We start from the raw sequence: 72,089 nt of genomic DNA, 5'->3' as shown, positions 1-72,089 counted from the left end.
GCTTTTATCAACTACAGAAAGATCCTCTACTTTAAGTTGACAACCTGGTCTAGTGTTCGATAAAAACCCTAATCTTTAGATTACAAGTCTGATTCTAGCATATCCGAAAAACAAGCTCATCATGTCACACGACGACTGTCAAGCCAATCCCATTAACATCTCAAACAACATTGGATCCACTACAAGGGTTCCTATTCTCTACACTCAAGACTACGAAGTATGGGCACATCACTTTGAAGATTACGTGATTGGATCTGAAGATAATGGCTATCTCATCTGGGAAGCCATTACAATCGCTCCATTCATCCATTCTGGAACAAACAGGATTGTGAAGGCTCAAAAGGAATATAATCAACTTTTATTGGAAGTAGAAAAGATACCACAAGATGAAAAAGATAAGCTCATATGCAATCTCAAGGCTTTAAGGATGATCCAGTTTGCCCTACAAGCAAATACATTCCGTCTGGTCAGTTCATGATCTACTGCAAAAGAGATATGGGATAGACTGAAAGAAATGTATTCAACCGATGAAGATCTAGAGCACTCAATTCAAACCTTGTTGCTCTCTGAGTTCGTGCCTTTTCTCAAAAACCTGAGGAGACTCTTCTTCAGACGTTTGATCGTTACAATCATCCGCTCAGCAAGATGATGAAGCATGGTATTGAAAGAAAGGAGATTGAACAGAAAGTCATGTTTTTGAATGGCCTAAGACCTGAGTGGATGGCAGTGGTCTCAATTGTAAAGGCTCATGAACAGTTCAAGTCTTACTCGTTGTCAAAACTGATGGGAATCCTAAAATCCCATGAAAGCACAGTAACAAAAGAAGCGAAGGTTGTGTCTGGCATGGGCTCTTTAGCCCTTAGCTTGAAAGGAAAGAATGTGACGGAAGAAGAAGATGATTCAGATTTGTCTGAGTGTGATCTTACAAGTGAAGAATATGCGATGATGGTCACCAATCCTAAGAAGTTTGCAAGAAGAAAATTCCCTGCCAATAATAACTGAAACTGGCAACGAAGCTATAGCTCCGAGAAGGTGAAAGAAGAACTAAAGAACGTCACTCAAAAGGATGATGATAAGAAAGAAAGCAAGCTGGCAGGAGATTCTGGATACGATTGCAATTACTGTCACGACAAGAACCACTTTGCCAAGGACTGTATGCTGAGAAAAATGGCTGAGAAAAAGGACGGTGAAGATGATGAAGCCTATTACCTGCGAAAGTTGGATGAAATAAAGAAAAAGAAAGCAAAAAATAGTTCAATGAATTCTTTAATTGTGCAGGAGAATCTGGACAATGATGAGTTCGGTGGAGTTGAAGTCTCGTCAATCGACTCTGAAGATGAAGAAGTAAGAAAACCCTCGCATGGAAGAGCATATGTGGCTAGAGAGGGAGTCATTAGTTCGGCTGGGAAGTGCCTGATGGTATCTGCAGAAACACCAACCAAAGGTAAGGATAAGGAGCCGAATCTGAAAAGAGACAAGTGTTTTTCAGCCAAGCACATGAGCGAAACGATCAACGACTGCGATCGTTTGATCAAAAAGGTACAATCCATCCTAGAATCATTGAAAGTTCCTGTCCCTAATTATGAAGAAGAACTAAACAAACTAAAATTTAAAATTTCCAACTTAAGTGGTAGTGTCATGCAAACCCGACTAGCAAATTCTAACCTAACTGATCAACTCAGCAGGGAGTCTTCCAAGTGTGAGGAAAGGAGAGCATGGATACAACTGAAGGAGCAAGAGTTAGCTAGGGCTAGTGATGAGATTATTTATTTGCAAAGCGACAATTTAAAGTTCTTGAAACAACGAAATTTTTTCTGTTTAATTGCAAAACACTTATACACTAACATAACTCAACTTCATCTAGATTGTGAAATAGGGAAAAAGCTTCATAAGATGATTTTACCATTCCTTGAATTTAAGGAGGATGAAGTTATTGCTGAATGTGAATCAATAATGTCCTTTGACGAAATTTCAGTCACTTTCAAATATGGACTGGACAAAATTGAGACCTTTATCGACTCCAAAGAACACAAAAGTATGCTGAAAAATCTGTTGGATGAAAATGATAGGTTGAAAATTAAGTTTGACACCATACGAACATTTGACTTGTCACATGCCAAACTTTGTTCAGATCATAAAATAAATGTCGAAAACACATCAGAATTCGATGAGGAAAGTGAGTTGAGCAAAATATCAGTGGAAGATGTAGTTGATTGTTCTGAGTTCTTAAAGAACAAAACCAAGAGAGAAGAACCCCTTATATCTGAAAACTCTATTGAGTATGCTTGCTTTTCGAATGACAAGTCCAAGAAACTCAAAGATAAAGCAGTGGTTTGTCAGAAAGTTCAAACCGTGACAAATCAGGTTTATGCAGCCACAGGAGTCACTGGAAAACAAATAGTAGAACTAAAAATCCTGGTTAATAAAGACAATGCTGAAGGGTGTGATAACTATTTCTGGTCTGCTCCTATCGATAATGCAGACGAGACCGTCGGTCTGTCAGAACAAACCTCATGGAGGGTAAACGACATATATGTAGCAGAACCAATCAACAAACCCTCGAGCTTTGACAAACCAAGCACTAGTGGAACCAAAGAGATACCAGAAGAACTAGGAAAGAAACCGGAAGAATCAAAGAAAACTTTGAATTTATCTCCTAATTCAACCGAAAATCAAAAGAAGAAACAGAAGTCAAGCTTTAACATTCATAAATCTCAAAAGCAACTGGCATAACAAAAACGGGAAAGAAACCGGAGATACATGAAAAATCTGAGTCAGCGAAAAAGGTTTTGGCAGTCTCAGAACCCTAACCACATCCATACTCAGAAAGAAACAAATGTCAAAAGAAGTGACAAGTTCAAAAACAAACAGCAATCTAGTTTCGGTCTAAACTCTTATTATTCTCGAAACAACAAGCCCAGCTTCAGTACACATTCAAATCAGAACCGAACTTCAGGTTTCGGTTCTTCTACCAAGTATAAGAACCGAAAGTCAGGTTTCGGTTATACTCCAAGTCCTCAACAGATTCATTCAACGAAGGATGCTAAAGGAAAGGGAAAGCTTGACTCTAACACTGACATAAATAATACAAAAAATTCTGACAAACCCACAACTTAAAAGAACATTTCAAAACCATCTAACATTACATCATCTGAAACACTAAAGTTTAAACAAGATAAAAATAAAAATAAAGTGTACACCATTAAAAGAAAAGATGAAACAACTCTAATAAAAATAACTTATTTAGTGTATCTTTCTGTTGTTATTCCCTTCTCTGTAAAAGACTTACCTGGGCCCAAGAAACTTTGGGTTCTGTAATCTTCTTGAATTTGTAGGTTATCAGTGACGAGCAGTTCGATGATGAGTGGTATATAGACAGTGGCTGCTCGCGTCATATGACAGGGAGAAAGGAAGGATTGAGGGAGTTTCAGTCCCTTAAGGATGGTGGATGTGTAAAGTATGACAACAACTCTTATGGTACGATCAAAGGTTATGGAATGATAACCAATGGAAATGTCACAATTCAAAAAGTGGCATATGTTGAAGGATTGCAGCACAACCTCATAAGTGTGTCTCAATTGGTTGTGGGAATAGGACTGAAAGTCTCCTTTGATGATGAAGGCTCAGAAATTATTGAAAAACAATCAAAAAGAGTCTTGTTAAAATCTGAACGAAAGGGTGAGATGTACCCCCTTAATCTCAATCCAGTTAAAGGGAAACCAACTATATGCCTACTATCCAAAGCTAATTCTGATGAAAGCTGGTTATGGCACCAACGATTATCACATATAAACTTCAAATACATTAATAATTTAGTGCTTGGAGATCCTGTTTGAGGCCTTCCTTTGCTCAAATTTGACAAAAAACACCTATGTGCTGCTTGTGAGAAGGGAAAACAAAGCCGAAAGAACCATCCGACACATATCAACACCAAGATCATTGAAGCTCTTGAACTTCTACATATTGATTTATGTTGACCTTTGGCTATTGAAGGCATTGGTGGTAGTAAGTTCATACTTGTCATTGTCGATGATTTTTCTCATTTCACCTGGGTTTACTTTCCTAATGAAGAAGATGATCGATCAGAATTTGAAGTAGAGGTAAATGCAAAGTTGGATCCTGTCACACCCCGAAATCGATGGCGGAAACGTTCCGGGGCGGAGGACGTCATGTAAAGTATCACAATCAATGTACATAGTAAGCATAGTAAACACAACCATTACATTACATAAAGATATTTACATTTGTTTGAAAGTAAGGAAATACATGTTTTATATATACATCAGTATAACAAAAGTAAAGACGAGACTTCTATACACTCCATCTTCTCCAAAAGTAAGTGATATACCTGTCTAACGAGAACCTGAGAATACAAGCAGTTTTAGAAATATTAGCATAAAGCTGGTGAGTTCATAAGCGGTTTGTTTCTGGTGAAAGAAAATGTTCCTTTAAGTTCGCGAAAAGTTGTTTCCCAAGAAAATCCCATATTTTCTTATAAAAGAAGTTTGATTATACATTTGTTAAACAGTCTGTTCATGAAAAGTAAAGTTATTCCAGGAAAACCCTTATTTTCGTTAAAAGTTGGTGGTTGGGTATCGATCCGGAATGAAGTGTACAAGGAGTGTTTACGGTCCAAGAATGTTCTTGGGCCGTAAACTCATGTTTACTACCCAAATGACAAGATTTTGGTGCTCTAAGCTTGTACATGCAAGTCCTTAAGTTATAGCTAAGCACTAGAAAGGAATTGGAAGGGTTTTGGGGCTTCAAAATCCCCTTATGGGAGTTTACGGTTTTGGGAGATGTTCCCCAACCGTAAACACAAGTTTTTGAGAGTTTTGGATGATTTAAACACAGATTTGCATGCCTAACAAGTTAAATAACAAGCTAGGATAGATCACTTACGATTTTGGAGCTTGAAAGGGGCGTTTTTGGATCAAAACTCGAGTTGTAGAGAAAGAGTAGAGAGAGAAAGTTATGAGGAGGTGGGAAAAAGCTCAAATGTAGGCCACTCATCCTTTATATAATGCTTGAGTTTGTGGCCAAGTGGGGATTCTCTCAATACTGACGTTAAACGGAGTTTATGGTCGTACCCGATTAAATGGTCGTAACCCGACTTGGTCGTAGTAGAAATTTTTCTAAAGGATTTTCGAGGGTATTTCACGTGATTTTATTTCATTTCAACATTTAATAAAATAAACTAAAATAAAAACATTAATTGATTTGTCTAACCCAAAAGTTAATGGAAATTTTCAATAAAAATAAATTTTATTAACGGAAATGGATTACAGCGACGGAATAAATTTCAGGTTGTCACAGATCCTACCTATGAACCTAACTACCCTCCTCTAATTAAGTAGACTAAAGATCATCCCAAATCACAAATAATAAGAGAATCATCTGAACGCGTTCTTACGCGCTCTCAACAGAAAGCGAAACAAACTGTATTATTCTCTCACGTTGAATTTTGCATGTTTCATTCGTTTGTCTCCAAAATCGAACCAAAGACGGTCAATACTGCACTTGATCATGCTGATTGGGTACAGGAAATGCATGATGAACTCCATGAGTTTGAACGCAATCGAGTTTGGAGACTAATACCTACTCCAAAGGATGCGTCTGTGGTAGGATTGAAGTAGGTCTTTAGGAACAAGATGGATAAAGATGGCAATGTTATTAGGAATAAGGCTCATTTGGTGGTAAAAGGATATTGTCAAGAAGAAGGAATAGATTATAAGGAGACCTTCGCTCCTGTAGCTAGATTAGAATCGGTTCGAATCTTTCTAGCATATGATGCTCATAAAAACTTCGAAGATTTTCAAATGGATGTGAAATATGCATTCCTCAATGGAGAACTAGAAGAAATAGTGTATGTTGAGCAACTACCTGGGTTCGTAAATGAGAAATACCCTAATCATTGCTATGTATTGGATAAAGCTGTGTACGGACTGAAGCAAGCGCCAAGGGCCTGGTATGAAACACTAACTCGTTTTCTAAAAATGTCTAAGTTTAAGCAAGGTTCTGTTGACCCAACCTTCTTTCCCAAGAAAGAAGGCAAACATCTTATGATTGTTCAGATTTATGTCGATGATATCATCTTCAGCTCCACGAATCCCAACTTAACAGATGAATTCTGGAAGCTGATGGAGACTAAATTTGAAATGAGCGCAATGGGTCCTATTAACTTCTTTCTTGGATTAAATATTAGACAGGGACTGGAAGACACTTTTATTAACCAGGAAGCTTACACAAAGAATCTATTTTAAAAATTTGGAATGAAAGGTGACTCAAAGGTGAAGGTTCCTATGGCATTTGGCACTAAGTTAACATCATCTCTGGAAAAACCTACAGTCTACATAACTCTCTATCGACAGATGATTGGATCGCTCATGTATCTAACTTCCAGTAGACCAGATATTATGTTCTATGTCTGTTATTGTGCTAGGTTTCAAGCCAATCCAAGAGAACCTCACATGGTGGCAGTAAAGAATATTTTTTGCTATTTGAAGCGAACCTCGTCGCTCGGTCTCTGGTATCCAGCAAAGTTAGGTTTCTTTGTTCAAGCCTTTTTTGACGCTGATCTGGGTGGATGCGGTCTGGACCGAAAGAGCACAACTGGTGGATGCCAATATCTTGATGGAAAAATTGTTAGCTGGCAGTCAAGAAAGCAGACTTGTGTGTCCCTTTCAACAGTCGAAGCTGAGTATATTGTTGCTACCTCGTGCACCTCACAAGTAATATGGATACAAAGCCAGTTAAGAGACTATGGACTAAGTATGAAGAAGATACCTCCTTATTGTGACTCTGAAAGTGCAATAAGAATATGTCACAATCCAGTGCAACACTTAAAGACCAAGCACATTGTACTAAGATATCATTTTATCAAGGACCATGTTGAAGAGGGGAACGTAGAAGTTCATTTCGTTCGATCATCTGATCAACTTGCTGATATATTCACTAAAGCCTTACCTGAAGCAAGCTTGAATTTTTTTTACAAGGTTTGGGAATGATGGAAGCAGAATCAGTACCGAATCCTCAAACCTCTTCCTAAAAATTAAGTTAAGCGAAACAGAGCGAACGCTCGGTCTATTTCTGTTCCAAATTTTTCGGGAATCGAAATGAACCGAACGCTCGGTCTACTTCTGCTCCAAAATTTTCGGGAACCGAAATGAACCGATCGCTCAGTCTATTTCGGCTACGGAACTTTAAGAAACAGAAATGAACCGAACGATCGGCTTATTTCGCTTCATTTCTTTAAGGTTTATGTTCGGCTGTATATTTAGTACTTTTATTTTATTTTATTTATTTTCTCTGCTTTATTTTTAAGACTTTCTTATAATTATTTATTTTATTTTATTTTAATTTTTTTTAAAAACCCGAAAATCCAAAAATATATTTTTTTTATTTTTATTATTTTGAAAAGAGTTTTTTTTTGTTTATTTTGTTTGAGTGCATGGTTCGCTTCTTTCTGTCCATTCTCTAGGTGTCGAGCATTTCATAACTACAAAAATTGGGGTGAGGCAGGTATGATTTTCTTATCTTGAACTAGTTAAGCGTCCCTAGAAGCATGCTGCTGCATGTAGACTGAAGCCTCAATGACTATGAGTGAAGCCTTAATGAACTGATTCTACCTATCGGTTCTTCACAATCAGGCTGCTAAATTCACTTCTGTCTTGAGCTACCATTCTCCTCTCAAATGAGTAAGGAGAGTTCTGCTTTGTTAATCCTATTTAGCAGAGGTACTTTCGGTTCTTTTCCCCCTCCTCTAAAAAAAATTTCTCCATCACATATCATTTCATAAATGTAACCCTTGATACTGTCAGACATAACCACTGAGGTCTATGGTTACACAAACTCTGTGTTTATGATCTTGGATGCGTACACCACGTGCTAAGTGAAACCCAAAATTCAACACCTTTATAGAAGTGACGGTGAATTTTAATATTCAAGATTTGACTTGTTACCTAAAGAAGTCTCATTTTATTTTCATGCGTGATCTTTATGAAATTGTCTAAAACCAAGACATTTCTTCCCAAAAGATCCAGTTTAGTTTTTGTTTTTGAGATTTCTATTCTAAATTCTGTTGCTTCCCACCTATCCAACCTACTTGTTCAACAGACCACATTGGTCTCACAAGGACCTCTTCCAACGTTCAGTCTTATGTTAAGCATTGAAGTTCGGTTGAAGTTTAGCCACCCTCTAAAGCCTATGTTTAAAAAGAAGTGTTTCACTATTTCTTAACAAACAGTTGATCGTATTCTCACAGGAAACCATACAAGCACTTCAAGTCTCTCTTGACTTTGAAGGAATAGATTCATGCCCGAGATCCCTAGCTTTATGTCATATTTGACATGACTCACCTCCCATACACTTATCACTTTATTTCTTTTTCTTTGGCGCACTAATTCACGAGAATCTTTATGATTTTCCACCACTCCTGAACGTGTTGATTATAAATTTTCATGATGTTGTTGATCATATGAGAAGTTCAAACGTATTTTTGGATAAGGGCGCGTGAATTTGAAACGGCTCCTAATATCACGCCTGCTGACGTCTATATGGGGAAACCAAGCTGTCACATCCCTACTTTCCACGCGCCTTTTTAGAGATTGTATCATCATTATAACAAGGTCTTTTCTCTTTCCTAAGAACCGTATATAAAGAATTTGTGACACTGTCCCATCTTATTACTTTCCTCATAACTCTCTTAACTATTACCGGCAACATTCAACTGTTCATCTTCTTCACAAAGCTCGACAATGGCGGATTCTTCAACAATTCAGGATCAAACTACATCGTCATCCCTGCTTTCGATCAAGACCAACCAGAATATGATCATTCAGATGACTCCATTCTTGTATGATCATTACATGCTTCAAGTTGTGGAGTGCCTGAAGTATTCCCCTATCGTAATCGCTCTAACTCAAGTAAAATCCGTTCCCATGTCACTCCTGTATCAAGTATACTCCACAGCCGATTACAACAAAATCATAGAGCGCATCTACTTTTAGATTCATACTCACAAAGCTTCGATTTCCAAAGGACGATTTTTTTCTCTTCTAGGGCTTGCAGTAGACGCCTCAGTCATCTCCCCAGAATTCATCACTACAACTCAATTGTTCAAGATGTTCTATTAGATGGGATACACTGAAGTCCTTACCACCTTCACCAAGTTCAAGAAATCATGCTTACCTCCATAGTGGAATGGGTTGCTCACCCTTCTTCACAAGGGGTTAGCTGAGTGTGTTGGTGGCTCTAATGGATCAAACAAATGTTTCGTGACGATCCTGTACGGTATATACAACGAAATCAATCTGGACTATGGGTCTTTAATCTGGTCCCAACTGGTGCAGAGTTTGTCCTCCTCGACCAAGCATTCTGAGATTTCTTGTGGTCGCTTTTGGACCATCGTCGCTCAAAGGACAATAACCTCCCTTAATGTTCCAGTCATGAAGGACTCTCTGCTCTCCTCCATTTCATCCTTTCATACCAAAAAGATCCTCGTCATTGATCCAACCAAGTTTTTTCACAAAGGCTCTATTGCGGAATCTATGTACCGGTCTGTCTCTCAGGAAAGTAAACTCATATCTAAGTACAAATTGCTTCCTCCGACGAGTCCACGACAATTAACTCCAGAGATGCAAGTTGCCTTAGACGAGGTGGAGAAACCGGCTAAACGAGGAAAGAAAGCTATTGATAAGAAAGAAGCAACCGAAGAGCCCTCTTCTAAACCCTCTAAGTCAAAGAAAAGAAAAGCTAACAAGGGTGACTCCTCTGCTCCTAAGAAAAACAAGAAAATGGCTTGCAGAAAACTCACTTCTTCACCTTCACATTTAGACCTGAAGGATAAGCAGTCTGCGGGTGATGATGACGAAGAGCAACATAAAGGTTCACCTAGGGGTAATACACCTCCTCGGTCTCCAACTCTGAAGGATCTTGTTAATGATTTTGTTCCAACACCCCTCCATCTCCACCCAAGACAACCGTTCCGGTCACCGTTGCTCCTCCACCCCCATCTTCAACACCACTAGTTTCCACTATTGCTCCACCACCGCCTGTAATTTCTACTCCAATCACTACCGCCCCATTACCACCACCCATTTTCTCCAACACAATCTTCTCCTCTACACCTATCATCACTTCAACCATAGATTCTTCTGTCAATGTCAACACATCTGATGTGGGGGCAAAGACTGAAGAACCTCCTAAAGTAATCACAGAGCCTCTTTCACCAACTCCTTCTATTGATTCTAATCTAGTTCTTAGAGGAGCTGATTTTGAATTTGATTCTACATACTACAGTCCCTACCAAATTCCCAGTGAGGAAGATGAATCTGCTTCGGCAACAAAGCAACACATAGACATTGTTCACGAAAAGCTTGATTGCCTGCTCGCTTTGACAACAAAGTATAATGATGTTGTTCTCAAAGCTTTCATGGATACAGCCGTGAACCAATATACATAATCCGTTGAAAAATGTACTGCTGCAATCGATGATTCTACTTCTCTGTGCAAACGAGCCTCTTCTGATGTTAAAGATCTCATTCATGACTCCAAGGTTTTTCTTGACTCGTTCAAAGGTCATGCTGATTCCAATGCTGCCAAGCTCACAGAGTCCATTGATTCGCTTTCTCACTCTCTTCAAGCGGAGCATTTGAGACTGTCAGGTCTGACCTCTCTGCTGACAACAAGACTTTCTTGTCTTCCATTGACTCTCGGTTCGAAAAGCTTATTGCAGATCTTCTCATGGAAAGACAACTCAAAGATGATCTTGCTCAACAGACGGCGATTAATGTAGTGTAGCAAGCAGCACTCGCCAAGGCCGAACACAAAATTTCCCTGTTGAAAACCTAACGGGCTGTTTTTCGCAGTAGTGCTAGGGATGTTCTGTCTCGGTTACATACCCTGCTTCAGGCTCATGATCCTATTCTCACGCTCACTATTCGCAATCATTTGACCTCCAAACTTCTTCCCTCTCTTGAACTCTTACGTGAAATGAAGGGTGTTTCGGAGAGAGTTGTTCCTCCGCAACAAGGGGGAGAAGAGAAGCCACAATCTATTCCTCTTAAACCGAAGGTCAAAACTGAACCGAAGGATAATTTATCTTCGGGTTCTGGTGTCAAAGAAAGGAAAAAGTTTGTTATTAGAGAAGATGATGAGGATGACGAAGATCAAGAAACTATTTCTAAGATCTTGAACCAAAAGAAAAAGAATGAGGAGATAGATGAAACTCTTCAAGCAACTAAGGAGGCTGAGGAAAGAGAAAAGAAGAAAGAAGAGGATGATGCATTAAGTTGCAAGAAGATGTTGTTCCCTTCCTGGACAAGAGAAACACTTATCAGGGAGGCGATAGAGTTTCCAAGCACCTACTGGCTGGAACCTGTAACCTCCTTTGACTGTGAAAATACAAGGGACTCGCAATTCGACATGTCGATTACTCGAAAGGCATTTGTTTTTCACTTTTTTGAGCCGACATTTGACGTTCCTTCACCCCATCCTCAGGTTGACCGTGAACTTATAGATTTTTATCTTGAGTTCAGTCAGCCTCAGTAACTGACCTGGAGTGCTCATAAAATTACTATGGTTAAGGTGCTGAAACCGTCTTCTACGGGGAAGTTTATCAATGTTTCTTTCAGGATAAACCAAGGTTCAAGTAACTCAATGTCTATTATCTCCCTAGCAAATCTTCCTAACTTGAATCCTCATGATTGGATTCTTCTCTTCAATATTTTGCTTACTAATGCAACAGAGTATGAACCAATCATAGGACATCTTAAAAGGATGTTGGCATCCTATATTCATGAAGTTGCAAAGATGGATCAAGAGGTGGCGACTGTCATGAGAAAGAAACCGACAGTGAAGCCAACTGTAAAGCCAGGAGATGTCAACAAAATGACTCTCGGTCAAATTGATCCTGCTCACCTCACACTAATGTTTACAAGAGCTAAAGGTCAAAGATTCTTGTTTGCTCTGGTGGACAAACATTTGTTCTCGACTGATTGCCTAAAACACATCATCAATATTATTCATCGGTGCAAGGCGAATTTTGAGTCTGATAAGAAGAACTTCACATACATGCTTCGGTGGTACATCACTTTTCGAAAAACTGTTTTAGCCATCATACCGAGTGTGTTCAAGACTATCAAGAAGTCAGCTGCAGATCAACTGAAGTGAGCTATCAACTCCATTGACGCAAAGGGGAAGATTGTTGGGTATTATGTGTTGCGTCATGGGCTATTCTTTTGCATATCCGGTATTGGGCCTGTCCAACCGTGATTATAGATTAGGGTTATGTATTATATATAGTGCATGCATGTATGCCTTAGTATGCTAGTCATTGATTGTCTTTTTCATTGTAACCCTAAGCACCTCTACAGTCGAAGTTCTTAATCGAGCTCTTCTGAGGTGTTAAAGTTTAATCATTCGAGATCATTCAAACCATTCTTGTGCTCTTTATTGTTTCATTTATTGTTTTTCTGCTTGAATCTATCGATCTTTTAGGAATATTATTCCAACAGAACGAATTAGACCCCAACGGTTGTATGATGTGATTGGAAAGGATTTGCAAAAATCAAATCGATTTTCTTTCTTTTTATCCAAAAATAGGCCTGATGAGGAAAGTCATTTTGAAAAGGGACTGAAACATCATGTGCGATAAAATGAATATTTTGAAGAATGTTTTTAATTCATTAAGTAGCACACAACATCATTTTAGAGCATTTATGAAGTGATGACTTTGGGTTCATTTAATACATCTGTGGTAGCATGCAATGTGTTTGCGGTAGTTGAGACAAGATTAAGAATGTTAGAAATAAATGAAATAAGGTGATCCCTAGAGTATATAGATCATAAGTGACTTCAGTGTACATTGTATACCGATGAGCAAATATGAAGAGTATACTATATCAATTATTCTAGAAATGGACTGTAGTGGATAAAGTGCTTCAAGAGTTTTGTTTTGAAAAGAAAAGAAGTAATTTATTCACACCCAGAGATATATTGAGTTATGCGGTACCTATCCTTTCAAAAAGAACTGTGAGTCAGGGTTCATCATCCCTAACATTTCCAAAAATCCATTTAGTTTCATGGAGTCGAGTGCTTTAGTGAACACATTAGCTATTTCTTCGTGAGTTGGCACAAAAATAAGTTCGGTGTTACCTTTGAGGATGTGGTCTTTGATGAAGTGGTACCGTAGTTCTATGTGTTTCGTCTTTGAGTGATGAATAGGATTATGAGAAATTGCTATTGCGCTTTCTGAACAATAGATGGGCACTCGCAACATCTTGTACCCATAGTCCAAAAGTTGTGTTTTCATCCAAAGGACTTGCGAGCAACAACTGGTTGCGGCGACATATTCTGCATCTGTGATAAACAAGGAAACACAGTTTTGTTTTCTTAAAGACCAACTAACTAATCTTCCACCCAAAAACTGACATCCACCTGAAGTTCTCTTTCAATCGAGTCTGCATCCGGCATGCTCAAAATTTGTAAAAGCTTGAAGACTAAAATATTTACCCGTAGGGTACCAAATACCCATGGATTTACTCCCATTTAGATATCTGAAGATTTGCTTCACTGCGGTCAAGTGTGATACTTTGGGATCAACCTGGTACCGAGCACATAAACCCATTGCAAACACAATTTCTGTTCAACTAGCAGTGAGGTACATCAATGAGCCAATCATTCCTCATTAAATCTTGTGATCAACTGACTCTCCGGTAGGTTCATCTGAGATTTTGTACCCAAAGACCATAGGGACCTTTGCAGAGGAGCAATTATCCATTGAATACTTCTTTAACAGTTCAGTGGTGTATTTCTCTTGATAAATGAAAATCCCTTGAGGGTCCTGTTTGACCTGAAGACCTAGAAAGAAGTTAATGTCTCTATTCATGCTCATTTGAAACTTGTTAGTCATGAGCTTTGCAAATTCATCCACCATTTCGTGATTCGTTAAAACGAAGATGATATCATCCACATATATTTAAACAAGCATCAAGTGATTGTTATTTGCTCATCCGAATAGAGTGGGATCAATCCCACTTCTTTTGTACCATAAAGAGACACGAAACTCTAAAAGAGTCTAATACCATGCTCTGGGTGCCTGCTTTAAACCGTAGACTGCTTTCTCCAACTTGTAGTAATGATTTGGAAATTCAGAGTTTTCAAAGCCTGGAGGTTGTTGCAAATAGACTTCGTCTTTCAATTCTCCATTTAGAAAAGCACTTTTCACATCCATCTGATGTACCTTGATATTACACTAAGAAAATACGTATGCATGGCTTCCATCCTAGAAACGGGTGAATATGTTTCATCGTAGTCAACACCTTCAAGTTGACTATACCCATTTGCAACTAAATTGCTTTCTTTCATACCACCGCACCTAATTCATCTAACTTTTTCATGTATACCCATATAGTACCAACAATAGTGTGACCTTTTAGCTTCGGTACCAATTTCCAAACTTTATTTCGTTCTCAACAAGTTCCTCTTGCATTGAAATGATCCAGTCAGGCTCCATGAGTTCTTACTTTAAGGTTCTGGGCCCGATGGTTGACAAGAATGCTGCATAATGACAATGGTTATTTAAATCAGTAGAAGAACGAGTTTGAATACCTGAAGACGGGCTGTCGATGATTTGACTCGGTGGGTGATTTTTCGTCCAAATGTGTAGACGAGATCACTGATGGTATGCGGCTGTGGTTATGGGAATATCATCTATGTCTGAGGACTCTTGGTTGGAGAAGGTAGTTCCCCTTTGATTTGAGAACAACGCGCAAATGAGTCTTAGATTGTTAGAATGGGCTCTGCGGTAGGTAATCAAAGTTCCCCTTGAATTGTAGATGGGAGTTCCCCCTGATCCAGTGATGTCGATTCCACCTAGATTGATGAGTGCTTAATAATCCTTGGATCCTTTCTTGTATCAATGTTTTCAACTTCTTCTTCCTTAGAGTCTTCAGATGCATTTGATTGATTGGTTGGTCTGTAGGTAGGTGCTAGAGCAGTATCTTCAAGTACAGGAACCTCTGCGGTTGTTACTTCCAAAGGAACTGGTCTTTCCCCCTCAACTGACGAGGTGGAAGTATTGAATGATGTTCCTTCAAACATGTTTGGTCCAAATACTTATGCATATTCTTATTGGGCTACCAAAGACACCAAGATTTCTAAAAGGTGAGCTGTCTTTGCAGGATCAAAGAGATCATCATAGTTTACTTCAACTATGTTTAACGGATCCGATGAGGTTGGGATATCACTTTCCAAGATGAACTTTGTTTATGTTGAAGGAGCAGTGTTGCGGATATAATATTCATAAAATTTGACATCAAAGCGACTATTTATCTTTTACGCCGTATGAGCACCCTGTATGCAACTTTGTTGGTTAAGTAAACCAGAAAAAACCCTTTATCTGACTTCAGTACAAACTTTTTAAGATGATCCTTGTTATTGATCACAAAACATCTGCAACCAAAAATGTGAAAGAATCGAACGTTGGATTTTTGATTGTTGAGACCTTCATAGAGAGTCTTGTTGAGGTGTTCGCAAATGATGCTTCAATTTTGAACAAACCATGCAGTTGCCACTGCTTCTGCCCATAAGTAGAGAGGAAAATTGGAAAAATCCAACATCGATTTAGCTACTTCGACCAATGTTCTATCCCTTTTCTCAACTACTCCGTTTTGTTGTGGTGTGTAAGATGACGAGAAGTTATGGCTAATGCCCTTGGAAACTAAGAAGCTATTTAAGAGCTGATTTGTAAATTCAATGCCATTATCACTTTATCCGTCTGACTGGCAGTTTGATCTTGAGCTCTATTTCCTTGAAGAAGTTGATCATGATCTGCGGTGTGCCTGATTTGAGTCTCAAAAAGAAGACACAAGTGAAGCAGGTAAAGTCATCAAATATGACCATAATATATTTCTTATGGTGAAGACTGGATACGGTTCATCGACCGCTGAGATCAATGTGAAGTAGCTCTAATAGTTCAACGATTGAAGAATCAACTATCAGAGGATGGCTACGCTTTTTTGTTTTCCACATTCACAGGCTGAGCATTACATATCGTTGTTGTACTTCAAGATTGGTAGTCTAAGGACTAACTCTTCGGTTACCAGGTTGTTTATGTATTTGAAATTGAGGTGAGAAAGTTTGCGGTGCCATAACCAACTTACTTCAGACATTGCCTTAGACAAAAAACACAACTGCAGTTTGCCAATGATCAAAGAGACATCCAATGGATACATTGTCCTTCATATTTAGATTTGATCAAGCATGTGTTCCTGTCATTCTTCATGATGTAGCAGTATTGATTATCAAACTCAACCCGATGACCAGCTTTTGCATAATTGACCCACACTGATCAAATTATGATTTAAACCTTCTACGTGACCAACTTTGCATAATTGACCCACACTGATCAAATTATGTTTTAAACCTTCTACGTAAGCAACTCGTTGAATAAAGAAGCTTCCCATAGTCATTACTCCATAACCCTTGATGATCTTGATTACATTATTTCCAAAAGTGACGTGTCCACCACTGCTGATTGGTCTAAAATCTCAAAGGTATTCCAACCTTCCAGTCATGTGCAAAGAGCAGGCACTATCGATTAACCATTCTTCCTCTTGTTCCTCCTTGCACATTTCCCGTTCAATGATGCTGAGAGTTCCATCTTTTGGCATGTAGCAATAGTTCTTTAGCAGGTTTTTTGATCTGTCATCCTCACTAGTTACCACCATTCATATTTTTCCTTTCTTCTTGTTGTTGTCCATCTCTTCATCTCCATCACCCGAAGACCATACTTGATGATCCCTTCTCACTTGAGCAACATAAGCTCTTGCTTTTTCTTTTTTCTCCATTTATTGAGCCATTCTGAGGTAGAATGCGTTATCCTTCACCACGTTTTCTTTGCAATCTTCGGCAAAGTGGTTTTCCTTGTGACACTTATGGCAAACAATAACTCCATCTTTGTCTTCAGTAGTGGTATTGGAGTCTGAAGGTTTGTTAGTCTGTGGTATCTCTTTTGAAAGAGCATTCTACAGTTGTGAAGGATGATGAGGATTTCTGGGATATCTTGGATGGTTATTATAAGGGTTGAAATTAAGATTGAAAGGTGGTTTGGTGAACTATTTATTTTTACAAAAGGATGGTGGTGGGAGTCTATTGAGTTGTTGGCTGACCAGGGCAATGGCATTCTGAAAGTCTTCTTTTTCATCAAGTCCTGCATCAGCTTCATACGACTGCGGTGAGCTATCTTATGAGTATTGGTATGATGAATCTGCGGTATATGGGTACTGAGGAGTTTTGAACTGTAGAGTATGAGCCATCAAAGTAAGTGGTCCTCCCAGAATTGCACAATCCTTTAACACGGTTGATTCTTAGGCTTGAATTTTACCATAAAGCTTAAGCAGCGAGAGAGTATGGATCTTTCTATCTCCTTGAACTATCATCTTAGAAATAGTCCAATATCTTCCTAGACCATTGAGGAACTATAGGTTTGTTTCACGATTACTCTGAAATGTACCAGCATTTGACAGTTTTGTGATGATAAGGTAGAACCTTTTGAATGAATCGTCAAGACTTTCACCAGGTAGGGCTTTAAAGTTAGTGAATTCATTAAGAGATGTTGTAAGTTTCTTGTCTTGAGCTTGTTCAGACCCCTAGTAAAAATTATTGAGCACATCCCAAATCTCTTTGGCATATTTGCAATTGATGATGATGTTGAGGTTGTCTGGAGCAACACCACAAGAAATTTCATAGAAGGCTATGGCATCTTTTTCCATTTTGTCAAGATCATCATATGTTGGTCGGTTCATGGTTGCATGAGCTCCACCTAGTCGTGCCTGAGCACCATCTTCTTGAACGGGAGTGAGAACAAGGACATGAGGTCCTTCTTCCACTAACCTCCACACATCTCTACTAAGCTGTGACAACCCAATATTTCAACTCTTTGTAATGACCTAAAAAGTCAAGTATTATAACCACTTTTGAGTTAATAAAATTAACTTTGATAATAAAATGTCCAAAAAGTTCTATTTAAATTCCTTCTATGTTTAAATGTCATTAAACCATGATCGTACGTAAAAAGAACGCCCAAATCCGACTTTGTATATTGAAGTTATGATTTTTCCAAGTTCGGCTTAGCAACAGACAGCTAAAAACTCGAATCGGAGATCGAGCGACTTTTAGCCGGAATGACCTAAACGAGAATCGAAGGTCTCGACAATGGCATTTCAGCGGTGAAAAGTCTGGCAAAAACCGACGTCAGATAAAGAAGTTATGAATTTTTAAAGAAATTCCTTAATCACGTCATTTTATAATTAAATAATAAAAATAATTTCGGAATTTGCCAACGGAGTCTAAATGAAAGTTGTAGAGCGTAGTCTCACCTTCGCGTGGATATAAAGACCATCGAAAACGAAGTTCGTATGAAGAAGATATGATTTTTTAAAGTTTATTAAATAAATTATATATAAATTTAATTCAAAAATCCGGTAATATCCGAAGGAGGAGTCAGCATCCTCATCCGAGTTACGCGCTGCGTAACCCCGTACGCCCCGCGTACCCGAGGGCCTTGGTCTCGGTCCGTCCACGCCACCCCTATGCGAAGCTACCCGACCCATCCCATCCGACCCGATCCGTCCCATCCGAAGCCGAGGCAGTCGAGGACTCGGTCATGCATGACATACGAGTACGAGCTGCGTACGAGCGTACGCCCCGCGTACCGAGGCTTCTCAGACCCCCTATAAATAGAGATGCGAGGGTTCCCGGAAATTCACCCCATTTCTCTCCTTTCTCTCATGATCTTGCCTCGATTTCCGTGCCCGTTCAAACCCGAAGCTCTGGTCTTTTTGCTCAAGTCCCGAGGGTCGATTTTACTCCCTAGATTCCTGAGAATTCCGAGAAAAATCCGTTTCCCAAGACGAAACTCTGCCCGGTTTTCCATCTCGCTATCTTCAAACTTTCAAGTGAGTTCATACCCCTCAATTAACCTTTTTAAGATATTCTAAATGCTTTTATATGCTTTCAAGGGGGGGGGGGGGGGGGAATACAAGTAAAACACACGAGTATTATCGTGTGTTACATAAAGAATTATTTTATATGCTTTTATATATCCAAATCACATGTGATTTATAAACTTTATAGGAAACTTTCGTATATAAAATATGTTACAATAGAATTCTACCTTTTGAAATATAAATTGTTGTAATGCATGTATCAACTAAACATTTTCTTAGATTTTATGTATACTTGTCTATCTTAGGCTCTACAAAAATATATACTTTCATAACAAGTGATTCCTTTTCTAGGTATTTCTAAACAAAAGAGACACACTTTTAGAAAACTATAATAGGTATAGTTTTACGAGGATATTGCTAACTTTTACATACTAGAAACATGATTTTCAAGAAGTCACTTTCATATACAAGAACAAACGAACATTTTAACACGTAAATCTGTTTTTATACCACGGTTTTGTGACACATAAACTTCACGTACGTTCGAGTACACATTTCAAGTCCTGTATTATATATTAGAATCCCTTGGAGGGGGAGCATGGTGTTTGTGTATAGATCTATACGGGCTTGACAACCCGCGCCCTGACTGTTGGCTACAGTCCACCGTTTGGGGTGACAAACGTCATAACATTCCAACGCCTGAAGAACGTTGTGTATAGGCATTCCGAGTCAACAGTATGGTTATAAAACTCACATGGGGTATTAAAAATGCATTGATCTACAAGGTTTTCAAACACATTGATTATTTTACACTTACATACATTTTCAGAAACAAACATTGGTCTTGAGAGAAGGCTACTTTTATACTAGTAGAAAATATAGGATTTTCTAAACACAACACAACCAAGGACCAAAACATTTCATTTTATACAAACATTGTCATTTAAATACTTATGAAACTCACCAGCTTAAATGCTGATCTACTCTTTCAAAATTACTTGTATGTCCTAGGGAATCAGTAATTTCAGGTATCATTATGCTTTTGATGAAGGGATGCTGCGGCGCCAGTTTAATCTCATATTTTGACATCATATTGTAATTGGTTTTGAACATGTAACTCTTGACAAATGTAAAATTTAAATTATATATATGATGGTTGTATTGCTTTCTTTACTATGTATTCAATTGTTACGTTACCACATGAAGTCATCCGCCCCCGAACGTTTCCGCCGTTCAGGTTTAGGGGTGTGACAGATTGGTATCAGAGCAATGTTTATAGTGAACTAAGTATATCGAACCACATAAGATATACAAACTATAAATGCTTAAGGGACTAATACTCTCTGACAAAACAATTTTTCTTTTTAAGCTTAAGCAGCGTTGCGTTTAACTTAAATTGATAGTTCATTTAAGTACAAATTACATGCATACAACAAATTATTTTCATGATATCTAACTATACAACAAGTATTTAGACAAGTTGACACTATGATTAAGACTCGAGATATGTAATCAGATTTTGGACAAATATAGCGTGATCAACTATATTTGCCCGAGATTGGACCGACGTATATCGAGGAATGATCGTAGTAAGCAACAAGTCAAAACTTACCAAACCGTTACTAGAATCAAACACAAGAATTTAAATACTATAGGAGTATTTGCTACCTAAACTAGTTTAACTTACATGTTTTGCAAGTTTCAACGTTATTCAACTCCTATAACCCTATTTCTCGTACAGTCAAATGGCTGGATTTCACCACCCCGGCGACCCCTACTTTCCCAACCAAGGCAACGGAGGATGGGTCGAAGATGATCCCGAAGAGGACGAGGAACCCATAGAAGTGGATGATGACTCCGGTACCGACTCAGAACCGGAAATGATCGATCCACCACCCGTTCAACCTCCCGTCTTCGTAAGGAACTTTCAAGGACCGACTCCCGTCTGGGGAAGTCACCTCCATCATTGGAGCCAACAACAAAACTTACGCCCTCCCTACGGCATGTGCCGGGACTTCTATGATGTCTCCGGCGGAGGTTCGGCTGATCGGGCACTCCCGGTAATGGTGGGTAAACTAGCCAATCAGTCCTATCAGTCCGAAGTTCAAGCTAGCCGACTCCGGGATGTCAACGTGGAAGTGCAGGTTCACACTTCTGACATCCGTAGGCTGGACAAGATACAAGACAATGCTCAACTCCAAACCGAGGCATTCCAAGCGCATATGATTGCAGCCCTCGCTGAACTGAGAGAACAACAAACCGCTTTTGATAGGCGTCTAATGGAGTCGAAGCAATCAGATGCAGAGTCAAGCTCCAAGCGCAACCTACGTCGCAAGTAGTGCTTGTCAAAGACTCAAATTTTGTTATAGCTTAGGACCTCGGCTAAAAGTCTTTAAATTTCTCGAACTTTGTAATCGGAGACCCTTATAGGGGTCAAAATTTCATGATCGTTGTATCAACTTTTATATTAATATAAGTGACACTATTATTACTACGTTGAGTATTTCGTTCAAACCTTGAAAAGTCTTTGAGAAACCAAATACTTGTTTCATACTTTCAGTCTTACAAATAACTTTCATTCTTCTATTTTAAGACTCATACTAGCATCTGTTGTCGAACTATAGCAATTTAGTTCATGAGACACATTAATTCTCTATTCTATGGAGTTCTTATCTTTACCTTTTCAACCTATAGTTGAAGGATGCCTCCGCGTACGAATCCAAGGCGAAACAACGGTGGGGAAGCACCTGTACACCACCACCTCCACCACCTCAATTTGATGTTGTTATGTTCCAAGCAGCAGTCACCGCAGCGGTAATAGCTGCCATGTCACAGATCAATAACTCGAGTACTAATGGCTCGGGATCTGGCACACACCCATCCAACCATGGCGAGAGTCAAGGACCACCCCGAGAATGCACCTATAAGGACTTTACTAATGCCAAGCCCCGGATGTTTTATGGATCTGGTGGTGTGTTAGCCCTGAGACAGTGGATTGAAAGGACAGAGTCAGTCTTTGAAATCTGCTCCTGTCCCGAGCACAGCAAGGTCAAATTTGCAACTTTCACCCTTATTGATAGAGCTTTAACTTGGTGGAATGGCCACGTTAAAGTACTTACCCTGATAGTGGCAAACTCCATAAGCTGGGAGAGCCTAAAAGCCATGAGGATGAGAGAATACTGCCCACGGGGAGAGATTCAAAAGCTCGAACACGAACTATGGACTCTCGGAATGGTTGGTACCGACATCGCAACTTATACCAACCGATTCTGCGATCTGGCAATCCTTTGCCCAGATATGATTGCTCCTGAGAGCAAGAAAATAGAAAGGTACATCTGGGGACTGACGCCCCAAATACGATCAAGCGTGTTAGCTTCCAAACCTGACACCTTTGAAAGTGCTAAGGAACTGGCACAATCTCTGATTGACTACGGAGGTCATCAGAACTCAACCGTTTCTGCACCAGAACCACAGAAAGGAAACAACAACAACAACAACCACAACAACAACAGGAAGAGAGTATGGAATAAAGGGAAGGGTGGGTCTTCCCAAGAATCCGCGAAGAAACAACTGGTTTCAGTAAATGCTGCCACTGTACCTACTACAGTCCCTACAAATCCCTACCCCACAAAGCCTTATGTAGGTAACCTTCCAAAGTGCACCAAATGCACTTACCACCACCATGGACCTTGTCGGGAAATGCAGTGCGCCAACTGCAACAGAAAGGGACACACAACCCATTTCTGCAAGGACCCCGCAAAACCGATCACTCAAGTTCCCAGTGCGGGTGTAGGCTAGACTTGCTACGGTTGTGGCGAGGTGGGCCACTACAAGAGGAACTGCCCTAAGGCAGTAGGCACCGGCGGTGTGGGACGAGTTTTGGCGATAGGCCACGACGAAGCTGTAGTTGACCCAACTGTAGTTGCTGGTACGTTCCTTCTCGATAATTCATATGCATGCATATTATTCGATAGTGGAGCGGAGAGAAGCTTCGTGAGTCAAAACTTTATTCATTTACTTAAACCTAAACCTAGCAAGTTAGAAAAATCATTCACTGTAGAGATGGCCAATGGAAAAACCGAAAACACTAACTGCATATACATGGGATGTACGTTAACTTTAGATGGCCATTCTTTTCCAATCAATCTCATGCCGGTCCAAATTAAAAGTTTTGACGTCATAGTCGGCATGGATTGGTTGAGTCTTCTTCGCGCTGACATCATATGCTTTGAGAAAGTAGTCCATTTTAATCTCCCTAACAACGAAACATTAGTTATCTACGGCGACAAATCAAGTACAAACCTTCGCATCATTTCGTGCATCCAAGCTCGAAAGTGCTTGCGGAAGGATTGTCGAGCATTCCTAGCGCACATCGTTGATACAAGTCAAGAACTGAAGGACATCAAGAACATTTCAGTAGTACGCGACTTTCCCGATATCTTTCCATAAGAACTACCAGGATTACCACCACAACGCCAAGTCGAATTCAGAATCGACTTAGTTCCAGAGGCTACCCCAGTAGCGAAGTCACCTTATCGTCTCGCACCAGCAGAGATGCAGGAACTTTTGAGTCAACTTAATGAACTCCTTCAAAAAGGATTCATAAGACCAAGTTTCTCACCTTGGGGAGCACCGGTCCTGTTTGTAAAGAAGAAAGACGGATCGTTCCGTATGTGCATCGACTACAGAGAGCTGAACAAACTTACTGTCAAGAACCGTTATCCTCTACCCTGTATTGACGACCTATTCGATCAAATTCAAGGAGCAAACTACTTCTCAAAGATAGATCTACGATCCGGATATCACCAATTACGAGTTCTAGAGGGGGATATTCCAAGGACAGCTTTCTGAACTCGTTATGGACACTACGAATTTGTAGTGATGCCGTTCGGATTAACCAATGCACCAGCAGTACTTATGGACCTAATGAATAGGGTATGCCGTCCTTACTTGGATCAGTTCGTCATCGTCTTTATCGATGATATACTTGTCTACTCCCGAAGTGAGGAAGAGCATAGTCAGCACCTACGAAAAGTCCTAGAAACACTGCGAACGGAGAAACTCTATGCGAAGTTCTCTAAATGCGAATTTTGGATTCGAAGAGTCGAATTTTTAGGTCACGTTGTTAGCGAGAAAGGGATACACGTGGACCCCTCCAAAATTAAGGCCATTGAGAACTGGTCGGCACCAAAGACACCTACAGAAATTCGTCAATTTCTAGGTCTCGCTGGCTACTATCGCAGATTCATAAAGAACTTCTCTAGCATTGCAAAACCTCTTACTACATTAACCCAGAAAGGCGTGGCCTTTGGCTGGGAAGCGAAACAAGAGAAGCCATTCCAGACGCTAAAACAGGCCTTGTGCACCGCACCGATACTATCCCTCCCCGAAGGGATAGAAGACTTCGTAGTTTATTGTGATGCGTCAAATCAAGGACTTGGTTGTGTTCTTATGCAGAGAGGGAAGGTTATTGCTTATGCCTCCTGACAGCTTAAGACACACGAAGTGAACTATACGACACACGATCTTGAGTTAGGAGCAGTGGTATTTGCTCTGAAGATCTGGAGACACTACTTATACGGAACAAAGAGTACTATTTTCACTGATCACCAGAGCCTTCAACACATTTTCGATCAGAAGGAACTCAACATGTGACAACGACGATGGGTTGAGTTACTAAATGACTACAAATGCGAAATTCGTTATCATCCTGGCACGGCTAACGTGGTAGCTGACGCCCTCAGTCGAAAGGAATACACTGGTCGGAGGGTCAAATCTTTGACTATGACTATCCATTCCCACTTATCCACACAAATTAAGGAGGCACAAATGGAAGCTTTGCAACCTGAAAATGTGGTGGGTGAATCCCTGCGAGGAATGGAAAAGAATCTAGAAGTCAAGGGTGGTGGAGCCTACTATCTAATGGACCGAATCTGGACCCTGAAACATGGTGGTTTCAGAAACGTAGTCATGACCGAAGCACACAACTCAAGATATTCCGTTCACCCAGGTTCAGATAAAATGTATCTGGATCTTAAGAAACTGTACTGGTGGCCTAACATGAAAGCAGAAATTGCTACCTTCGTAAGTAAATGCCTTACTTGCGCTAAGGTTAAGGTCGAGGATCAGAAACCGTTAGGATTACTACAACTACCGGAGATACCAGAATGGAAATGGGAGCGGATTACTATGGACTTCATAACCAAGTTACCCAAGACGACGTGTGGACTCGATACCATATGGGTCATCGTCGACAGATTAACCAAATCCGCACATTTCCTACCCATCAAGGAGACTGACAAAATGGAAAAGCTTACAAGAACGTACTTAAGGGAAGTAGTGCGACTGCATGGTGTTCCGATATCCATTATCTCCGATAGAGATAGTAGATTCACTTCAAGCTTCTGGAAGTCACTACAAAGTTCCCTGGGGACTAGGCTAGACATGAGTACAGCCTACCACCCACAAAGAGACGGGCAAAGTGAGAGAACGATACAAACTTTAGAAGATATGCTAAGAGCCTGTGTGATTGATTTTGGAAAGGCATGGGATATCCATTACCCCTTGTCGAATTTTCATACAACAATAGTTATCATACAAGCATAAAGGCTGCTCCGTTCGAAGCCCTCTATGGTCGAAAGTGCAGATCCCCTCTGTGTTGGACTGAAGTTGGCGATACCCAGTTAGCTAAAGGAAGAGTTCCTGAAAGCACTCTCACCGGTCCGGAAATCATACGAGAAACGACAGAGAAGATCGTTCAGATTCATGAGCGATTGAAAGCCTCTAGAGACCGACAGAAAAGCTACGCTGACCAAAGGAGGAAACCTTTGGAATTCCAGGTAGGAGACCACGTTTTATTAAAGGTCTCACCGTGGAAGGGTTTAATACGCTTTGGAAAGCGTGGGAAACTAAATCCAACATACATAGGGCCTTTCGAGATTCTTGCCAGAATCGGCCCTGTGGCTTACAAGCTTAACCTACCGCGTGGACTTAGTAACATACATCCAACCTTCCACGTCTCGAACTTGAAAAAGTGTCTGTCCGATGAGACTCTTGTTATTCCACTCAACGAGATTGAAATCACCGAGAGCCTCAACTTTGTGGAAGAACCAGTAGAAATCATGGACCGAGAGGTCAAACAAACAAAACAAAGTCGCATACCCATCGTGAAGGTTCGCTGGAACGCCAAGCGGGGACCTGAATTCACATGGGAACGCGAAGATCAGATGAAACAAAAGTACCCTCATCTCTTTCATGTTCACTAGTATCTTTACTACTTTAAATTTCAGAACGAAATTCCCTCTAACGGGGGGATGATGTGACAACCCGATATTTCAACTCTTTGTAATGACCTAAAAAGTCAAGTATTATAACCACTTTTGAGTTAATAAAATTAACTTTGATAATAAAATGTCCTAAAAGTTCTATTTAAATTTCTTTATATGTTTAAATGTCATTAAACCATGATCGTACGTAAAAAGAACGCCCAAATCCAACTTCGTATATTGAAGTTATGATTTTTCCAAGTTCGGCTTAGCAACAGACAACTAAAAACTCGAATCGGAGATCGAGCGACTTTTGGCCGGAATGACCTAAATGAGAATCGAAGGTCTCGACAATGGCATTTCAGCGGTCAAAAGTCTGGCAAAAACTGACATCAGATAAAGAAGTTATGAATTTTTAAAGAAATTCCTTAATCACGTCATTTTATAATTAAATAATAAAAATAATTTCGGAATTTGCCAACGGAGTCTAAACGAAAGTTGTAGAGCGTAGTCTCACCTTCGCGTGGATATAAAGACCATCGAAAACGGAGTTCGTATGAAGAAGATATGATTTTTTGAAGTTTATTAAATAAATTATATATAAATTTAATTCAAAAATCCGGTAATATCCGAAGGAGGAGTCAGCGTCCTCATCCGAGTTACGCGCTGCATAACCCCGTACGCCCCGCGTACCCGAGGGCCTTGGTCTCGGTCCATCCACGTCGCCCCTATGCGAAGCTACCCGACCCATCCCATCCGACCCGATCCGTCCCATCCGAAGTCGAGGCAGTCGAGGACTCGGTCATGCATGACATACGAGTACGCGCTGCGTACGAGCGTACGCCCCGCGTACCGAGGCTTCTCAGACCCCCCTATAAATAGAGATGCGAGGGTTCCCGGAAATTCACCCCATTTCTCTCCTTTCTCTCACGATCTTGCCTCGATTTCCGTGCCCGTTCAAACCCGAAGCTCTGGTCTTTTTGCTCAAGTCCTGAGGGTCGATTTTACTCCCGAGATTCCCGAGAATCCCGAGAAATATCCGTTTCCCAAGACGAAACTCTGCCCGGTTTTCCATCTCGCTATCTTCAAACTTTCAAGTGAGTTCATACCCCTCAATTAACCTTTTTAAGATATTCTAAATGCTTTTATATGCTTTCAAGAGGGGGGGGGGGGGGGGGAATACAAGTAAAACACACGAGTATTATCGTGTGTTACATAAAGAATTATTTTATATGCTTTTATATATCCAAATCACATGTGATTTATAAACTTTATAGGAAACTTTCGTATATAAAATATGTTACAATAGAATTCTACCTTTAGAAATATAAATTGTTGTAATGCATGTATCAACTAAACATTTTCTTAGATTTTATGTATACTTGTCTATCTTAGGCTCTACAAAAACCTATACTTTCATAACAAGTGATTCCTTTTCTAGGTATTTCTAAACAAAAGAGACACACTTTTAGAAAACTATAATAGGTATAGTTTTACAAGGATATTGCTAACTTTTACATACTAGAAACATGATTTTCAAGAAGTCACTTTCATATACAAGAACAAACGAACATTTTAACACGTAAATATGTTTTTATACCACGGTTTTGTGAGACATAAACTTCACGTACGTTCGAGTACACATTTCAAGTCCTGTATTATATATTAGAATCCCTTGGAGGGGGAGCATGGTGTTTGTGTATAGATCTATACGGGCTTGACAACCCGCGCCCTGACTGTTAGCTACAGTTCACCGTTTGGGGTGACAAACGTCATAACATTCCAACGCCTGAAGAACGTTGTGTATAGGCATTCCGAGTCAACAGTATGGTTATAAAACTCACATGGGGTATTAAAAATGCATTGATTTACAAGGTTTTCAAACACATTGATTATTTTACACTTACATACATTTTCAGAAACAAACATTGGTCTTGAGAGAAGGATACTTTTATACTAGTAGAAAATATAGGATTTTCTAAACACAACACAACCAAGGACCAAAACGTTTCATTTTATACAAACATTGTCATTTAAATACTTATGAAACTCACCAGATTAAATGCTGATCCACTCTTTCAAAATTACTTGTATGTCCCAGGGAATCAGTAATTTCAGGTATCATTATGCTTTTGATGAAGGGATGCTGCGGCGCCAGTTTAATCTCATATTTTGACATCATATTGTAATTGGTTTTGAACATGTAACTCTTGACAAATGTAAACTTTAAATTATATATATATATATATATATATATATATATATATATATATATATATATATGATGGTTGTATTGCTTTCTTTACTATGTATTCAATTGTTACGCTACCACATGAAATCATCCGCCCCCGAACGTTTCCGCCGTTCAGGTTTGGGGGTGTGACATGAGCCTCTTAAGATACATTTCCATTCTTTGAGATCAATGGTGGTATTCACTTACAACAACTATTGGAGTTTTGTTCAAGCCTCCAACACTGTTGGAAATGTTCAATAAATAAGCTTGTGCTATATTTCCTTGCTTTTTTTGTTTATTTTTTTTTAAGAATGAGCTTTAGTGGTATAGAAGGCTTTCTAAAATCAGAGTTTTGTTTAAAAAGAAACCACTTTGGTTCTGATACCAACTGTTGAGAGAAAATCTTGAACAAACGTAAGTACAAGATAAAAGTTGCAGAATAAAAGTTAATCTCAATGGATCTTGTTAGCTCAACAGTAATTAAAGTTAGAAGAGTTAGATTACAGAAATATAAAGGAAATAAATAGCAACAAGTTATATCAAGTAGACACTAAGTTGATTCATAACAAGGTTTGCATGCAAACACAAGTTAGTAAGTGTGATCAACTAAAGTGAAGAGGAACACGATTTATCAGTTAAGATCATGAAGATAGAGATGAACAATCTTGTATTTCAATAAGAGTTTTGGAAGTTGTGTTAAGTGGTAAAAAATACATGAAGAAGGATGCTCTATTTATAGAGTCCATAAACTTACATTTGGAGAGTAAAATAATATTAACCTACTGACTACGGTGACCATGAATACATGTAATCATATAGTTCTACAAGTCTAATACGTATTAGTAATCATCAGGTAATCATACAGATCTACTTCATACTCATCATAACATCTATCAATATACAAGTATATCAAATCCAGTGGGCCGACCTTTGGTGCCTTCGACCTATAAGTACAGTGAGAAAAACTGTAGAGTCAAAATATCTTGTAATATGTCGAAGTCTGTGTAATAGATAGTTTCGTGTGTTTCCTTATGTATTTGCTAAGGCATCTTTTTGACGAAGCTTAATGTCTAGCCTTAGTATTTTTTGTACTTTCAGCCTCCTATAAATAGGAGTTGAACATAGAGTTGATAGTAAAGTTTTCCAATCATTTACTATCAGTTTTGTACTCTTGTTCTCTAAAAGTAATATGAGCTAAACCAGACCTTATTTACTTCTTGTGTTCATATTACATCGTTTTACTATGATTTGATTCTCACACTCGATTAAACATTTCTACAAAAACTCACCTCTCAGTCTGAAAAGATCATTGAATAGAACACACCTCTGAATATCATCATAACCGGCCACCTATTCATAGGAGCATGACTAATTTTAACTTATAATCAAAATACTCAAAATACCCTTAGGTCAAACTCAGTCAAAATGTAGTCAAATTCAAAAGTCAACTGAGACAACTCAGCTTAGTACGTTGGGCGTACTCAGCCTGTATGCGGGGCAGACTCAGGCACTGACCAAAAGTGGGGGTTGACTGCGTACGCACAACGGTCCATTTGGTACGCCCAACTTACATGTCTATCTCATTTTCCATCTCATTAAAAGCTTAATGCGTAATCCCTTACGTCTAAATTATAGATCTAGGTCCCAAATGTTGTACTTGACCATAAAGTTTCCAACTTTATTGTCTTGCATGACCATTAAGTGCTAAATACCAAAAACCCTAACCTCTTAACCCATTAAGACATCCAAACTCATGCATGGAAGGGAAATAATGACCAAGACCATATTTTTATGCTTCTAAACACTTCAAAACGTCTGAAAGGACATTTTAAATGGATTGAGTAGTTTATACTCAATATACCAAACTAGTGGGACCAAAAGAAGCCAAACTTCATGGCCAAACTAGATCTAAGCATAACTTCATCAAGTTCAGAGCTTTTTACCTTCAAAGAGTGTCCAAAGATGATGTGATTCTGGATCCAAGATGCTCCACATTTCTAGGATGATCTCCTCTTCTTCCTTCCTCCTTTAAGTTCACCAAAACACAACACCAAGCTCAAAATGGCCTCAAAAGGGATTAGGGTTTGCGAGTGGGTCGAAATGGGGTTGGAGGCTGATGAAAGGAAGGAAACTTCGGACATAAGGATGTTTAAATAAGGTTCAAACCCTAAAGATTATGGTTTGGGATCCTACCACATACGCCATGCGTATGCTATGTATGCCCAACATATGCGCCCCTCGCCCAAATTTACAAATATGCCTCTATGGGCTATTTTGAAACTATCTTTACACATAAGGGAAAAAATGAAATAGATTTTCATAATTGGGGGTTAAAAATTGAAATAACACAATATCAAGATGTTACAATACTCCCCCACTTGAATCAAAATTCGTCCTCGAAGTCCACTGTTATGAACAACTCAAGGTAATGCTCCCGCATCTCTGCCTCGGGTTCCCAAGTCCACTCGGAACCTTTCTGATGCTGGAACTGGACCTTAACCAAAGGTACCATCTTGTTGCGCAAGGCCTTCGTCTTCCAATCCAAAATCATGACTGGTATCTTAATATATTTCAGGCGATCATCAACCTAAACATCATACAAAGGAACAACCGCTGAATTAGCAACCACACACTTCTGAAGCTGCGAAACAAGGAAGGTTTTGTGGATCTGACTAAACTCCTCAGCTAAATGGACCAATATACCTGGGTCCCAACTTGTCTCTCTTCCTGAAGCGTATTACAGCCTTCTAGGATGATACTTTTAGTAACACCATGTCGCTAACCTAAAACTCTAACACATATCAGTGCTTCTTGGCAGAACTCTTTTACCGACTTTGGGCTGTCTGCAATATATGTCTAATTTGCTGAATAAGGTCTGTCATTTGAAGGACTACCTCAGTACTTCCCATGACTCTATGACCAATCTCTCCCCAACAAATTGGAGTACAACACTTCCTCCCACAGCGGAGCTCGAATAGCGGCACACCGATACTGGAGTGATAGATGTTGTTGTACGAAAGCTAAGCTAGCGGAAAGTAGGAGTTCGAACTCCCACCGAAATCCATGACACACACTCTCAAAATGTCCTCACGTGTTTGAATGGTCCGCTCACTCTAACCGTCAGTCTGTTGATGATAAGCAGTGCTAAGATGCAACCTCGTACCCAGTTCCTCATGGAACTTCTTCCAGAAAATGAGATATGGACAAAACATATCGATCAAACACAATGGAGACTGGAATACCATACCGAGCACCAATCTCACATACATATATATATCAGCCAGTTTCTCGGCCGAAGAGCTCTCTCGAATGGCTAGAAAGTGGGCGCTCTTGGTCAGACGGTGGACTATAACCCATATCGAGTCGAATCCCTTAGCTGTCTGAAGTAATTTAGTGATGAAATCCATAGTCATAAGTTCCCATTTCCACATGGGAACCTCCAATGGCTGCAACTTGCCATGCGGCCTCTAGTGCTCAACCTTGACCATCCGACAGGTGAAGCACCACTCAACATACTAGGCTCTCTCTCTCTCTCTCTCTCTCTCTCTCTCTCTCTTCATGCACAACCACAAGTAACTAAGCCTTAAATCCTGATACATCTTGGTGGCTCCAGGGTGTATCGAAAATATGGACATGTGTGCCTCTTCCAACACAACCTGACTGATCCCACCAAATTTTGGTACCCATACCTGACCATACCGGGTCAAAAACCCACGGTTTTCGGTAGAAAACATATCAATCTTGCCTCTGAGTCGCTCCTGCTTCCAGTTATCTTTCTTGACTCCCTCGGCCTGAGCCTCCCTAAGCATTCCTAATAATATCAAATCAATCGAAATCCTCATACAAAGGCCCCCAAGAGAAGGACTAGCTGTCTTGTGGCTCAAAGCATCAGCAACCACATTTTCTTTCCCTAGGTGGTACAAAATATCCTAGTCATAATCCTTGACCATGTCAAGCCACCTACGCTGCCTCATGTTCAAATTCAACCGATCCTTGAGATATCTCAAACTCTCGCAATCCGTGTAGATGATACAACTGACCCCATATAGATAATGCTGCCAAATTTTGAGATCAAACAACATGAGTTAGATAACAAACCTCGTGCAACTTCTGTTGCCGAGAAGCATAAGTAATAATCTTCCCTCGCTACATAAGAACTTCCCCCAGTTCGGTGATGGATGCATCAAAAAATACCACAAAATCCTAAATACCCTCAGGGAGGGTCAACAATGGGCCTCATACAACTTCTGTCTCAGTGTCTCAAATGCAGCCTACTACTCAGGCACCGGGTGGAAATCTACACCCTTGTTTGTCAAACGAGTGAGGGGTACCACAATGTTTTAGAATTCCTGAATAAATCTCCGATAATACCCTGCTAATCCCAAGAAACTCCTGATCTCCGAGGGAGACTTTAGAACCTCCCACTGCATCACGACCTCAATCTTGGCCGAATCGACTAAAATCCTGTTCTGGTTGACAAGATGACCCAAGAAATGGACCTTTCATAACCAAAACTCACACTTTGAGAAATTGGCATACAACCGTTCTCGCCTCAAGAATCCTAGAAGCTCTCGAAGGTGCTCCTCATGTTGCTCCCTGGTCTTGGAATATACCAAGATATCATCAATGAAGACAATGACTGGTTGATCGGGCATCAGCCTGCATACTTGATTCATCAAATCAATAAATGCCGCAGGTGCATTGGTGAGCCCAAATTGCATCACCATAAACTCGTAATGTCCATAACGAGTCTGAAACGTGGTCTTCTCCACGTCCTCCTCTCTAACCCTCACCTGATGATACCCCAACCTCAAATCGATATTGGAGAACCAAGATCCACCCTGCAACTGATTGAAGAGGTCATCAATCCTTGGAAGTAGATAATGTTCTTCACCGTTAACTTCTTCAACTACCGGTAATCAAGCCACATCCGATATGATCCATCCTTCTACTTGACAAAAAAAATTGGTGCTCCCCATTGTGAGCATGTGACATCCGTAAATTCACGGTCATGTTAAAAATTTTATTTATGCTTATTTGAAAATCAGAGTATTCATTTTAAAGGATAACATTGCGGAATTTGTTCCAAGAAAACATGAATACAGAAACATAAGCATAAAATGACCTTACATTCATTTATACTAGTGATTTACATCCCTTTAATCTCTTAGTGTAATGTAACTTCGTATCGACACTTCTGATACAAATAAACTGAGTGGGTTAGGTTGGGAAACTTGGTGAGTACATAGGATTTTCAACCCATAATAATAAGGTTATCATGTTTCTTCACCAAACTACTAACCCAATTACCCATCCCCATTATCTTCTTTATTCTTAAGGATCTACCCTAAGAGTCATCTATTCTTCATTTATTCATTCCTATGGATTGTCTTAAGGAATAGGCCCGAAGTCCATCGCTGACAATGGCACATCTACCAATGTTATGTATTAGGTAGAACTGCCAATATTATCATTTAGGTGCAGCTACATGTATTATGATGTTCTGTATCAGGTGTAGCTGCCAATATTATCCTTTAGGCGACGTTGCTAAGATGTTTAGAGTACATCGTAGTTCAAAAACACCTACAAGTTGTGGCGTAGCTGCCAATGTTCATCTATAGGGCACTAACTCCATAGTTTCCAGTGCTCATCTATATCATCTTTCATCCCTCATTATTCATCTACCCATTTTTACCCAATTTTTTTATTGGTATAAATACGTATATAGTTTAAATCTACTAAAACGTGTATATTTAGTTCATCTAGCATAGATATCAAGAACACAGATAATATGCACACATAGCACGTAATTTATATTAAATACTTCATATCTACATGTAAGATGAAAGTAACTATGCACTCACTTGTTAAAGTGATGACTAGAAATTTGGATAGCGCTTTGCTTCTAACAATCATCTTTTCCTTCGACGAAGCCTATTATTATTAACACTAGATTTTTGTCTAATATTTATAACGACGATTTACGAGAAACATTGTTTTTATAAGTGTTAACCAATAATTTTCAACCACTATGTATAGAAAGGGGCCAAACATGAAACACCGGAGGGCATGACAATTTTGGCATTATAGCACTTTTGAAATCCAACAAACCTATACGACCCTTCAAATCAGATTCCCCGTACCGCGAGTAGTTAAAAGATATTATAATAACACTTTTTATATTATATTTTATAATGTATATTGTTTATAAGTTCAAAATAACAATAATAAACTTAAACATAAGCTATACTAAGAGTAGGGTAAGCATATCTCACTTACTGGGGGTTTAGCTAGGAACCGGGCTCTGCGGGGGCAGCACTTCCAAGCCGAAAGGCTCTTGTACTCGGAGCCTTCTAGCACTCCGGAACATGCCTCTTAGCACTTGGGAAGTACTAGAGGTTGGGGGAGGTTTAGAGAGAAGTTAGAGAGAGAGAGAGAGAGAGAGAGGGAGAGAAGGGTTAAGGTATGAGATTTAATGGCAGCCCTCGCACCCTTTTTATAGCCACCCTGGTCCTCGGTACATTGGACGTTCCTCGGAGGTATGCTGTGCGAATGAGGGTACACTGCACATACAAGGGGGGCACATGTCATCATCCGAATGCAAGGTCGTGGTGTGCAAGCAAGGGTCCAGATCATGCCACGTCACCCACTTCGCATCAACCCGTTTCTGACTTCCAAATTCCGTAAGTTTCATATACGAGCTACATTTTAGACGTTCTTTATATCCACGCATAGGTAGCAACGTCATCTACAACTTTCTCTTAGACTCTGTCGGCTAATTTTGACTTTATTTTTAAAGTTATATTTTAACAGGCCCGAATAGGTAAATTCTGTTAAAAATTCATAACTTTGTCATCCGACGTCCATTTTCATCTTTTTTTTTTTTTATCATTGCACTACTAGAAAAATACCCTTTAATGACGCGCAAACCATGACACGCGCTGTTTTAGGATACGCTAAAGTGTGTGCCCTAAAAATAATGTCAGATCTCCCAAAATGTGAAGGATTTTGGACGCGCATTTTTGTGTTCCCCAAAAGTGGTGTTACAAAAAAAACACGGACGACACCTTTCATAAAAAGAGCGTCGTGAAATCATGTTGTTTTATATTTTTTTTAATGAAACGTGCACATCTTCATCTTTAGCAGCGAGAAAAGGAATTCCCCAAAAATTAGAAAAGTTGAAAACGTCGCACGTCTTCATCTTTAGCAGCAGGAAAAGGAATTCCCCAAAAATTAGAAAAGTTGAAAACCTGCCATGGAGATTTAGGTCTGGTTTCGTCTCCATCTCTCATTTACTTCCATCTCCACTTTCTGTTCCATCTACAATCTATCTTCCATCACACACCTCGCCGTCGATGAAGGTTTCTCGTTCAATCCATCCCTCACTAGTGTCTTCACGTGTACATAGGCCCATCACTCGCGTAAAATTATAAAAATATGCGAACGGAAGAGAGAGAATGGACAGAGGTAGTGGTGTGGTGCACAAAGGTCTCCGAACGGAGGAGGTGAGCCATGAGCTGCATTCCATCCCTTCATTCTCTCTACAAACTCTAAGCCATCGCCACCACCGTTGAACCCTAAAATTGCAATCCGCCTTCCTCTACCTCTGTACTCTCTCCACCCACCGGATCGATGTTAATTCTCTCCCACGTTCTATTTACAAACCCCTCCTACCCACCAATAATCACACTCACCCTGAATAACTTGCATTCCTTCTCTATTAAAACAACATATCACACTCCATATTGTACAACGACACCTTTCACATACCCTCCATCTTCTTATCTACATCGTTGGTCCTCAAGCGACGAGTCCTCTCTGCTCGCTGCCCTGTGAAACCACCAGCGGACGGATCTTCGTCAAAATCTAACAATTCATCTCCTCTATTAAGTTTTTTTCTACATCTTCTTCCTCGGTGCCATAGCCACAATCACCTACATCACCTACCATGGCTTTTATGGAAGACCAGTCAAGTTTTTCCCCGCCATGAAATCTCTAATCTTCTCCTTCTTCCCACTTGTGTCGACCACAATCGTTGCTCAGCACATCCTATCCCTCATCTCGCTTCTATTCTCCTATTATTTTTGGTAATCATCAAGATTGGGGAAAACCTAGGGTTTGCAATTACTTTATCACCTCATCCATTTTGTTTCCACTCAATTGGGGATGAAAAAGAAATTACATGGTTCTCATCCTGCAAATAAACTATTATGTTGACTTGGGGTTTGGAAATTTACATGTTTCTCATCCCTCAACACTGGGATTGGTGATATTGATACATCAACTATTGTTAAGGATGATGCAAATAATTGCATTCGTGAAGCATCAGGTTTGTAGTATTATATTGATCTAGATGACTAATCACTAATTCCTTGTTGAATATTTCTTTCTGAATTTTTTATTTATCTGAATTTGTAATCTGAAACAGAAAGAAAGAAAGAAAAAATGGGATGAAAAGAATCAAGAAACAATAGCCGACGTTGTGAAACAACATGAACAGTTTGACAAGGTTGTCCAAGTTTGTTCTCATATTTAACAATCTTTCCTTTTCCAAAATCTAACAAGTTTCCCCTATCTTTAGAAGCAAACAAAAGTTGATGAGTTGATTTAAAAAAGGACTCGTTAAGACCTACAAGATAGAGTTGATTATTTAAAGAAGCAATCAGATGTGAGTGATATATCTCGTTGATTATTTACTACTTACCTGCTTTGCTTTGCTTTTATAAGTTAAATAATTGCTCATGAATTTTTAGCTATGTTTGATTACTTATACTCCTTTATGTCATCAGCCTTTTAACTAAAATCGTCAAATATCTTTTTACTTGTTAGTCTAAACTTGTATGTGCGATCGTGTGCTACTTTTACAAACTTGTATATTCAGTAGTGTTGAAACCTGCAAATTGATATAATGTTTCTCATCTTTCCTATATATTTTTGTATTTCTTAATTTGCTTATGAGTCATGATGTTATCTTTAATGGCAGAAAATACATGAACAACAAAAAGCATATGAGGTTTCTGTTGTTAACTACAGGTCTAGCATAAGCAGCTGTGGTATTGGAGTGAGATTGGCCAATGTATAACTGCTTATCCATATAATCAGCTATTTGGAGCATTAGTCTAAAAGAATTATGAAAGGCAAGATGCAACTTTACTTAGTTGGCATTTGATGTACATAGTAGATTAGATGCAAGTTTATGTATTGTAAGAAATAAAATTGTATGACATTAAATTTATGAAATGGATTCTATTTTTTGTATATGATATTTTATTTTCTATTATGAAACATTAAATACAAATTTAATTTGAAAATAAGTAAATCTATAAATAATATTTTTTTTAAACATTTAAAATTATGATACGCAAAAATGTGTGGCATCTTCATTTATGACATGGCCTTTCTTGACAGGGGCTTTCTTGATACACATTGTGTGTCATTAACACGCGCGTCGTAAGGTTATGACATGCGAATGCGTGTCGTCTTCCTTTATGACAGGGCCTTCCTTGATACGCATTGCGTGTCGTAAACGCGCGTCGTAAATGAGTGTCGTAAATGCGCGTCGTCTCTCTTTATGACAGGGCTTTCCTTGACGCGCATTTGCGCGTCGTCTGAGCCTTTTATGACGCGCAATGAGTGTCGTAAAAGGCTGTTTTTCTAGTAGTGTTGAGCTCCTAATAACGAGATCTTTGATTCTCGTTTAGGCTGTGTCAGCTAAAAATTGGTCGGTCTAAAATTCAAATTCCGGGTTGTGCACTGTTATGCTAAATCTTAAAAAAATAATAACTTCCTCGTACGAAGTCAGATTTGGACATTCTTTTTATGCACTTTCTCGGTTTAACGTATACTTCGACTTTCATTTAGATCACTAAGGCTAAAATGTACTTTATCGCAAACTCACTTTTTACGATTCCTGGTGTCGTGCCGATTTTGCCGTAAAACTTTGACGGGTCATAACTTCTTCGTTATAAGTCGGGTTTCGACGTTTTTTATATGTACGAAACCCTTGTGACGTATACTATAACTTGGTTAAGATTTATTAATCTAAATAATCTTCTATCAAAAGTCATTTTTGATGCTTATTGTCTTTAAATTGACTAACTCTAATCTGTGGGTGTTACAATTATCTCCCCTTTAGGATGATTACGTCGCGAAATCATCAACAAAACAAAGCTTATATAATGGCTGCATACATTATCTATTCATCCAAGGTAATAATCGTAACTTCTATGTTCCTTCGAATGAGTATCTAACTCTTGGACTTCTTGACTGCAGGCGGTGCTCGATCTTTCACCCGCTCTCTATCTTGTGTTGTACATTCAATTGTAACATTCGAGTTACAAAATCAATCCTTATTGGAGAATCCTTCTTCCCCTTAAGATAAGTTCTTTCATTCCATTACCATAGTAGACCGATGGGTCATGTTCTAATGAACTCTCATCGTGTGTTGCAACGCTTAGACTCAAGTCTTTTAGAGTCAATTTCCATAGTGAAATATACCTTCCTTCATCTTCTAATGTGATATAATGACATTCTATCATGTAGTACTTTTATCTATAAGCTTCTTTACTTTAACAGTGATCACGATACTTCTATTGATCGCTTCGATTTCACCTCAATCTTCTGGCTTAAGTCGGATGTTACATCGATCTTGGCTCTCTTAACTACGTAATATACTCATCTTAGTCGAACTCGATTTGATATGACCACTAGGGTCGGAATAACAATCATCTACCTAGTCATTACCAAAATGATGGTAACAACATACATGAATAAAATGAAATCACTTACTAGCTTCTTGGTAGCCTTGTGACTTTCCCTGATACAAGTGCAAGTCTTGTGCTTCCAGTAGTATAGGCCTCTACTACCATTCACACCTACTCATATTCGTCCCAAGTATTCTCTCGTAATTTTTCCAAGTTACCATACAAGAATTTCACTTAGTCATTTAACACATCGAATAACATAACGAAGGTTTATATTACTTCTTGAAACAATTACATAGATATTCAGGTTCACCCTACACTATTCCTCTTATATTAGGCTACACCACATGATACTATCTATATGGCTGCTTCATATCCTGATCTTTGGATATATAGATCCTCACTCCTGATCCCTTGCATCCTCTCTTGCTTCATTAAGGATCATCTGGAATGCCCTTGCCTTTGGCTTCGACGGTACTTTTGGGTTTGTTGCTCCTTCCCTCATTGGGCAGTCTTGCTTGAAGTGCCCTTCTTCATTACATCTGTAACACACCCTTTTGTTGAATGTACACTCATTGGCTTAATGCCCAAACGTTCCACACTTGAAACATATCATCTTCTTGCCACTTTTTCTAAAGTGTTTCTTCTTGCTCTTATCGCACCATCTTGCTTCACCTCCTCCTCCTCCTCCTCCTCCAGACTTCAAGAATTTTCTCTTCTTGTTGGACCTTGAAGATCCATCAAACTTCCTTTTCTTGCCAACATCAACTCTCTCCAGACCTTTTCTCTTATCTAGGTCTCAACATTCTTGGGTGCCCAGACGGCGACTTTCAAAGTGGTTGCTTGCTTGACCATCAGATCAAAGTTCATGACAATCTATGAGCAAACTTGTTGACCTTGGAGAGTTCAGTTGGAACTAGATAAGGAACAAGATTCATCTTATCTGTAAAACTTACAGCATACTCGGTGACACTCATTCTTCCCTTCTTTAGGTTCTGAAATTCGTTGTTGATCTCCAAAAGATCCTGCTTAGAGCAGTACTGCATTTTCAGTTGCACCAAAAAGTATTACCAATACATCTTGCTAGCTTCTCCCTTGGGCATAGTATCAGCTAGTAGCTTCCGCTAGCTTAATACCCCACTCATTAGCAGTGTAACCGCAAGAGTGGTCTTCTGTTTGTTGTTGCAGTCACAACTTTCAAACATCATGTCCATCTCGGAGATCCAATCCATAACTTCTACCAGTTTTGGGTTTCCAAAAAGGCTCGGTGGCTTCGATGCCATGAAATCCTTGTACTTATATCCACGTCCATCGTTTCCACCACTGGGTTCATTTCTTCTAACCATTCATGCCTCAGCTTGACTGATAGTCTGACTACCTGACCGTTCAATGTTCAGTTTATGTTATACAATGGGTACAATAGGTTCATCCATATTAAGCAACATTTTCCTCTTCTGGTCCCTTTGTTGGGTCACCATAGCGTGAATCATTACTTGGACTCCTACCATCGTGATTGGCTCGGGCGCAGCTGCTACCTCTGGTGCATGCTCAATCACATGCCGCTAATTAGCAATAGCATTTTCATTTATGTTTCCAAATCCGCTTCAAGTTCCCACTATGTCGATCTATACACCAAATCAGACATTCGGTGTGTAGTGACGAGAATTTGGATATGAAAGCTTTATTTACGATACATGTATAAATCTCCTTATATTTTCGAAAAGTTATATGCCAGTTCTAATACCGTAATTAAACGTTTAGAAATCTGAACACATAAAGTTTCCATATCCAGTCGGAAACAGACCATAGATCCGATCAAATGATAGCATCGTAAAGCATCTCAAATCATTTAGCACATAAAAGCAATTGAGGCATCTTCCTTAAATAAGCTAGTAGTGCTTGTGTCTATTCAGGTGTAGTACCTAAAATATATTAGACACACTCTTCACGATCATCGCTTAGCATTCTAAGTTTAAGTCTAGAAATAAATCCTTATTCCTAGTTCGCTCAAACAAATGCTCTTATACCAACTGTGACATCCCCAAATTCATGGTCATTTTAAAAAATTTATTTTTGCTTATTTGAACATCAGATTATTCATTTTAAAGGATAATATTGCGGAATTTGTTCCCAGAAAACATGATAAATATATTATCAAAGCATTTCCGAAGAAATGTAATTTGTTTATATTAAAACTTTGGGATGTCATCGTCAATACAGAAACATAAGCATAAACAGACCTTACATTCATTTACACTACTGATTTACATCCCTTTAATCTCTCAGTGTAATGTAGTTTCGTATCCACACCTATGACACAAATAAACTGAGTGGGCCAGGTTGGGAAACCTGGTGAGTACATAGGGTTTTCAACTCATAATAATAAGGTTATTATGTTTCATCATCAAATAATTAACCCACTTAACCATCCCCATTATCTTCTTTATTCTTAAGGATCTACCCTAAGAATAATCTGTTTTTCATTTATTCATTCCTAAGGATTTTCCTAATGAATAGGCATGAAGTCCGTCGCTGCCAATGGCACGACTGTCAGTGTTATCTATTAGGTAGTTGTCAATATTATCATTTTGGCGCAGCTACATGGATTATGATGCTCTCTATTAGGTGTAGCTGCCGATATTATCCTTTAGGCAACGCTGCTAGGATGTTTAGAGTACATCGTATTTCAAAAACACCTACAAGTTGTGGCACAACTGCCAATGTTCATCTATAGGGCACTAACTCCATAGCTGCCAATGCTTATCTGTATCATCTTTCATCCCTCATCATTCATCTACCCATCTTTACCTAATATTTTTATAGGTATAAATACATATATAGTTTAAATCAACTAAAACATGTACATTTAGTTCATCTAGAATAGCCATCAAGAACATAGATAATATGCACACATAGCACGTAGTTTGTACTAAATATTTCATATCTATGTGTAAGATGAAAGTAACTATGCACTCACTTGTTAAAGTGATGACTCGAAATTCGGATAACGCTTCGCTTCTAACAACCGTCTTTTCCTTCGACGAAACCTAGTATTATTACCACTATATTTTAGTCTAATATTTATAGCGACCATTTACGAGCGACATTATCTTATAAGTGTTAACCAATAATTTTCAACCACTATGTACAGACAGGGGCCAAACGTGAAACACCAGAGGACAGGACAATTTTGGCATTATAGCACTTCTGAAATCCAATAACCCTATGCAACCATTCAAACCAGATTCTTCGTACCACGAGTAGTTAAAAGATATTATAATAACACTTTTTATATAATATTTTATAATATATATTGTTTATAAGTTCATAATAACAATAATAAACTTCAACATAAGCTATACTTAGAGTAGGGTAAGCATATCTCACTTACCGTGGGTTTGGCTAGGAATCGGGCTCTGCGAGGATAGAACTTCCGAGCCAAAAGCTCTTCTTTTTGGAGCCTTCTGGCACTTTGGGACTCGTCTCTTAGCTCTTAGGAAGTACTAGAGGTTGCGAAAGGTTTAGAGAGAAGTTATAGAGAGAGAAAGGTTAAGGTGTGAGATTTAATGGCAGCCCTCTCACCCTTTTTATAGCTAGCCTGGTCCTCGGTACATTGGGCGTTTCTCCAAGGTACGCTGCGCATACCAGGGGGCACCTGTCATCATCCGAATGCGAGGTCGTGCTGTGCAACCAAGGGTCCAAATCATGCCACGTCATCCACTTCGCATCAGCCCACTTCCGACATCTAAATTCTGTAACTTTCTCATACGAGCTCCGTTTTCGACTTTCTTTATATCCACGCGTAGGTGGCGATGTACTCTACAACTTTCGTTTAGATTCCGTCGGCTAATTTGACTTTATTTTTAAAGTTATATTTTAACATTCTTGCATAAGTAAAGTCCGTTAAAAATTCATAACTTTGTCATCCAATATCCATTTTCGTCTGTGTTTTTATCGTTGAGCTCCTATTAATGAGATCTTAGTTTATCGTTTAGGTTTTGTCGGCTAAAAATGGTCGATATAGAATTTGAATTCCAGGTTGCACACTGTTATGCTAAATATTAGAAAAATCACAATTTCTTCACACAAAGTTAGATTTGGATGTTCTTTTTATGCACGTTCTTGGTTTAACGTATACAACGACTTCGTTTAGATCAATAAGGCTAAAAAGTATCTTATCGCAAACTCACGTTTTACGATTCCCGGTGTCGTGTCGGTTTTGCCGTAAAATTCGATGAGTCATAATTTCTTCATTATAACTCGGATTTTGGCGTTGTTTATATGTACGAAACCCTTGTGACATATACTATAACTAGGTTAAGATTATTTACTCTAAATAATCTTCTATCAAAAGTCATTTTTGATGCTTATTGTCTCCAAATTGACTAGCCCAAATCTGCGGGCGTTACAAAACTACTCGGTATAATAAATTGCTTGCCCAACAACTCATGAAGTTGAGATGACAACTCATGTATCTCTGGTGATGCCAATTGGTATGACGCCTTGGCAATCGGAGCCACATGTGGAACCAAGTTAATGTTGAACTCCACCTACCTCTCACGAGGCACAACAGGTATATCCTCTGGGAACACACAAATAAACTCTCTCACAACAGACAAATCCAAAACTGAAACCTCCTTCCTATCCTGGGTGTCAACCACATACACAAGATAACACATACACTCGTGTTGTGGATACCGTCAAGCCTTAGCAGCATAACAAAAGGCTGATCCAATCTTGGTACCCTCTCCATAAATGACCAGTTCTCCCCTACTTGGGGTTTGAACTACCACCCACCCTCGCTGTCAATCATCACACCAAACCTGCTCAACCAATCCATCCATACTATCATGTACACATCCCCCATGGAAATGGGAATCAAATTTATCAGACAAAGCACCCCAAAATCTCCAAGAAACAAACCTGATAAACACTCGATGCCGAAACCTGTGTTTGTTGGCGATAGAGCACTTCAATGTCTCCTTTCAACATCTTTAATGCCTTCATAATTGTAGGCCAAAAAGCAACAGTTAGATGAGCACACAAAACTCCAACAAGAACAAATCTCACCATATCCCCAGGGTTCGTAGTCTCCGAACTCATGGCATCTCCCAACAAATGATCCAAAAGCAACATGACATTCCCTTCCTTTGTAAGTGACGAAGCCTAGTCAGTAATCAAACGATGAAAGTCTAAGCAAGACAAGTCAAGAGCTTTTATCCCGCACATAATCTCCAATACAACAATCCCAAAACTGTAGACATCGCTTTTCTAAATCAATTGACCATAGATGGCATATTCTGGCGCTAAATAGCCATGGGTTCCCGCAACTCTAGTGGTTAGATGTGACTGCCCTTCTCTACTTTTCTTGGCTAATCCGAAATCTGCCACTCGAGCTCTCATATTGGCATATAGAAGTATATTTGTAGGTTTGATGCCTCTATGATAAATGGTAGGCTTCAGTCCATAGTGAAGATAAGCTAAACATTTAGCCACATCCAAGATTATGTTCTTTCTTTGAGACCATGTTAATCGTGTTTTTTCACTCATCGATGAAAACAAATGGTTGTCAAGATTCCCATTTGACATGTATTCATAGATAAGGAATCTTTGATTATCACACCCTCGAACCAGACGGCGGAAACGTCTGGGGGCTCGTGTGACTAACAAATGAATTATCATCACAATGAATACACATGAAACATAACACATTCATCACCAACATTTCATATTACAACCAACATTTTTCACATCAAGTACATTGTTATAAATACATAAGTTCAAATTATTAAAAGTAGGATATGTGATTTTACATAAAACAAAACCATACACACTTGAAAATCTTCCAGCTTAACGATTACCTGAGAATACAAGTTGTTTTGACAATGGTTAACATATATAATGTTGGTGAGTTCATAAGTATGTTTGAGTAAAAGTCTTTGTATCTTTCTTAAAAACCCAAAAAAATCCGATATTTTCTATAAAATGTCTGAAAATGATGTGAAAATCAAGTATAAATGCATGTGTGAATTTCATAGTTGTGATATATATATATATATACATATATATATATATATATATATATATATATATATATATATATATATATATATATATATATATACGAATGAAGTTCAGATTTCTTGTATTGTAAGGAAGTGATAATTGCATATGAATATTTCCCCAGAAAATCCGATATTTTCTGATTTATAATAATATCGAGGTTCTTGTATCGTTAAATAAGTTATTTTGTATTAACACAATCTAAGGGTTAATCTTCGAAATGTTAAATTGGTATTGAATCTCTATATAAGCCGTTATAATCATACATGATAATGACTAGGTTGCTTATCTTAACATTTTCCCAAATGCCGGTATTTGCTTAAGGTTTTGTCGCCCTAGACTGGCCTAGTCTAGCTGTAGCGAACAACTAAGGCATGAGGGATCACCACGTATAGATCTATACTCAAACTCTCGCTCTCCCTCCAGGAGACTCTGATTATAACTACAAGCTACGATCGTACACTCAAAGGTGCCAACCGACACGTCTCACTAGATTCTCAACCTTTCGTACTATGTTTAATGTTTACGAGTATGTGGTATGTTATCAAATCCAAAGGTACATGTATAAGTATACAAAGTTCAATAGTTATGTAAAGGTATAGTTACGATTTACTAAGCATGTGAATTTTAGTCCAAGCCCAATGAGCATGTAAATGGATCACAAAGGCCCAATGACGTGTAAGTGGGTAATTTGGGCCCAATAGGCATGTAAATGGACCACAAAGGCCCAATAAACATATGACCCATAATTTAAGCCCAAATTAAATGTGAATGGGTCGCAAGGCCCAATAAACATGTCATCGAAACATATTGGGCTTAATATACCCTTGAATGGGCCTTTAAGGCCCATTGACCATGTAAGATGAATATTAGGCCGAATAAAATTATTATCGATGTATTCCGTCCATTCGTATTGTTTCGTTGTTTATTTTAGCTCGTGGTTTACCAAATTTTATTATAAAAAGTCTCCTTTTTCATAAAACAACCTTTTTGGTCAAAAGCCTCAAATTTTCAATTAAGGCCCAAAGTTTGTAAAAATGACACTTTAGTCCATAATTTGTAAAAAATTGCAATTTTGTCCCAAATGTCTAGAAATTCACGGTTTTAGTCCAAAAATATATATTTTGACATTTAAGACCTTGTATTGTAGAAAAGTGCAATTTCAGCCCTTTGTTTGTAAAAATTTACACTTTCGGCCCAATTTGGTAAAAGTTACATTTTTAGTCCAATTTGAAAATAAATGTTATTTTCACCCCTAAATTTGGTTTATTTACATTTACGACTCAAATTTTTCTCAAATAATATTTTTAATCCCACAAACTTCACTTTTTTTGCATTTGGGCCCAAAACTGTGAGGCGCAAATGCTTGGGCCGTTAAGCTCGAATTTGCATTTTTGGCCCTTTGTAAAGTATGTTTAACATAAAAATACCTTTTTATACATGTAGGACCTATTTGGTCCCTATAAAAACATAAATGTCACTTTTTGCCCTTATCTTTTGTTTTCTTGACAAATTTGTCCCTTAACAAAGTTTTTGCCTTAATTTTTTGTATCTTAAACATATAACACTTTTAACTTGATAGTTTGATGTGCAAGGTGTCTTAGTTCATGGATCTTAACTCAATGTCATTTAAGAAGTCGTGATTTGCCAAGATATAACATATTTTTACAACATAAACTTAGAAATCACAAAAGACATGCATATAACACATAGATCTACACATTTTACTTGCATTCTCCCCCAAAAATCATGTAAAAACCGAAAACAAGGGGGTATGAACTCACCTTTGCTTGATGTTTCGGTTTTTGAAGAAGAATGGAAAGAGATGAAGTGATTTTGCCCTAGGCAAACTCCCTTGAGTAGTTTTTGAACTTAGGTGATTCAAGAAGTTGAAATCTTGAAGATTACTCTTGAAGCACAAGCAAAAATTTGAGATCTTTAATGAAAGAAGAGGATGATTTTAGAGATGTTTTGTAGAGAATTTTTGAGTGTGTGTGTTTGCTAGCTTACACTCAGCCGAAGATAAGAAGAAGAGAGGGGAGAGAAAGATGAGGTGACTTGCATGGAGATATGGGAGACCATGCATTGTTAGATGGTGAACAATATGGAGGTGGCATCTCCAAAGTCAACCCCCCCCTTTTCATTACTTTTTTTTGTTAATTGGTGTTGGGCCGATATTTTGGGCCAAGAAGGTAGGAATGGAATAGTTTCATCCTATTAAACTTTAGTTAGGATTTTTTGATCCTAATCATAAAATTTTCGGTCCATTGGGCCTTTAGGATAGTTCACGGCCCAATAGTATAGAATAATAGGTTCTAAGGTCCTTTAAGGTTAATTGGAGTTGTTATGGCCCAATAAGGCCCATTAGGGTTAGAATGAATCATTCTAGGCCCAAATGGTACAAAATGTTATAGATTTGTAAATTGGGTCCGTTTAGAATCCAAATAGGGTTTCCAAGCCCAAAATGGTTGAATTGGATGCTTATTGGTCCATTAGGCCCAATAAGGAAATCCCAGTCCAATATGGACTCAAACCGGGATTTTTAGGGTTTTCATATTCTTTGTTGAACATAAAAAGGTGAATTTAAATGAGCACTGAATGATATTTACTTAGATTATAGGTTTTACAATAGTTGAATGATTACACAAGAATAGAATTTCCTAGCTAAGATGCTAGTTGTGACATCATCCCCCCGTTAGAGGGAATTTCGTCTGGAAATTATTTTGAAAACTAGGTTTGTGAAGGAAAGAATAAGTGAGGGTACTGTTGCTTCATTTGTTCTTCACGTTCCCACGTGAATCCTGGTCCACGTTTAGCGCTCCATCGTACCTTCACAATTGGAATGCGACTTTGCGTTGTACGCTTCACTTCCCTGTCCATAATCTCAACTAGTTCTTCAACAAACAGGAGATTCTCGTTTATCTCAATATCTTCCAAAGGAATGACAAGGGTTTCATCGGATAGACACTTTTTTAGATTCGAGACGTCGAACACCGGGTGTACGTTGCTGAGCTCGGCGTGTAACTGCAGCTTGTAAGCCACTGGACCAATCCGGGTAAGAATCTCGAACGGTCCAATGTATCGCGGGTTCAATTTTCCTCGTTTCCCAAAGAGAATCATTCCTTTCCAAGGAGATACTTTTAACAATACGTGATCCCCGACTTGAAATTCTAATGGCTTTCGCCGTTTATCAGCATAACTCTTCTATCGGTCTCGCGATTCTAGAAGTCAAGCTTCGATTTGGACTATCTTTTTGGTCGTCTCACGGATGATTTCGGGTCCTGTAAGAGCACTGGCTGGCGATTGTCCTTTTGCTAGTTGAGTGTCACCTACCTCAGCCCAGCATAGGGGCGATCTACATTTGCGACCGTAGAGTGCTTCGAAGGGAGCAACCTCGATGCTCGTGTGATAAGTATTGTTATAGGTGAAATCGATCAGAGGTAAGTGGGTATCCCATGACTTGCCGAAGTCAATCAAGCAAGCTCAGAGCATATCCTCGAGTGTCTGGATGGTACGCTCACTCTGACCATCAGTTTGTGGGTGGTAGGCAGTGCTCATATCTAGTTGTGTTGCCATTGCCTTCTGAAGAGATTGCCAGAATCTTGAAGTGAATCTGATATCTCGATCCGAGATAATAGATACTGGCACTCCATGGAGTCTCACAACCTCCTTGAGATAGATTTGGGTCAGCTTTTCCATTTTTTAGGATTCTTTTATTGGCAGGAAATGAGCGGATTTTGTTAATCTATCGACGATTACCTAGATAGCATCCAATACGTCTACTGTCTTTGACAATTTATTCACGAAGTCCATAGTAATCCTTTCCCATTTCCACTCGGGTATCACTGGTTGTAGCAATAGTCCCAAGGGCTTTTGGTATTCCACTTTCACCTTGGCGCAAGTAAGACACTTGCCCACGAAAGTGACTATCTCTTCCTTCATGTTAGGCCACCAATATAGTTGCTTGATATCCAAATACATCTTATCTAACCCCAGATGAATAGAATATCGCATCTTGTGGGCTTCATGCATGATTACTTCTCTGAATCCCCTAACTTTGGGAACGCATATTCTATTCATGAAGTAGTGAGTTCCGTCGTCTTTAAGTTCGAGCTCCTTCTCCATTCCACGTAGTGATTCACTAGTGATATTCTCCGGCTTCAATAAGTCCAATTGGGCTTCCTTGATCTATGAGGCTATATGAGATTGGATGGTGATTGATAGGGTCTTCACACGACGACTTGAATACTCCTTTCGGCTTAGGGCATCGGCTACCACGTTAGCCTTGCCTCGATGGTATTTGATCTCACACTCATAATCATTTAATAGTTCGACCCATCTCCATTGCCTCATGTTTAGTTCCTTTTGATTTAGAATGTTCTGGAGACTCTTGTGGTCTGTAAAGATGGTGCATTTGGTACCATATAGGTAGTGCCTCCAAACTTTTAAGGCGAAGACCATCGCCCCCAGTTCGAGATCATGCGTGGTATAATTTACTTCATGAGTTTTCAGTTGTCTGGATGCATAAGCAATTACCTTCCCGCGTTGCATAAGGACACAACCTAAACCCTGATTCGAAGCATCACAGTAAACTATGAAGCCTTCGGTTCCCGCCGCTAAGGATAACACTGGAGCACTAAATAGGGCTTGCTTCAAGGATTGGAAGGCAATTTTTTGCTTCTCGGTCCAGTTTAAAGGTACGAATTTTTGTGTCAATGTGGTGAGGGATTTGGCTATCTTGGAAAAGTTCTTAATGAATATTCGGTAGTAGTCTGCGAGACCCAAGAATTGGCGAATTTCTGTTGGCGTTGTCGAAATTGCCCAGTTTCTGATTGCTTTGATCTTGGAGGGGTCCACATGTATTCCTTCCTGATTGACTTCATGGCCAAGAAAGTTTACGTTGCGGAGCCAGAATTTGCACTTGGAGAGTTTCACATATAACTTTTCGGCCCGCAGGGTTTCTAAATCTGTCGGAGGTGTTGGCTATGATCTTCTTCACTTCGATAGTACACGAGAATATTATCGATGAAAACTATTACGAATTTATCAAGAAGTGGGCGACATACTCGATTCATGAGGTCCATAAATGAAGCAGGGGCATTCGTTAGACCGAAGGGCATTACGACAAATTCGTAATGACCATAACGAGTTCGGAAAGAGGTCTTAAAAATGTCCTCATCTCAGACTTTGAGTTGATGAAACCGGATCTCATATCTATCTTTGAAAAGTAACTAGCTCCTTGGAGCTGATCAAATAGATTATCGATCCGTGGATGTGGGTATCGGTTTTTGATGGTGAGCTTATTTAATTCCATATAATCGATGTACATCCTGAAGGATCCGTCTTTCTTTTTAACAAAAAGAACCGGAGCTCCCCATGGCGAGAAGTTGGGTATGATGAATCCTTTATTCAGGGGTTCGCTTAGTTGGCTTGATAATTCTTTCATTTCAGTAGGAGCCAACCTATAGGGTGATTTGGAGATTGGAGTGCCTCCAAGCACTAGGTCGATTCAGAATTCGATTTGTCGTTCTGGGGGTATTCCAGGAAGATCTTTTGGAAACACATCCGGGAAATCATACGCCACTGGGATGTTGTGAATGCTCGCTTCCTGTTTGGTTTATCCACCACATGAGCAAGGAATGCGTGGTTCTTCTTTTGTAGAAAATTTTGCGCCTTGATACTCGAGATAAGGCTAAGGTTTGAGTTGGGTTTATCTCCATAGATTATTAGGGTTTTGTGATTAGGAAGATGAAGGCAAACGGCCTTCATGTGACACATAATATCGACATGATGGGGGCTTAACCAATCCATGCTGATGATCACATCAAAACTCCTAATATTTACTGGCATCAAGTTTATTTGGAAAGAGTGGTTGTTTATTGTTAACGTTGTCACACCCCCGAACCAGACGGCGGAAACGTCCGAGGGGTCGCGTGACTTTAATTGAATACCATCACAATGAATATACATGAATCATAACATAAACGTCACCATGCATCAATATATTACAACTGGAATTGTTCACATCAAGTACATTGTTTTAACACTACACATTCATAACCTAAATAGTTTGAGTACATTTACCAACATAACATCTAACATTACTTCTTATAATTCTTCCGCTTAACTGTTACCTGAGAATCCAAGTTATTTTGGAAAAACGTCAACATATGAAATGTTGGTGAGTTCATAAGCAATGTGATAAAAATGATTTGTGTAGTTTTGTAAAAACCCAGAAAATCCGATATTTTCCGAAAAGACTTTTGTTTATCAAAGTGTGAGATCCATAAGTTGATGCATGAATGATTTTAAAAACACAAACATACACACACACACACTCACACACACACACACACACACACACCTGAGAATCCAAGTTATTTTGGAAAAACGTCAACATATGAAATGTTGGTGAGTTCATAAGCAATGTGATAAAAATGATTTGTGTAGTTTTGTAAAAACCCAGAAAATCCGATATTTTCCGAAAAGACTTTTGTTTATCAAAGTGTGAGATCCATAAGTTGATGCATGAATGATTTTAAAAACACAAACATACACACACACACACTCACACACACACACACACACACATATATATATATATATATATATACACACACACACACACACACATGAAGGGTATTTTGTAATATTGTTATAAAGTTTCGAACGAGTAGTATTAAATTCCCTGGAAAACCCGATGTTTTCTGATGTTGACATGTATTCGTAATTACTGATTTTTGTATTGCCTTAACAAATGAGTAATGATTAATCCATATTATATACCGTCCTAATTTTGTCTACTTTGATTTCTCGTAAGCCTTAACAAATGAAGAGAAGGGGAGTATTATGTCCCACTATTATAGTAAGAACCTGAGGCTGTCGTGGATGCGAAAGACACAATGGTCCAACTCGCACTTGATTACTATGACCTTACTAGCTTTTCAAACGGGACACTTTGGCCCACTATCACACAAAGCTATTGAAAGTCCTTTTATAAAATATTGGGTCATTGAAGGCCCAATAACATATAAGCGTTGTCCCTTTAGGCCCAAAGATCATGTTGGTGGGCTTGCAAGGCCCAACAAGCATAACTTGAAACTCATAAGCCCAAAGTTTGTAGATTTATTCATTGTAGTCATCGCGTATCTATTGAAGTGTTTTGATTTAACGTTTGTTGTTTTGTATTGATTCGAGACCGAATCAATTCGTTTATGACGATATTTGGTATTGAAGGTGTATTTGTTTTTCGTTTCGTCGCTAGTCGAATATCTTGTATTTTATCTTAATAAATTAATTTGTTTAGAAGTATGACTTTGACCCTTTTCACTACCTTTCTTTTATCAAAATAACACTTTTAGTCCTTTATATAAAAGAATTTCATTTTTAGTCCTTAAAAACATTTTCTTGACACTTTTGTATCATACAGTTGTTGAAAAGACATTTTTAACCCAAATTATATTTAGTAAACAGTTTTCGCCCTTCCAGAATGGTGTTTCTCGGTTAGAACCCCAAATTTCGCAACTTTTACAGTTTTGGCCCAAAATACAAAAAAGTTTACATTTTTTTATCCTTTTTGGAGTCTAAAAGCATTTTTGACCTTAGAAATAGTTTTATTTCACTTCAAGTCCCCTGTTTTACAGAATATTACATTTCAGCCCCTTAAAAACTCCAATTTTCGCAATTTTGGGCTTGTTGGGCCGAAAAGCCCATATTTAGCCCAATAACTAAAATTTTTGCATTTTAAGTCCTTTAAAAATTTTAATATTCAGAAAAGGGATTATAAAAAATGTTTTGACTCATTTGACCCTCAAGAATCCGTGATTTCGCAGTTTTTACCCCAAGTTTTGTATTTTTAACATTTTAAGCCCTAAAATGAGTTTTATGTTAAAGTTTGTTCCTTATAACCTTATAAGCTATTTTTCTTGACTTGATTAGTGTAAAATAACTTAGATTATGTTTGTTTCCTTTCTCATGTCATAGATCTCGAATTATCACTCTTTTTGTTACATATTTATCTCAAAAACACATAATATCACACACATACATGCATAAAATCACACATAACATACACATACACATAGATCTACCCAATTTCTTGTATTCTCCCCCATAAAACATATAAAAACCGAAAATGAGGGGTACGAAACTCACCTTGAGTTGTAGTTTTGGTTTTGAAGAAGACTAGAAGAAGTTTGATGCTAATTTTCGATCCTAGCAAGTCTTCTTGGTAGATCTCGAGTTTAGTGGCGTAGATGATGTAAGATCAAAAGTTTGAATAGATTTAGAAGAGATTTTTGATGAAATGAAGTAGCTAGATTATGGATCCAAACATAAACTTACCTTGGATGATGATTTTTGTGGAAGAATCTCTTTGAAAACCCCTTAGATCTCGAAAATATGGAGAGGAGTGAAGAGTGTTTTCTTGAGAGAATTTTGAGTGAAGTGTGTGTGTGTGTGTGCGTTTAGGTTCGACAGAGAGCAAGAAAGAGAGGAGAGAAGAGAGAGTGAATGATGGGATTGTTGCATGGAGGCATGAGAAAAATGCATGGTTATCCCATGAACAATTGTGAGGTGGCATCAAAAGTCAACTCCTCTTATTGGGTTAGGCTTAGGCCGAGAATGGAGAGGGAAGAAAAGAAAATTTGGGCCTTGAATGCTTAAGTCCTTTTTATGGTTAAGTTAAGTGATTTTTGGCCCAATAAAAATCAAAAAATGATTTTTATGACCTATTAGGGCTAATATAAATTTGTTTTGGTCCAATAAGACCCATTAAAGTTAACCTAGTTTATTTTGGGTTCATAAGGCCCAAAAATGTTAAGTTTCATGTATATGGGTCCAATTAGGGCCCATTAAAGAATCCTAGTCCATAATGAACTCAAATTGGAATTTCAAGGGTTTCCAATTCTTTGATGACCATTTGTAGGGCTAGAATGAAGTTTTGTTGTTATAGAATAAGCATCATGCATGCTTTCATGTTATTGATTCATAGTTGTTATAAGTGTTGTGATTACAAGGCACCAAAATTTCTAGTTGTGACAAACGTACATCCTATATACCTATCTTTGGTTGTTTCCGTTTTTCCATTAGCCATTTCCACCGTAAAGGCTTTGTTGAGCTTATGTGGTTGTTGACTTAGCAAGTATTTGAATTTATTACTTCGCTCCGCCCCACTATCAAATAAGATGCATGCATATGAGTTGTTAAGTAGGAACGTACTAGTGATAACGGTTGGGTCCTACCCTGCTTCACCCTGAACAATTGTCAACACTCTCCTTACTGCTCCTGCCCCATGATTGTTCGCGTTGGGGCAGTTTCGCCTGAAATACTCGATTTTCTAACATCCATAACAGGTGTAGCTGGCTCCAGCATTAGTGTTTTTGTTGTTGTTATTATTGTTGTGTTGTTTGTCATATGGTTTTGTTGAAGCTGAGTCCTACAATACTTTGTTGTGTGGCCCTTCCGATTGCACCTTGTGCAACTCATCTCTCTACACTCCCCGTGATGGTGGAAGTTTCATTTGCCACACTTGGGAAGATTTCCTGAATACTGCTTGGGAGCATTTGGCGTGGATGAGGATGGAGCATGTGGTGTGGTGGTAGCTTGAGTTGCACCATGGACAGTCACAGTTTGTTGCTTATTGGATGATTTCGAGTTTTGTTTTCCCTTTCTCTTGTTGTTTTTACCTTTCTTTCTCTCTTCTTCCTTCTTAACCTCCGCTTCCACTGTTTTTGCACCCTTCTTATTGCCATGATCATACAGTTTCTTGGCCAGTCTTTGCACTATCAAATGTCTCAGGGTTTGCTGCAATGACATTCCCGTGGATAGGTGCATTTAATCCCCAGATAAACCTCTCAATCTTTTTCCCTTCTAAGGTGATCATTCCGGGACACAAAAGAGATAGATCACTAAACCTGGATATGTATGCGTCGATATTGGAGTTTTGAACCGTGAGGTTCCACAACTCTTGTTCCATCTTCTGAATCTCACCTCTAGGACAATATTTTGCCAACATCATCTCCTACAGCTCTTCCCAGGGCATCGCATTCGCCACCAGGAGTGTCATGGCCTCTACGTGGCCATTCTATTAGGAGAGGGCTTGATCACTGAACGTGCAGGCTGTGAACTTGACCTTACACTCATCTGGACACCCGCAAATTGCAAAGATGGATTCTACTTCCTCGATCGATCGCTTCACGGCTATTACGCCTCCTGTACCATTAAAGGTCCGAGGTTTGGCGTTGGTGAAGTCCTTGTAGGTGCATGGTCGTGTGGCTCCATGTTTCGTCCCTTGATTTGTGCTTCCGGCTCCCTGCCCGTTGTCTTCTCCATTGTTTCCATTACGAATCTGCGCAAGTGGTGCAGTGACTGCAGCGGACACTGCTGCCTGGAATGCAACCGAGTTTATTTAAGGTGGGGTCGGTGTTGCGTTGTTTCCATGGTTGGGTCTTTGAGGCATCTTTCTGTCATGGAATGGAAAGATGTTGAGTGCCTATTGTTTTGCGAGTTTGGGATCGCATAGACTAGGCATATAACGTGTGTATTTAAGTAATTTCATGCATTAACATAAAATAAGGAACATAAAACATGTAGCAGATGACAACATCATGATAAAACATAAAGCATTTTCATTAATACTAATAGTTTTGATACATGAAAATTTGATAGAAGGCATACAATACAATGGAGTAACATAAAATATGGCAGCATGATGACCCTATGAGTAGTGTGATCACTTAAACATAGAGTCGATAGTGCATAACATAGATCACATAGACATAATACTAACGATAGATACGGCTGGTCCTAGTCATGGTGGGATGTGCCAGGGGGTGGTGCTGAGGAAGTGGATGCTCCCTGAAGGAGAGCAACCTGTCGCTCCGCGTCTCGAAGTCGAGCCTCCTACCTCACCTGCCTCATGTGGAACTCCCGGATAACCTCTCGCGTTTCCTGCTCTGGCTGTGCAACTCTTGCTCGCATCTGGTGCATCCGGTCGGCGGTGCTCTGAGCCAGATCGCCAATATCCCTCAATCGTCTCACCAGAACTGGAAGTGCTCGATCAGCCAGTTCTCCATCCCTCAAGTAATAGAACTCACGTGCCATGCCAAACAGGGGTCGTTGTCCCAGCTGTCTGCTCCACTTCCAAATGTCGATACCCCAGGGAGGTGTAGGGCCACTCGGGCCCATTCGGTGAGCTGACACCCTCACTGGGTGTGGTGGGTTGATAACTATGGACTCTGCGTCCGAATCATCATCGTTGTCGTCACCAGACTCTTCTTCTCCATCGTCTGCCATAGGTTCCGCAGGTCCCTCTTCAATTTCTTCTTCCTCAGGGTCCTCTTCAGGTTCCTCTTTGGATTCCTCTAGCCATCCGTTATTTCCCTGATTGGGAAAGTAGGGATCTCCGGGGTGGTGGAAACCAGCCATACTGACTGCACGAGAGTGCATATATAAATCACGTTTTGGTTATCCACATAGTACATTTTTAGTTATTTGATTTTTGGGTTCCATAGAGTTATTGGAGAATAAGGTAGGCTTTTGGATTCATTTCCCGCTATGATTACTCTAGAACACATGTTGGTCATATTCTGAATAAATATAGCTGATCATGCTATATTTATCCTTAATATGGCTACATAACTGCCCAGGTTTAATCATAGTGTTCAATTACCTCCAAAAGCTTTTATTGGATATTGTTAGGTTATTATTCTAATTTACGCACATAAGTGTGAAATTGTTGTTTTATTGAAAGTTATTTAGTCCTATTGTGTTTATAGTTGCATATCATATATGGTTAGATATGCTAGTTCACTATAAACATTGCTCTGATACCAACTTGTCACACCCCGAACCAAACGGCGGAAACGTCCGCGGGCTCGTGTGACTAACAATTGAATTATCATCACAATGAATACACATGAAACATAACAAATTCATCACCAACATTTCATATTACAACCAACATTGTTCGCATCAAGTACATTGTTATAAATACGTAAGTTAAAATTATTAAAAGTACGATAAGTGATGTTACATAAAACAAAACCATACACACTTGAAAATCTTCCAGCTTAACGATTACCTGAGAATACAAGTTCTTTTGAAAATGGTCAACGTATATAATGTTGGTGAGTTCATAAGTATGTTTGAGTAAAAGTCTTTGTATCTTTCATTAAAACCCAGAAAATCTGATATTTTCTGTAAAATGTCTGAAAATGATGTGAAAATCAAGTTTAAATGCATGTGGGAATTTCATAGTTGTGATATATATATATATATATATATATATATATATATATATATATATATATATATATATATATATATATATATATATATATATATATGGATGTAGTTTAGATTTCTTTTATTGTAAGGAAGTGATAATTGTATATGAGTATTTCCCCAGAAAATCCGATATTTTCTTATTTATAATAATGTAGAGGTTCTTTTATCGTTAAATAAGTTATTTTGTATTGACACAATCGAAGGGTTAATCTTCGAAATGTTAAATTGGTATTGAATTTCTATATGAGCCGTTATAATCATACATGATAATGACTAGGTTGATTGTCTTAACATTTTTCCAAATGCCGGTATTTGCTCAAGGTTTTGTCGCCCTAGACTGGCCTAGTCTAGCTGTAGCGAACAGCTAAGGCGTGGGGGGTCACCCTGTATAGATCTATACACAAACTCTCGCTCTCCCTCCAGGAGAATCTGATTATAACTACAAGATACGATCGTACACTCAAAGGTGGCAACCGACACGTCTCACTAGATTCTCAACCTTTCGTACTATGTTTAATGTTTACGAGTATGTGGTATGTTATCAAATCCAAAGGTACATGTATAAGTATACAAAGTTCAATAGTTATGTAAATGTATAGTTACGATTTGCTAAGCATGTGAATTTTAGTCCAAGCCCAATGAGCATGTAAATGGATCACAAAGGCCCAATGACGTGTAAGTGGGTAATTTGGGCCCAATAGGCATGTAAATGGACCACAAAGGCCCAATAAACATATGACCCATAATTTAAGCCCAACTTAAATGTGAATGGGTCGCAAGGCCCAATAAACATGTCATCGAAACATATTGGGCTTAATATACCCTTGAATGGGCCTTTAAGGCCCATTGACCATGTAAGATGAATATTAGGCCGAATAAAATTATTATCGATGTATTCCGTCCATTCGTATTGTTTCGTTGTTTATTTTAACTCGTGGTTTACCAAATTTTATTATAAAAAGTCTCTTTTTTCATAAAACAACATTTTTGGTCAAAAGCCTCAAATTTTCAATTAAGGTCCAAAGTTTGTAAAAATGACACATTAGTCCATAATTTGTAAAAACTTACAATTTTGTCCCAAATGTCTAGAAATTCACGGTTTTAGACCAAAAATATATATTTTAACATTTAAGACCTAGTTTTTCCAGAAAAGTACAATTTCAACCCTTTGTTTGTAAAAATTTACACTTTCGGCCCAATTTTGGTAAAAGTTACATTTTTGGTCCAATTTGAAAATAAATGTTATTTTCACCGCTAAATTTGGTTTATTTACATTTACGACTCATATTTTGCTCAAATAACATTTTTAATCCCAAAAACATCATTTTTTTTTTTTGCAAATTTGGGCCCAAAACTGTGAGGCCCAAATGCTTGGGCCGTGAAGCTCAAATTTGCATTTTGGCCCTTTTAAAGTATGTTTAACATAAAAATACCTTTTTATACATGTGGGACCTGTTTGGTCCCTATAAAAACATAAATGTGACTTTTTTCCCTTATCTTTTGTTTTCTTGACAATTTTGACCCTTAACAAAGTTTTTGCCTTAAATTTTTGTATTTTAAACATATAACACTTTTAACTTGATAGTTTGATGTGTAAGATGTCTTAGTTCATGGATCTTAACTCAATGTCATTTAAGAAGTCGTGATTTGCCAAGATATAATATATTTTTACAACATAAACTTAGAAATCACACAAGACATGCATATAACACATAGATCTACACATTTTAGTTGCATTCTCCCCCAAAAATCATGTAAAAACCGAAAACAAGGGGGTTTGAACTCACCTTTGCTTGATGTTTCGGTTTTTGAAGAAGAATGGAAAGAGATGAAGTAATTTTGCCCTAGGAAAACTCCCTTGAGTAGTTTTTGAACTTAGGTGATTCAAGAAGTTGAAATCTTGAAGATTACTCTTGAAGCACAAGCAAAAAATTGAGATCTTTAATGAAAGAAGAGGATGATTTTAGAGTTGTTTTGGAGAGAATTTTTGAGTGTGTGTGTTTGCTAGCCTACACTCGGCCGAAGATAAGAAGAAGAGAGGGAAGAGAAAGATGAGGTGACTTGCATGGAGATATGGGAGACCATGCATTGTTACATGGTGAACAATATGGAGGTGGCATCTCCAAAGTCACCCACCACCATTTCGTTACTTTTTTTTGTTAATTGGTGTTGGGCCGATATTTTGCACCAAGAAGGTAGGAATGGAATAGTTTCAGCCTATTAAACTTTAGTTAGGATTTTTAGATCCTAATCATAAAATTTTCGACCCATTGGTCCTTTAGGATAGTTCACGGCCCAATAGTATAAAATAATAGGTTCTAAGGTCATTTAAGGTTAATTGGAGTTGTTATGGCCCAGTAAGGCCCATTAGGGTTAGAATGAATCATTCTAGGCCCAAATGGTCCAAAATGTTACAGATTTGTAAATTGGGTCCATTTAGAATCCAAATAGGATTTCCAAGCCCAAAATGGTTGAATTGGATGCTTATTGGTCCATTAGGCCCAATAAGGAAATCCCAGTCCAATATGGACTCAAACTGGGATTCTTAGGGTTTTCATATTCTTTGTTGAACATAAAAAGGTGAATTTAAATAAGCACTAAGTGATATCTACTTCGAGTATATGTTTTACAATAGTTGAATGATTACACAAGAATAGAATTTCCTAGCGAAAATGCTAGTTGTGACATTGATCATCTCTCCTCTCACAATCCTCATCCTCACCACGAATACAACACCCGATAAATGGAAGAAGACATCGATGCCTCAAAGTGTTAATGATCTCAACTTCATTACAAAAGTCATCCGTCCCTTCAAACTCTGATTCTATAAGCTGTTTAACAGCAACCACATAGCCAACAGACAAAACACCCTTATAAACAACCTCGAATCCACCTCTAACAATTAAATTGTTTATGGAGAAGTTATTGGTTGCCTTCTAAATGACAGAAAGATTGAACCATATATAACCAGTGTTCAGACGTCGTTTTGGAAAACATGATTCAAATGGATTAGTTCTTGACTCAAATGAAACATTTATGGGTTTTAGGTAAAATTTTAATATCAAAGTTACAAGTTATAGCAAAATTCTTTCAGACACGAACTCATTGAGTATACCAGCACCATAGAGAACAGTAAAGTAAAACCAGTTATTTGAATGAGTAGCGTTACCATTGATAGATGTGATTTCGTTTTGGATAGTTAACGCGGCATAACCAAAAGCATCACAGGTAGTAAGTTCAGAGAGATCATCTCGACACAAAGAATCAAGAATTGTTTCATTCCCCAACTTTTGGCGCCAATATTGGAGGGTTGAATTCCAGCACATGTATTCAATGAAATGACAAACTGCATTGGGTCAAAACAATAGGAAACAATTTTACTAGGTAGGGAAGAGATGTGAGTTTCTTCTGAAAATCCGAGAGACGAGACGATGACATTTTCAGATCAAGGAGATGAAATTGAGAGGTGTCTTTGAGGTGTTGAGCTAAACTGATGTCGAAGACGCTAAGCAGTGTTTGACAACAATTAGTGGAATTGGTGATGGTATTGGTGTTGGAATAGTGTCTAAGGCTGCAACTATATTAGGCAAGTATTTGACCCGATTGTGCATGGTCCTTTTGGGTTGCCTTCACCATAGCAACTTGATAGGATGATTTATTAAGAGAGAATAAATATTATTAATATATTATGAGAATAATATAAAGAATAATAATATTTTTATTTGATTAATATAAGTCATAAATTAATTGGTATTAATTTGGTGACTTAAAGAGATTAATTAAATAAGAGGGTATAAACTGTCAATTGTTTGATAGTTACACTTTAGACTGTAAATCCTTATTGGATAAAGGATGGACGAATTCTAGAAGCTAGGGATAGCTTAAAATCGTCCAAGGATATCTAAGGAATGGATTTGGATTGCTTTAAGAGAAGATTATCCAACTAGGGTTTAAGTTGTAACCATTAAGGAGTCTACAAGTATAAATAGACCCTATGGGAAAGGGAAATCAGTATCTCATCTCAAGTAGAGAATCCCTGGCCGAATTTCCTCCCATCTCCTCTCTCTCAAATCATCCTCCTTGCTATTTGGTGTTTGTAAGCCATTAGAGGAGTGACAATTGTGACTCTAGAGCTCCAAGATAACAAGATCAAACAAGAGATTCAAAGGTATGATTCTAGATCTGATTTTGTATTGTTTTATACCTAATTAGTCATTACAAGTCTTGGATTCAAAGCATGTTTAATTAGAAAGCTTAGATCCAAGCATTAGGGTTTTACATGCGCACATAGGAAAGTTCTTATGGCTAAAACCCATCAGTGGTATCAGAGCCTAGCTTGGTTTCTATTAAATTGTTGCTTGTTTGTTTGAAGCTTAACTACAAAATTCGATTTTTGTGTTTCTGAGTCATGGAGTCGGCAAGTTCCATAGTGGACTTGGCGAGTTGGCCTGACTTGGCGAGTCCCTTGGTGCACTCGGTGAGTCCAAGCGTCAAGAAAGGCCAGATTCGGGATTTCTTCATGATTATCTTATGGAAACGTACCTTAATCATATTAGATCAACCCTAATCCGATTTTTTGATATATATGACTATAATCTTGATCTAATTAAAGATATTTATCAACTAATAAAATATTTAATTTCCTTATATGATAATTAATTAATTATTTTGATTAAATTGGTAATTATCTTGCAAGAAATCTTGAATAAATCAAATATAGATAATTAGGAAATTAATTATTAATTAAAATTATTTGTTATTTGATCCTCCATGTTTTAAATGTTTAAAACTTGTCCTCAAGTTTTGAAATTTATGTTTTGTGATTAAAAGTTTTAATTTAGACAATTTAAATTTCAAACCCTAAGTTTTTAAAAGTTTAAAATAGAACCCTATACTAATATAATATTACAAGATTAATATATATATATATATATATATATATATATGTATAACTAAAATGCTAGTCTTACCGTTAGTAGGCCTCATTCACGAAGCTGATCTATAAGGTGGGTATAAGGTTGCGGCCTATAAAATGGCGCTTAATGGGTGTACACTCACACCCAACGCTTGCTTGATCGGTGGAGGGTCGTTAGCCGAACGGGTAGGATAGGGCAACCTCATCCTCTCATTAAAAGTATAATATACAAAGTAACTACACATATTTTTTAAAATTTCCCAATCTTAGTTACTTTAGGAAAAGTGAATTGATGCAATCCCATGAAATTACACTTTGCACCCTTGCTAAGAAGTTAGTGGAGCGTGTGTGGTTTACCGGCACACTAATTGGTTCTAAGCAAAGGTGGCAAAGGGTGATTCATTGTTTATCATAGTTCGATGGAGCGTGCGTGGTTTACCGGCACATCGAATAGGTGATCGTTACAATGAAGGCACCATGTGAATTTGCATGGTAATTCACACCCGCTTTGTGATCCTCGGTATCCCAGTCACAAACAAGAGGGGCATATCGAGATTTAAACATGCCATTGAATAGTTTCGATGAATCTCATCCGAACCTAGGAATTCTCAATACATTTAGGACTTATAGTTAGATTTTTATGGTGGAGAATTAGTGAATCGTCATTCACTTACCTTCATATTATTTGCATGTTAGATTACGGCATCCCTTTTCTAATATGTAAATATTGTTGTTGGATCCTAGCCCTAATTTTTCTTATTGGGTGATAATTAGGGATTCATATTCTAATCTATCTTTGTCCTTTCTATTTGAAGATGTCGAACGCAAACAACGCTGCTGCTAGTTCTTTCACATTGATGAGCCTTTGTCAAAAGGTCACTTTCAATGGGACGAACTTTAGCAAATGGATAAGATACATTCGCACTATTGCTCGCTATGAGGATAAGGAGTATGTCCTCGATGAGAAGCTCGAGAAAATTAACCCTGAAATCGCTACTCCGGCTGAAATGACCGCTTTTGAAACTCATGAGCGCGATGCAACAAAGGTACATTGCATCATGATAGCCACCATGAACTCCGAATTCCAAAAGTCCTATGAGGACATGTACCCATACGAGATGCATCAAGACTTATTGGAGAGATACCACCAAAACGCGAGACAAGAGCATTATGAGATTTTCACTAACATGATTTCCGATAAGATGGGTCATGGAGAATCTCTTACCGTGCACCTGCAAAAGATGCAAAGGTATGTCGACCGCCTTCGCAAGTTAAATGTTGACTTCGGGGAAGACTTGGCGATCGACATGGTGCTTCACTCTTTGCCTCCGAGCTACAATCAATTTAGGATGACCTACCACATGAACAAAGAGGAGGTCACCCTAAGCAAAATCCAAGGTCTCTTGAGGGTCACTGAGAGCAACTTCAAAGACAAGTCTGTTGCACCAACTCCCAATCCGCCTGCTGCTCCTGTCTTGGCTATTGGTCAAGGGAAGGGATAGAAGAGGAAGGCTTCGTCTAAGAACTATCGCAAGGTTAAAGTTCGAGATGGTGCCTCTTCTAGTGGGACCAAAGTTGATCCTGCTAAGCCCTGCCCTAACCCAAAGGAGGCAGAGTGCCACCACTGCCACAAGATAGGACATTGGAAGAAAAGCTGCCCAGAGTACCTGCAAGCCATCAAAGAAGGAAAGATCAAGCCATCTTTCACAGGTATATACACAATTAAATCTAATGATTCTAATCATGCTATTTCTTGGGTTCTTGATACCGGTTGTGGTTATCACATTTGTTCTAATGTGCAGGGACTAAGAAGAAGTAGGGATGTGGAGCAAGGAAGGATAAATCTAATCATGGGGAACAGAAGATCGTCGCCTGTGACCAAGATTGGAGTGTATTCTTTAGTGCTTAGGAATAATTTATGTTTAGATTTGAACAATTGTTGCTATTCGCCAGAAATGGCTAGAAACATCATTTCATTTCATGGTTTGTTTAGACAAGGTTTTAGATTTTCTTTTAATAATGAGAATGGTTCTATTTTAGCTTATCTAAATGGTGTTTTTTATTTTGAAGCTAGACCATGTAATGGAATATATGAAACTGTTATGATTGTTGATAACTTAGGAAATGATGTTTTGAACATAGATTCTTCCAACAGTATGGATAGAGCATCCTTGTGGCACTGTCGTCTTGGACATGTCAACAAGAAACGCATAGCCCAACTCCAAAAGGATGGAGTGTTGGACTCATTCGACCTTAGGGAAGATGACACGTGCGAGTCTTGTTTGCTTGGAAAGATGACTAAATCACCCTTCACGAGTACGTGTGAAAGGGGTGAGGGTCTATTGGACCTAATACATACCGATGTATGTGGACCGTTTAGATCAACCACGAAGGATGGGAACCGCTTCTACGTGACTTTTACCGATGATTATAGTAGATATGGGTATATCTATTTAATCAAGCAAAAGTCAGAAACCTTTGAAAAGTTCAAAGAGTTCAAGAATGAAGTGGAGAATCAATTGGGCAGGAAAATCAAGATGCTTCGATCCGATCGAGGAGGAGAGTACCTAAGTCTTGAATTCCACGATTATCTCAAGGAGTGTGGAATAGTTTCACAATTGACGCCTCCTAGGACACCGCAATTGAATGGTGTGGCAGAAAGGCGTAATCGAACCTTGTTGGACATGGTTCGATCTATGATGAGTCGTGCTTCACTACGTATCTCTTTTTGGGGGTATGCCTTAGAGACTGCCACCCATATCCTTAACCGAGTCCCTACTAAGAAGGTTGCCAAAACACCTCACGAGATGTGGACAGGGAAAGCTCCCTCGTTAGCACATATCAAGGTTTGGGGTTGCGAGGTTTTCGTAAGACGAGATACTCACGACAAGCTCGAACCTCATAGTGAGCGATGTATTTTCATCGGCTACCCGCAGAAATCCTTTGGATATCTCTTCTATAGACCGAAGGACAATGTTGTCTTTGTTGTGAGGAGAGGAGTTTTCCGAGAGCGAGAACTCATAAGCCAAGGAGACAGTGGGAGGCAAATCAAACTTGAAGAGATTCAAGAGTCGATAGATGAAGGAACCTCTACCGCTAGCACTCAACCCGAGGAGGAAACTCCGGTTGAACCGATTGACGAATCCTTACCTCTTAGACGTTTCGATAGAGTTAGAGTTCAACCCCAGTTTTATGGTTTTCATATTACTACCAAAGGGGACACGTATATTAGTGATGGTACACTAATAAATCTTGATGAACCTAATAGCTATAAGGAAGCCATGGCAGGCTCGAAGTCTGCAAAATGCAAAGAGGCAATGGATAGCAAGATCCAATCCATGTATGATAACCAAATTTGGAATTTGGTTGATAATGTGCCCGGACGTAAGACCGTTGGGTGCAAATGGATCTTCAAGAAGAAGACCGACGTGGATGGAAACGTACACACATATAAAGTGCGATTAGTTACGAAGGGCTTTACTCAAACTCCCGGAGTTGACTATGAAGAGACCTTCTCACCAGTTGCGAAGATAAAATCTATTAGAGTGATGCTAGCGATTGCTGCATTTCATGATTATGAGATTTGGCAAATGGATGTCAAGACCGCTTTCCTTAACGGAAAGTTGGTTGAGGATGTTTACATGGCTCAACCAGAGGGGTTTGTGGAACCGAAGCATCCAAATAGAGTGTGTAAACTTGAGAAGTCAATTTATGGACTTAAGCAAGCGTCTCGCAGATGGAATCTTTGCTTCGATGAGAAAGTCAAAGAGTTTGGATTTGTACGAAACGAAGATGAATCTTGTGTATATGTCAAAGCCAGTGGGAGTATAGTAAGCTTCCTCGTTCTATATGTCGATGACATATTACTCATAGGAAACGACATCCCGACTCTGCAGGAAGTTAAGTCCTGGCTCGGGAAGTGCTTTGCTATGAAGGACCTCGGAGAGGCTTCTTACATTTTGGGAATAAGGATAGTAAGAGAGAGAAGTAAGAGACTAATTGGACTTAGTCAGACCACTTACTTAGAGAAGGTACTAAAACGTTTTAGTATGGAAAACTCGAAGTAGGGAGAATTACCGATAAAAAGTAATGCCAAGTTGAGTAAGACTCAAAGTCCGAGTACCGAAGCTGAAATAGCAGAAATGAGCCGAGTACCATACGCTTCCGCAGTTGGCTCAATCATGTACGCTATGACTTGTACTCGCCCTGATGTAGCCTTTGCTTTGAGCATGGTTAGTAGATATCAAGGGAACCCTGGCAGAGCCCATTGGATTGCGGTGAAGAATATCCTTAAGTACCTTCGGAGAACGAAGGAATGGTTCTTAGTCCTCGGGGGGAGTGATGACTTGAAGGTGCGAGGGTATAGTGACGCCAGCTTTCAGAGCAACAGAGACAACTACCGTTCGCAGTCGGGCTGGGTCTTTACCCTAAATGGAGGAGCAGTGACTTGGAAAAGTTCCAATCAGGAAACCGTACCTGATTCAACGTGCGAATCAGAGTACATTGCAGCGAGCGAAGCGTCGAAGGAGGCAATATGGCTGAAGAACTTCATCGGTGATCTTGGAGTTGTACCTGCCATAAAGGAGCCCATGGAGATTTTCTGTGATAATGAAGGAGCGGTTGCCTTGACCAAGGAACCAAGAGATCATGGTAGATCAAGACATATCGATAGAAAATATCAGTTTATTAGACATTGTGTAGAAGAAGGACAACTCGTAGTGAAGAGGATATCATCAGAAGATAACCCAACAAATCCGCTTACGAAGGGACTGAGTAGGGTTAAGCACTTGCAGCATGCTAGGAGTATTGGGCTGAAGGATGATATTAGCATAGATTAGATAGTAGTAGAAACGTGTAATAGATAAATGTAATTAACATTTGATGATTAAATAAAGGAGTTTTATTTATAAGTAATGTTACTGTCTTATGTTAATTGTTTCATTTTGCATGTTTTGACTTCCAGAATAATTGAGTTTATTAAGAATAATCGAATTATTCAAATTGTCCACAATCGTTCATATGCTGGAAGTAGATATGAATGAAGATTGTCGTGAATTGGTGCGTAGATTGTCTAAATGGTATTAGACATAGCAAAAGATTGCTGCGACATTCATGAGTGCTTATGAACTGGTTTTGAGCATTGGAACAAACCCGTGCTTGTTGGAATCACCTTATGGAATATGATATATAGGAGGTGATCAGAAGACTATAATATCATATAGTCTTAAAACCTAGATATATGGTTTGTTATTTGTTAATTGATTATACATTGATAACGCGAAAACGCATCAGTAACTCGTTGTCATAAAACGCATTGTTGTGTATAGTTGGTTAATGAATAAGTAAATGCATATAAGTCGAAGTTTATCTGTAACTTTTATCCTAAGAAGGTAAAAGTGATATCTCGGCCGCTCGATGATTTGATTTGACTTATGTGTCGGGCCCGGTCAGAACTAAATTGATGTGTTCGATTAAGTTCTATGTCAAATAAATCAGAGATCGAGAAACCTAAATGCTTCACTAATCATTCCATAGAATTGTCAGCATGATATCTAACAGAGGACTGTACGATCCCTTATCTAAAGGACAAGATTGATTAGATCAGAGTTTGACAGCGTCTTTGAGAGCTACGATTGCAAATCGAGTTGTACTTGTGCATATAGTTACTAGACTTATCCAGGTGGGAGACTGTTGGAATAGTGTCTAAGGCTCCAACTATATTAGGCAAGTATTTGACCCGATTGTGCATGGTCCTTTTGGGTTGCCTTCAGCATAGCAACTTGATAGGATGATTTATTAAGAGAGAATAAATATTATTAATATATTATGAGAATAATATAAAGAATAATAATATTGTTATTTGATTAATATAAGTCATAAATTAATTGGTATTAATTTGCTGACTTAAAGAGATTAATTAAATAAGAGGGTATAAACTGTCAATTGTTTGATAGTTAAACTTTAGACTGTAAATCCTTATTGGATAAAGGATGGACGAATTCTAGAAGCTAGGGATAGCTTAAAATCGTCCAAGGATATCTAAGGAATGGATTTGGATTGCTTTAAGAGAAGATTATCCAACTAGGGTTTAAGTTGTAACCATTAAGGAGTCTACAAGTATAAATAGACCCTACGGGAAAGGGAAATCGGTATCTCATCTCAAGTACAGAATCCCTGGCCGAATTTCCTCCCCTCTCATCTCTCTCAAATCATCCTCCTTGCTATTTGGTGTTTGTAAGCCATTAGAGGAGTGACAATTGTGACTCTAGAGCTCCAAGACAACAAGATCAAACAAGAGATTCAAAGGTATGATTCTAGATCTGATTTTGTATTGTTTTATACCTAATTATTCATTAGAAGTCTTGGATTCAAAGCATGTTTAATTAGAAAGCCTAGATCCAAGCATTAGGGTTTTTCATGCGCACATAGGAAAGTTCTTATGGCGAAAACCCATCAATTGGTTGGGTCGCAAGAGGGGCAATAGTTGGTGGTTGGCCACTGGATTTGGCAGACATAGTTGAAATCCATGGAACAAGAGGTGGATGTTGTGAGTGTTTGAGACCAAAATAAAGTTGAAAAACTGAGAATCACAATTGAAGGGATCAAAGTTCCAGAAAGATTGAAGTTTCTTAGGTGAATCAAACTCACTTTTTGATAAATGCATCTAAATCCAAACCAAGGATCTTCACATTGAGTATTATTTGACCAAGTTTTTGGTTATGTTTTTGAGAATTTAAATGGGGATAATTAGGTTTCCGAATTCGATTACGTTGGATTCAGTGTTTCTGATTCTGCTTGCGCAACTGCTTTCGATTCATTTGTTTGTATCATTAGCGATTTTGATTTTGACTATGTTGTCAGTATCACATGGGTCACATTGATGAATGTTTAGTTTTTCACTTTACATAAATAGGATAAACGGATTCAACTTAAAAAGCATGTAACCGGAGAAACAATGGCAACTATGTTGAAGTTATTAGAATGTTTAGCACTCATAGGCACAAGATCTTCATTGGAAACCATAGTATTATCGTCTCCAATTTTAGGATTTGTCTCTTTCCCTATTATAACGGACATTGGTGATTGTTAATCTTTGGAGTGGATTCTGGAGAAGGGGTGGTTGGTGGTAGTGCCATGTGGATGCCATGTTAGCAACACATGACAAACATTGTTCACCAAAGTGACATCTGGCGAGTCATGTCACATGTGTTACCGGTTACTTCCTGTTTCCTTCCAAAAATGGTCGATTTGATATGTAAATTGATAATTTAAGGACCAATTTCCCAAAAAACACTTCGATGACCAATTCGGGACAAATGTGAAACTTGGTTGTGCTACAATGTCATTTTCCCATTTCTCTTTCAATAGAAAAAGGTCTTCTGGCCAATCTAAAATCACTCATGGATTTAAATGTCTTTCAAACTTCGATGATCAATTCAAAATTTTAATTTCTCCTTCACTCGAGAAATGGCTTAGACAGACCCTCAAAAATAAGCCTTCTTAGCAGGTCTAGTTTGCTTGTTGACGCCAAATCCCAGTGAGCTCAGGTTGAGCGTAATGAGACTTATAAAAGCTTCTGCCTTTTGTTCACTTCTAGTTGAAAGCATTTATTTTTGTTAAAAACTTTTGATTTTTATTTTGAATCATTGTACTCCTAAGGTTTGATTTATAAGTTTTGTTAGAAGTTTATTAGGGTTAGTCGAGGTAAAAAGATAATTTTTTAGCTTCTTGAACATGGATATGAAGACGCGAGAAGAATGGAAAATTGTCATAATCATATATTTAAACATTTGAACATTTATAAGATCGTCCGGGGACACATAACCAAACTCTCACAACAGGCACATCCGAAATTGAAACCTCCTTCCTATCCCAGGTGTCAACCACATACGCAAGATAACGCATACACCCGAGCTGTAGATATTGTCAAGCCTTAACATCAAAACCAAAGACTGATCCAATGTTGGTACCCTCTCCATAAATAACCAGTTCCCCCACTTGGGGTTCAAACTACCACCTGTTGACCCTCGCAATCAATCATAGCACCAAACCTGCTCAACCAATCCATCCCTACTATCACGAACATATCCCCCATGGGAATGGGAATCAAATAAATCAGATAAGGCACCCTAAAAATCTCTAAGACACAACCCTGATAAACACTCGACACCGAAACCCCGTGTTTGTTGGCGATAAAAACCCGCAACGAACACTGCAACTCTCCAAGAGTCATAATGAAACCCCTACTAAAAGATTGAGATACAAAATACCGACTCGCACCCGATTCAAATAACACAAGAGAATGCAAGGTGTTCATTAAGAAGGTACCTAATTGGAATACAACCATAAGCATACAATAAAATATCTTGATAGAATAATAAATAGAAACATATCAGTAACAACGTAAGGCGCCGACCTGGCCTCCTCTGTCGTAAGCTGGAAAGCAAGACCCCGATCCCTCGGGGGCTCCACCTTACCCTAGCGTCCATCCGTGATCCTAAGAATAGTAGTGGTTGGTGCATGCACATGTCTGGCGGCAAGTAAGGGACAATAGGCCTTCACATGGCCCACCTTCTCCCAGTGGTAACAAATCATGGGACCTACAGGCAGGGCATGCTGACGTAAACCCCTCGCATAGTTCCCCCTTTGCCACATTTATGGCAACCAGTAAAAGAAGACCGACAAACCCCATCATGAACCCTGCCGCATTTTCCACAAGCCTGATAGCGACTTGGCGGGTTTGAATTGCTTCGACGCAGGATGGGACTAAATCGGAGTCTGACGCTGCTTGCTCGTCTATGTCTTAATCTCAATCTCTCGCTTCCTCGCGACCTCCTGGAGCTCAATGAGGGTACCGTATCGATGGGTAGACACAAATTGTCGAATATTCATCTTGAGCATGCTCCTGTACCGGGTCATCTAAGCCTGCTCCGAAGCAGTAAACTCAGGGCAGAAAAGAGTCCTCTATGTAAACATCTTAGTGATCTCCATCACCGTCTACAAAGTCTGTCTCAAATCCAAATACTCCTGAGCCAACCTTTCCCTCTCCACTAAAGGAATGTATCTCGAGCGAAACATATTCAAGAACTGCTCCCAAGTAACAGTAACTCTCTGCTCAGGAGTGTAAGCACTAGTCACCATTCTCCACCAATCTTTCGCCGCTAAAATGAGAAGGTTCAGGGTGCACTTGACCTTCTATTCATCCATATAAGAACATGTGAAGAAACAACCCTCCATATCATAAAGCCATCTCAATGCCACAATCAGGTCCTTGACCCCATCAAACTCTAGGGGCTTCGTATTGTCAAAGTCCTGGTACCGGAAAGCTCTCTCTCCTCGAACCCCTATGGAAACAACAGTCGCGGTAGCTGCAACAACAATAACCTCAGAAAGTGCAACATAACAATCATCAAAGAGCTCAATAATAGTTGTCTTAATAGACCCCAACAACTCTGGGATAGACCCTCAGATAGCAGTAGCCACCTCAACGACAATCATCTATCGTATTTGATCATCAGTCAATCCCAGCCTATCCTGGCCACACACTCTAGATCCAAAACCTGATCCCCTCGTGAATACCATACTGAAAATAAACCAGAATATATTAGAAATGTGATATTCATACCATCATAACCATCCCGATAACCGAATCCACGAGGTTTTTGACTTCCT

At 38.8% G+C, this 72,089-nt stretch overlaps 1 pseudogene; it reads right to left on the bottom strand.

Annotated features, from left to right (window-relative positions):
- Positions 1 to 17,651: 17,651 nt before the first annotated feature.
- Positions 17,652 to 69,494, bottom strand: LOC145064385 (putative receptor-like protein kinase At1g11050; annotated as a pseudogene).
- Positions 69,495 to 72,089: the final 2,595 nt, after the last annotated feature.

Source organism: Lactuca serriola, chromosome 7 (assembly GCF_051521515.1).
Source record: "Lactuca serriola cultivar US96UC23 chromosome 7, Lser_US96UC23_V15, whole genome shotgun sequence".
Lineage (NCBI taxonomy): Eukaryota > Viridiplantae > Streptophyta > Magnoliopsida > Asterales > Asteraceae > Lactuca > Lactuca serriola.
Note: the sequence above shows the minus strand (reverse complement) of the source record. Positions and strands in the feature narration are given on the sequence as shown.